Raw genomic sequence first — 72,089 nt, 5'->3', positions numbered from 1 at the left:
GTGTAACGGAGGAGCTTGCTCCTTGTCAATAATATAACTCCACAAGGGGGGGGGGGACTGGCCCATCTTTCAGTCCCTAGTGTGTTGCCAATTTCTCTACCTCTCTCTCTACATCTTTCTTTTCTCTCATCTATTCTCCCTCTATGTGCCAACATAATATTCTCCATATATATATTTTAAGTATATAAGAAAGCTGAGCGTGTATCTCAGATTTTATAACAATGTGCCTTAGTTACAAGATATTTTGATACTATTTTGTTGACCTTGGTTCAACATACAACCAAGGCATCACAAAGGCTTGGAACGTAATGAGGAGTCAATATTATGAAACATGAAATCAAACAAGGATTTAAAACTTAGAGAATCAACTAGAAGGAGAGAAGTTTTTTGAATAAGAGACCATTGAAGCATTCATCACTCGGATCAAGAATCTACATGACCAAATGGCTAGCACTGATATAAAAGACTAGTTATTAAGAGCTAGCTCGGGGTGTCTTTGGATTTGTCCACCAAAGTTTGATGGATTGATAACTACCCTAAATACTCAGGTGAGACCCCAAGATTTAATGTTTGAGGAATTTTGTGCACTACTAATGGAGGAGGAGTTGAGGCTTAAAGCTTGAGAAGGTAGTAGCAGTGGAAAGACAAAGGTGATTCCTCTACCAACAGTGACAAAAAGAAGAAGGATGGTAAGAAAAACAAGGAGAGTGCTTCTACTGCAAGAAGAAAGGACATACAATTGTAGATTGTTGTGTTAAGAAGGCAAATGAAAAGAATGGCACGATGAAGACTAAAGGGAAGGAGACAACCAATGCGGCTAAAGTAGAGTTGGAGGTATTCATGGCAACTATTGAGAAAGTGTGTTCCTCAATGTAAGAAATATCTAACACTGACTCATGGGTATTAGATAGTGGCGCCTCTCGTCACATGACCAACAAGAAAGCTCTATATAGTTATAAGAAGCCTCTACAAGAATCCATTGTTGTGATAGTTGGGAATAATACAAAATGCCTTATGAGGGTATAGGTACTATTTTCTTTGTTATCGCAAATAGTGAACTCGATAATTTTTCAAATGTGTTGCATGTTCCAAAGATTAAGAGAAATCTGCTATCAACAATTACTTCTATAGCTGATCTTGGCCATGAGGTGAGGTTCATTAAGATAGATGTAGAAATTATCAATAGCGCTGGCAAAGTTGTCGGCATAGGAGAAAGAAGGAACAACCTATATGAGTTAAGTGCTCTTATAGCCACTGCTGGTGTAGGCACAAGTAAACTTTGGCATGAAAGATTTGGTCACATTGATTTTGTAATGTTGAAGGAGATGCATAAGCAAGGTATGGTTGCTCACCTACCTAAAGTAATTGAAATGAAGAAACCATGTGAAGCTTATATGATGCGCTAGCAACAAAGAAAGGAATTTCCACAACAAAGAAAAGAATAGAGTGAAGACTCCTCTAGAGTTTATATATGCTAACTTGTGCAATAAAATGCCTACAAAAGCCTTAAGAGAATCTTTTTATTTTATGATGATTGTCAACAACTACAATAGAAAGATGTGGGTGTACTTCCTTCATGACAAGGCTCAAGCATTTAGTAAGTTTAAAGAATGGCTAAAGCTTGTTGAGAATGAAACAATGCAAAGTGTGAAGAAGTTTAGAATAGATGGTGGTGGTGAGTTCAACTCAAAGGAGTTTGAAGACTTTTGCAAGAGCAAAGGGATTAAGCATCAATTGATGACACCTCATACACCTCAATAGAATGGCATTGTTAAACGCCGAAATCGCACCATTGTGGAAATGGCAAGGTGCATACTTAAGGGCAAGAGATTGCCTAACCAATTTTGGGTAAAAGTTATTAATATTGTAGTCTATATTCTCAATCAGAGTTACACAAAGGCTCTTAAGTGCAAAACTCCTCATGAGGCCTATTATCATAAGAAACCATTTGTCTCATATTTTAGAACTTTTAGATGTGAATGTTATGCACATGTTTCAAAGGATAAGAGAAATAAGTTAAATCCAAGAAGCACAAAATGTATCTTCTTGGGTTATAGTGATGAGAAAAAGGCTTACAAATTGTATGACCAAGAGGTAAAGAAGATCATAGCAAGCCGTGATGTGGTATTCAAGGAGCAGCCACATACAGTGAAGGAGAAGAATATAAGTTCTTCCACTTTATCATCCAACAAAGAAGTAGTCCACTATGAACATATCCCAAGAGCTCTCCCTACTCTCAAGGAGGAGGAAGCATCATCTCTGGATAACGAGAACAAAGTTCACCAACTTGTAATCACACCACTAGAAAAGCCATTGCCGCAATGGATGAAGCAACTCTATGATCACAATAGTCCTATACCTACTATAGTTGAGGAAAAGGAAAATGGACCAAGGAGGTCTCTGAGAATAGAGGATCAAAGAAAGGCTTCTAGTCACATAGTCAATATGGCCTTGATGGGCTGAGATTATGAGAGAAGTAAAGTAGTCACCAACAACCTTGAAAGAAGCACTTGTGGATCTAGCATGGAGAGCAGCTATACACGCTAAGTATGATAGTATAATGAAAAATGACACTTGGAAACTAGTTGATTGGCCAGAAAAGAGGAAGATTATTGGCACCAAGTGGGTCTAGACAATAAAGTACAAGGTTGATGTGGCAACTTAGAAAAGTAAAAAGCCAAATTATTTGCACATGGAATTTCACGGGTTATAGGATTTGATTTTCAAGAATCATTTGCTCCAACTGCTATAATGACCACTATTCACACAATATTGCCGTGGCCACTCATAAGAAGTGGCCAATTTACCAAATGGATGTCAAATCAACATTCTTGAATAGTGATCTCAAAGAGGAGATGTATGTGGCTCAGCCACCAGGGTTTGAGACCCCGCATACTGACAACAAAGTTTGTAAGCTGAAGAAGGCATCGTATGGGCTAAAATAATCCTCTAGAGCATGATACCAGTAGATAGATAAATTCTTTCTAGGTTTAGATTTCAAAAGTTGTGCTTGAGGTGCTAACTTGTATGTTTACAGTGATAGTGAAATTTTTGTAGTGATTGTCCTATATGTGGACAATCTTCTTATTATAGATGACAATGAAGACATGATCCATTAGACTCGAAAGGCTTTAAGCTCTGAGTTTCAAATGACAGACTTAGGCTTGTTGCATTATTATTTAGGGATTGAAATGATCATGGAAAAATCTTCATCTCTCAAAAGAAGTATGCATGGGAGATCTTAAAAGCATTTGGCATGACTGAGTGTAAGGAGATAACTACACCTATGGAGGTCAATGTGAAGCCATCCATTGAGGATACATTAGCACTAGTAGACATTGGGAGGTATAGGAGGTTGGTTGGCAGCCTCATCTACCTATATAACACCAAGCCAAATATCAATTTTGCTATTGGGATTTTAAGCAGGTTGGAAAGCTCGGATGTGGGTGCTTAGTTATTTAAAGGGAGCTCTTGACCATGGTATCACATACAATTCTGAAAGTGCTCTTATGGAAAACTATGACTCGGATTGGGCAGGTGACAATGATTCCAATAAATCGGTTTTTGGATATTGTTTCTCTTTAGGTTCATGAATTTTCTCTTGGATGAATAAGAAGTAACCAACTGTTGCATTGTCTTCTACCAAAGCAAAGTACAAGGCAGCTTGCTTTGCTACATGTAAAGCAGTATGGTTAAGGAGGATCCTATGGCATATGGGAGTATAGGATGAAGATCCAACAGTGCCAAGATGTGACAATCAGATTTGCATCTCCATTGCCAAAAATCTAGTTTTTTATACACGCACCAAACATATTGAGATCTAGTATCACTATGTGCATGACTTGATTGAGGATGGGATAGTAGAGCTGACCAACAAAGGAGAATGGAGCAGATATCTTCACCAAATCTCTTACAAAGGATCTCCTTTGAATTCATCTTCAAAGACTCAGTGTTGGGCCAAGAATGTAGTTCACTTGTCGGTGGACATTGAGGGGGGTATTAGATATGCTCAATGCCCCACCCTTGTAAGGTCCCACCAATGATCCATGGTGCTCTAAGTTGTAAGGTCCCCATTATGAGTAGAATCCATGTGTAAGCATAGACATTGGGTGCATCCTGACTTGTATGTCAAATGATGTCTATGTGACTAGATGGCAAAAAGGTGACCTTTGTGGATCTAGCCTTTGAGTTAGATAGGCTAGTTATGTTGGTAGCAAATCGAGGCACAATGCATCGAGTGGCAAGGTGTGGGAGTTATCAAGAGCCCCTATCATGGGATCTGAGGACCACAGAAACAACACCTTAGCTTGGGGTGGAGGGGGATCTTAGGGGGAGTAGTGCCCCTAGCCTGACGGTAAAGAGTGGGAATATTCCCTAGCCAACTAGGGAAGATTCATAATATGGCCGAACATGCCAACCAAACTACTTTTTTGAACTATAAAAGGAATACCCCTCTAAATCCACCGTTAATGTATCTTTCGATCAATCAAAGTTCTTCCATTTACCCTAAGCTCTTCGTCTATCATCTGTTTGGATCACCATCTAGGCTTTAGAGTGGAAGTGCATGGGTGGACAAAGATATCTTTGTATCAATTTGTTTGAAATTAAGGCAAACTCTATTCTTCTTATATTTGTTGTGTGTTCTCTACCCCTTGCTCAGATTCTGTCCAAGATTATGTATGTTGTGCCATGTAATTTCTACAATAAAGAGGGCCAACATCCTTGAGAGCCTTAACTTGATTGAATCTTTTGGTTCCTTCAAACAAAAGACCCCAAACTCTCATTTGTGTGAATGTAGGTCAAAATCATTTTATACCCACAACTTATAGAAGTCATAGATCCTAAGCACATTGGGATTTGACCCCAAAAGTCCTTTGCATCTAATCTAAAGTATACATTTGACTTGATTACCCCATTACAGCCATGGATGTAAAAGAGTTCCTCATCGCAAATATGTCGTGAAGCACCACCAATTCTTTAAGATCCCTCCCCCCCAAGTGGACACAGTATAGGGGATGGTATATGACACCTCCCAACTACTATATCTATGTCAATCATGTTGTGGTAACTTAGAGTATGATTTTTGGAGAATTTTTTGGGCTGAGAGAATTTCAAAATGTCTGTCTTTTATCTTTTATTTAGGTCTCCCTGGCCCTATTGAGTACTATGAGGATGAGGCTACGACGTGAGCTCAATGGATAGATAGAAGAGATACCTAGGTTTTTTTATCGTGATGTATTTTTTATCAATCTCGAGCTTCTACATATCAAATGGAGAGATTTCCAATCTGCTTGTATAGATTTAGCCCTAAATGTCATGAGTGAGCCACTTAAATATTACTCAATTTCCCTAAGAAATATCCTTGCTAATCTTGTATGAGATGTATGGCTTCTAAGTAAAGCCTTCGTATATAGATAAATGAAATAGTACAATTGGTTCTATTTTCTTTCTCTTTGTAACCTTACCTATAAAAATTATGATTCAAGTTAACTTACCTTGTGGCAATATAGATACAAAATGAACCATGGCATGATTCTACACTATGTACCAATTTATCCTTCATTCATGAACACCATATCAGAGAATTTGGGAATTTTCAAAGTTTCAATTTCAAATAAGTGATAAATATTTGACCACATGGGTAAATATTGATCCATATTTGAAAGTGGAATTTGGAAAGATAGCTTATATACCATTTAGGTTAGACTCCACCTTTAAGTAAGACAACAAGATTTGACCATGTGGTCAAATAATAAAGGTATTGGGGGTTCCCAAAGTACATGGAAATTCCCAAATTCTCTAATATAGTGTTCATGGGACTATTCTCAAAAACAAGACTTCATGAAGATATTGGAAATCCTTTGCTTTCTAATGGGATACTATGTAGATAGGCATTGGCCTTGATACAACGTCTATTGTTTCATCAACGTCAAGAGACCAGCTTACCTTGAGACTAATGTAGAGTGAATAGATTGATGGAAGAACCAAAACTTGTCAAAATATTCTTATTTCAAGAATTAACATCCTCTCTCCTTAATAAATGTAAAGGATTAGAATATCTATCAGGACCAAGTAACTAACATCCTCTCTCCTAATAGGATAGCACATACATTTGGGCAAACTCAAGAGAAAAAATTATGTTGTTAAGGGATTCCCAAATCAACCTAGTCAATATCGTATTTTCAAAGTGCACGAGAAGCATCTAGTGTATAAAGACATTGATGTTGCTAGTTTCCATAACCAAGTTCCCAATCAATGTTTTAAAAATATCTACTCGAGCTATGAGCAATGAAAACATTTCATGCAATAAAACTTGAGCTTTTTTTGTATGGATAATCGCATGTAAATTCGATAAGGCTTTTTTAGGACTCACCTCCATTCAATTTGATTGACCAAAAAGAAAAGAATTTTTTACTTAAGCAAGTAAAGCCTCCTAAGTTCAATGGCAAGAAAAGAATTTTTTGCTTAAGCAACTAAAGCCTCCTAAGTTCAACGGCAAGGCTCTTAGAATCAAAACCAATGCTAAAACTTAGATTGAGAAAACAAATAATTATTTCTACTACTAGGACAAGTGTAGCCACTCATGGTATGATCACACAACTACATCTTACCAAAGAAGCTCATCTTTGATGGAAGAAATGGTGATGCAACAAGGCCATCATGAGGGAGACCTCCCAAACCTAGGAACAAATCAAGGCAACAATCCAAGGAAGATGCGTGTCTTCATCTTACCAAATCCAAAAGATAGATGAGTTTTTTAGCTTGAAGAAACAAGATTTAACAATGGAAGATTACCATTCCTACTTTGTTACCCTCTTGAAATATGCCTCGAAGATGATAATGACACAACAAGTTGCTTGATTTTCCCAAGGCTTGGACCCACCATTCAATGGGCAGCTAAAAGCCATAAAACCCTCTAACCTTAAGAATGTCTTATTGCAATCTCAACCCTTGGTGGACTGGCTTCCTAAAAACAATGTTTGGACAACCCCACAGCTTTCAAATCAATCCTCCTTGTAACCCAGCAAGAAGGGAAACTTCAACAACCCTAATCATGGAGGATGAGGAGCAGGACAAGGTGCAAGTAGTCGTGCTTACTTCCTAGCTAGGGAAGAAAAAGAAAATCATTCCATACAAGAAGGGGTAGAGAGGGTTACCATCCATGCAACTATAAATAATTACAAGGCTAGATGATAATATTCCATCCCATAAGTTCTTGCATATCACCAAGGTAAATCCTTTCAAATCCTCATCGATTATGGTACCACCCATTCCTTTATCTCTACTAGGTGTATAAAGATATTACAATTCGAACACCTGAACCCACTAGGAAGCTGATAGTCAAACTAGAAAATGGGAAGCAAGTTTTTCTAACATAAGCAATCAAAAACATAGAGCTTTGATTAGGAAATCAACTCTCAAGGGTAAATTCTCAAGTATGATTCCTTAGAAAATTGTGATTGTTTCCTAGGTATGAATTGGCTAGTCCCTAATCAGGCAAGCATTCATTACAACGAAGGGAAGATTACTTTTGATTACCTTGAAGTAACTTTAGTCCAAGCCCATGGTAAGGTAGGAAAGCTTGGATAACAATTAGCCAAGGCAAGCCCATAAAGTAAAGGTCTTAAAAAGTGGCTACCCATGTCTGTATGAATAAATTGGAACCACCCACAAACCCAAAACAACCTTCATGGCAATATGCTAATGTTTTTCTATAAGACTTAACCGAGTAACCCCCTAGCTAATTGTGAAGTGAATCATGAAATTAAATTAACCCTAGGAGTTGAACCTATCATTGACTATTGTCGGTTGAACATAATAATGATCAAGAATAAGTATCCCACCCTACAAAATTGATGAGTTGCTCGATAGATTGCAAGGAGCCAAAATATTCTCAAAATTTGACTTAAGATCGAAATGCTACCAAATTTGAATTAAAAATGAAAACATTCCAAAAATTGTCTTCAATAATAGGTATGGAAATTTTGAATTCATAATAGCAATTTTGAATTCATAATAATGCCCTTTGGTCTAACTAAAACACTGGCTTATCTTGATAGGTTAGTACATGATATTTTCAAACCTTATCTTGATGAATTTATTCTTTTTTTCTTTGAAAAAATCTTGGCTTGCTCCATAGAGGGAAAAAAATATCTAGACCACCTCCAAATCATCCATTAAATCCTAAGAATGAACAAGCTCTATGCAAAAAGAAGTAAATGTATTTTCTTCAAAAAGAAGATCAAGTACCTAGGCTTTATTTGTCTCAACCAAAGATATCTATGTTGACCCAGCCAAAAGCAAAGGATATTCAAGACTGGACACCACCTTTGGAATTTTTGAGAAATCAAAGGATTTTTAAGACTCATAAAATGATATTGCATCTATATCAAGGATTATGCCCTCATTGCCAGCCCATTGATCAAACTTCTTAAGAAGTAAAGAAAGGTAGTGTGGACTTCTAATGATAAGAATTATCTCTTTCAAGAAAAACTTTTGTACTCCTAATAAAGATTGTATGCACCAAAACAAAGGAATTTGAAAGAGAAGAGCTTATGGAAGGCACATGATAGCCCAGTATCCAAACACCCCAACTATGCAAAAACCATGAATGCAGTAATAAGAAAGAGCTACTTCTAGCCAAGAATGAAGATTGACACTCTTATATATGTGAACCCATGCTTAAAGTGCCAAAAGGATCAAACTACCTAGTAAATTACACCCTCTTGAAGTCCCCAAAATGAAATGTGAGTGACCTCAAGAGAATAAACTGAATCTTTAAAGATATGGTCTTATTAAGGGTTTGACCCAACAAGAAGAGTACATTATCTCTTGGTGGGAAAGTCAAAAGGCTCAATCCCTCCCAAATATTGTAGGCTATATAAAATCATATAATGTCTTGGGACATATGCTTATAAGTTAGCTCTATCTCCTTGTCTAAAGAATCATGATATATTCCAAGTAAGCCTATTAAAATATTATGTTCCCAACCTTGACCATGCCCTTGATGAACAAATTGTGATGACAACTCAAGGAATACTTGAGGTCCAACCTGAGAGAATCTTGGGAGTCAAAGAAAAGCCTTTAAGAAATCACACTTTATAAGAATATCTAATCCAATGAAAATTTTTCCAAAAAAAAAATACGACTTGGATAGACAAATCCATCCTCCAATGGAAATGCCCTGAGTTTCTTTCAAGATGAGGACATCTTGATTTCTCTAAGCATGCGACTTTCAATTGGTTTTATATACTCACTTTTATTTACATTTATTTTAATCGCATTATAATAATTTTTTAATTATTTTTTCCTAAGTTGTTTTACTTATTTAGTATTTTTCCAAATTTATCCAAATTTATCGTTAATTTTCTCAACTTATTTCAAATTTTGTTACTTTTTTTTAATTGAGTTGATTTTTTTACTTGTAATTTATTATTAAATTTAAGTAAAAAATTTTACATTATCCTAGTTTTCTTGTAAATTCACATATTCTAATTTTTATTTTACAAATTTTCAATGTTAAAAATCCTAATTTATTTTAAATCTTATCTTAATTGTTAGTTAAATTTGTTATTGATTTTTTCTAGATTCTAAACTAGATTTTTTTATTTTTCTTAATGTTATTTTTCCTTTTTCTTAAGGGGAAAAAAAATAAGAATAAGAAGAATAAGAAAAATGAGAAAAAAAAAAGCCCCAAAAAATCAAAAGGTTTAAGCCTTAAGAGGAAAGGGGGGACCCCCCAAATGGGGGCACATGCAATACAGACATATCCCCCCAACCTGCCTGGCCTTCATGCACCTAAATTGAAGTTTCTTGAAGAAAACAATTTTACAATTTTGATTTATCCCTCCTACAAAGAAAAAAACAAAAACTTTTCCCTTTCAACCTTTCAACGTTATGTTATCCTCAAACTGAATGTCCTGCAAATAGGCTGTCTCAAAATGGAGTGGGACTCATTGAAATGAGTGGGCATAGAAGTGTTGTCCTTCATGTGAAGGTCCACAAGCTTCTTCAACCAATACAATAGTGAGGCAAGACTCTACTTGTCATAAAGATCACATATCTTTTTCCATAAATCATAAGCACCACCTTTGATTGCAATAACATTGAAATACACATGCTTAGACAAAGACAATATAATAGTGGACTTGCATAGCTCATCAAGCTCATCCCAATCCTCTTTATCCCAATATTTTGGCTTTATACCCTTGGTTTTCAATGGCCTAGCATGTTTCTTTGGTATCAATACCAACCAAATCTGAGTCTTCCAATACTAGAAGTTATTGCCATCGAACTTCTCTATGTTAAAGATGGCACTATCATTGGATGCATTTGAACTACCTACCATTTTGTCTACCAACCAAAGAGAATACCCGTTGTTGTAATAATAGGAAATCAGCCCCAAAACTGAGCCAAAATGCCTACAACAAGAGGAAGACTAAGCCACTATACACTATTGTCCACAAGCAAGAAGCACTAGAGCACTAAGTACAAGTGTTTGCTCTCAAGGATACTACTCAAAAATTAAATTTTAGCATGGCTAGTCATAAAGCTACAGTAAATGAATGTACAACTATAGGCAAACAAGCAAAAGATAAAGCTTCCACTACCAAGAGTATCGAGGTAGCAATCGAGATATACAATGCGACTAGTGGTGCAAAATAGAGCATAAATCACCGAGGTACTAAATACTATCAAAACCTCAAAGATGTCAAATATGTAGATGCAATCCCAAACAAAAGAGTGGCATGTGTGTATACGAGATCTCTAAAAGCAACACAGATCCACCAATGTGGAACTAACCCACTGCATATGAACAATGAGCTTCAAGTATATAACCAATCATGCATCCAAAGCTAGCAAACCTGTCTAACAAGAGGAATTACTAAGTGTACAAACCAAAGCTAAATCAAGCCATAAATATCTACATCAACAATGTAAACCATCACCAGCTAAGCATATATACATAGGGAAGTAAGAGTCCAAGCTCTACAATGAAAAGATCAAAGTGCTCCCACAAAAGCAAATCTGGAATGTACAATAGCAAAGTATATCTCATAACATTTGGGTGCCCAATGACATGAAGCAATACATCCATGAGCATGTACCTGCAAATAAGCCTTCAAGCTCATAAGTGGAAAATCATTAAAGTAAAGAGCCACTGCAAATATGTATCCAACGGAAACCCAAAACCAAGTTATGGAGCTCAATAAAAGCATATCTGGACATAAGAATCAATGCCAAGTATCCATACATCCATGTAGCATCCCCAACACATCTATATGCATTGACTACATAAGCTTTCACAATGAACGCTTGTTGTCCAAGGTATAACAACAAAGAACCTTTTATATATTGAGCTAAACAAGCTCGAATTGGTCAAAAAGGCTTTCACGAGTATCAATACATCATAGAAGCATAACAAACGAGCCCCATAAGCATCAATAGAGCATAAAACAAGCAAATATTTGGCATCCAAATAGTGAACATTAGACCTATCCTAAAATATAGATCAATAGCTAACCTCAAACCCTTCAAGAAATGCTCAAGATCGAAGCCACAAGTGTTGGGGAAGATACCAAGAAAATAACCAATGCTAGAGCAAGTCTAGAGTTGGAGCAAGATAAAAATGGCTGAGAACTGAGCATGAATAGCCAATTTGTCCTGAGGTTTTGCTACTGATACTAACCCTAATGGTTGCTTGTTGCAAGATATCAAATTAGTGTTGGGAATGTCTTGAGCGATGCCGAAAACAGTTAAAGTTATCAAGGAAGCAACAAGACTTATGCATACCTCATTAAGTAGCTACCATGGAAGCCATGAGTGAAGCTCTCTTCAAAGGTTGAAGTGAATGTTGGTCAAGCTCCTCAAATGAAGTCTAATACTAGTTGAAAGGTGGAGCAAGAGGTGAGAACACAAGCAGAAGCAGCAAGATGCAAGAGCTATGGAGGTTCAAGCAAGAGAGAGCAAGATCAATGTGTGGGAATTCTTAACAATCGGAATGTGTGACCTGCCTTCTGTTATTCTATTGTCATGTAAAGAATAAAGCAACAATGGCAAGCAGTCACCACCTATAGTGTACAGGTGTGCAAATAGTAAGTATAAGTAAATGTGGCCGGCTATGCACGTTCGGCCTTTAACCCCCAGCATTTACAAGACATTTGAACCAAACTAAAGTATCCATTCTTCACACCTACTAAAATTCCTTAACCATAAAAATAAATATACTAAACTCATCAACTAAAAAAACAGCAATGTTAGAAACTCCTCATGAACGATATTTGATTGACATGTTGCCTATGCCTAAAAGTTGCAACATTATACAAATTATGATGTGTTATAAGCTGCCACTCTACTTTGTGTAGATGTAAACATGAAACATTAGTTAATTTGTTATACTTTTCTTGTTATAGAATTATTATAAATGGTATATCTATATATCAATGTAGTCTACTACTCAAGTTAAACCTATTTTGAATTAACCATTCTAACTTAATAACCTTTACATCAATGGAAAATATACCAATCCACTTACCAATGTTACAAGACATTTGAACCAAACTCAAGTGTCCATCCATACCTACTAAAATTCATGAACCATAAAATCAAATATGCTAAACTCATCAAGAAGAAAAGTAACTGTGTGCTAGAAACTCCTCATGAACCATCTTTGATTGACATGCAATCTTTGCCCAAAAATTGCAAGATTATACAAATTATGATGTATTATAAATTGCCACTCTACTTGATGTAGATGTAAAACATGAAACATTAGTTAGTGTGGTATACTTTTCTCATTATTTGAAGAATATAAATGGTACATCTATATATCAAAGATGGTGAATTGATCAAGAAGAAAGCATTCTTCTCAATGGTCATACTAATGGAGCTAGGCCACTCTAATCAATCACAACAAATCATGTGCACTCCTCAGCTCCCATGGAACTACAATAATTTATGCATTGTAATAAGTTACAGTCTCATTCTTATGAACACAAGCATCCAATGTAAAATCTTAATCATTCAACTAGTTGGACGTGCAAAAAATTCTGAAGGAACTTGACCATATTTTGATTATTATCCAAGCATATACGCGCTTCAACCATGTTGAAATTCATCTAGCTTTAGATTGGTCATGCTAAGCAAATACAATATTATTTAACTTGTTACTCACATGCATGGAGGTCATCTTAACCTAAGGTAAGGCATCCCTTAAAGGAGTTACAAACCTTCTTTTGTATTTTACCAAAATATAATATATATGCATGCCTCAATTTGCTCATGTATACCACAACTAGATGAATATTCTAACTTTTGATTAGAATGTTCCTTGTATAAAGGTACTAGAATATTTTCATGATAAGCTATCAATGTATCCTTATAGAATCAATATCTAGAAGTGTGAGGATTGAATCTTTTCATGATAGGTGACTCATACAACGATAAGAGCATAAAATTAGGTGTTTTTCTAAATAACTACAATGGAAGCATACCAACAATGGACAAACATAAGGTTGTTCCCATGCCAACAATGGACAAACATAAGCCTCTTTGAATACTCATGATATGACTAAGGCCATTACACGAATCAAAAACATTGTCATACACAACCACGCCACAATAGCAATCTTAATGATTGCACCATAAGGAAACTACAATGGAAGCATGCTTGCAATGGACAAACATAAAGTTGTTCCCCTTCACAAGGAAGGAGAATAAGATGAGACGAATAGCCTCTTTGAGTACTCGTGATGACCAAGGCTATTACACAAATGAAAAACATCATCATACACAATCACACCACAATAGCAATCTTGATGATTACACCATAAGTCGTTTGGTCCAAAATGAAAACACATTGACTAGAAAGAGGAACTACAATCAAATGTTGATGGTGTCGGTAACTCGACCAAATCAAGTTGACATAATTTTACTCACTCAACTTTGACAATGAAGGAGATTTGGATAGTGTAAGATAAGAGTAACATTTATAGAAAGAAATAATATGGTATAAGATAAACAACATTGATAAACTATAAGCTAAGTAGAAGATGTACTCCACAAGCTTTGTGATCAAGAACAAAGGAAATAAATTTCCATCAGCAAGCCTACATAGCCCAACAACATATAAGAATAGGCATGGAACCTTGTAGCTAACTATAGTGTTATTCTATGGTCCCATTGCTTACTTTCGGGCTTAGCCAAAAGGTTGAATTTCAATCTACGCTATTCTAGTCAAATAGGATGAATAGAATTGTTTATTTTCCCTATCTAGGAAATAGTAAAATACAAAGTGCAATGCACTAGAAAACTTGCACTCTTACAAATAGTGTTAGTGTAGAGGGATGCCAACATAAACTGCAATAACATAACACAATCGCAAATTAATACTAACAAGGGTGGTGGTGATAGTGATATCACACTACTAGTATTGGTGGATTACAACATCCTTCTTTTTGAAGACAGATAAAGGACTACCACAAGGGTTTTGGAGCATTTCAAGCAATCAAGATGGATTATAGTAAGAAGCCTTACAGCTTCTTACCCACCTAGACGCTCTAGCCCTACCCATGGTGTGATTGAAATTCCCATAGCATTTTTAAGCCTTCTAAAGAATGTTGATCGTACAAGCTCAAGAGCCACGCTTGGAAACATACAATTTTCTGTACTATCGAAACGAGCTTTTTTTTGGATTCCTTAAGATTGATATTACACGAGAGAAATACAAGGGCCTGATACATCAAATTGTATTTAAGAATAATACCTAGGAATTGTCCTTCATATCCCCCAAAAAACAAGAAAAAAAAAAGTAAGTCACTACCTTCACTCTGGCCTCCGCACTGGCCAGGTCACAAAACACATGCACACACTATTTAAAGCATTCATGTGCACACTTTCAAATAGGAATAATGCATGCAAACCCTATTTCACATAGCACTAAAATGACAAAACGGGTGACAACATCACATCCATAGCTTATTGAATTGCAGAGCAATCAAACGGCAAGTACAAAGGAAAGCAGCCATAGCTTATTGAATTGCATAGCAATCAAACAGCAAGTACAAAGGAAAGCATGTTGTTCACGTTGTTTCATCTCCAGTCTATCAACAAAAAGATAACACCACCTATTGCTCAGAGACAGCCTGCAACCAAAACCCCTCACAGCTCATGGCATTTGCACCCAGTTGCTCAAAGACCCCAGATTCTATGTGCTCTGAAAAACAACTCAACTAATCAGTCCTCAGCTCTACAATGCAAGCTTCGAAATGGCAGTTAGGATATAATAGAGCATGCTTATGGATATAGATTGGAAAAGGCCACCAAGAAGTTCAGAAAGCTCAGTAGCAAGCATCTTATTCATTTTCCGTTAGGACAACAGCTTTGGATAACCAGTAGTCAGTAAAATGTGTTCTCGCATAAATACATTGTTATGATGAGATGGGTGATTCTAGGCCCATGTATCCCTAAAACAGATTCTTTTGTGTGTTGTGTCACACATAACAGATGCCTTAGTGCATATTGTAACACAAGTCAACAGGCAGCTTCTGCAAGCAAGCTTCGAAATGGCAGTTAGGATATAATAGAGCATGCTTATGGATATAGATTGGAAAAGGCCACCAAGAAGTTCAGAAAGCTCAGTAGCAAGCATCTTATTCATTTTCCGTTAGGACAACAGCTTTGGATAACCAGTAGTCAGTAAAATGTGTTCTCGCATAAATACATTGTTATGATGAGATGGGTGATTCTAGGCCCATGTATCCCTAAAACAGATTCTTTTGTGTGTTGTGTCACACATAACAGATGCCTTAGTGCATATTGTAACACAAGTCAACAGGCAGCTTCTGCAATATCATACAAAGTACGTCATCATAGTCGCCAGACCTCAATAACATTGGCATTGACCAATCTACAATAACAACTTCAAGTATCAAACCACCTTGTTGAGTAAATCCAATTGAATTAGCAAACTCTGAAAGAAATTTTCCATTAGTGTTACGCTCTTTACTACCGCTGATTTACACTCCAGGTAAATCCTTATCACCTGACATGACACCATGGAGCACCTCATGTGGTCTCCTTTCCGACCTCGTCTCATCATCAAGTTTCTGCAGAGTACCTGTTGAGATACCTAGCTCACAACATAAGCTTTTCAAGCCCGGTTCTCCAAGCAAGCTGAACCCACAGAGGCCATAATAAGCATGCAGCAAATCTGGTACTTCCCCTGGATAATTGCTAAAACCACCAAACTGGGAAGAAACCAAAACAGGCACAGTGATTACTTTTTCGTCTAAACAAAAAGTAGAGACATTCAGCAAATGATTAGCAGCAAGACACTAAGAACATATACCTCACTTTGACAGCTTAATAAAAAGGCACGCAATGCATTGGTGTCCCAGAGATGCCCAACTCCAAGAAGATTGAGTACTCCCCCAACCCTGTACACAAATGGGAACTTATGAGAGATCTTCGTATAAGTTGAGCAGAATGATATGCTGTTGTGCCGTCCTTTATTTTTAGTTTAACCATGTACCAGAATGCATAGCAGGTATCAGGCGACTTGTTTATCCTTCCTTGGAAACCTCCTGCCTGTGACTGTTTCTGCATGATTATATAAGGAAAATACTGTTACCTCCACTTAGCAAACACAGTAGTAAAACAGAGACAGGGCCTAGACATAGTCACAAATCTATACAGCTTGATTCAATTGTACTGTCTCCTATGAACCCCACAGAGTTCCTTTGTTATATCTATTGTATAAATTCACTATCATATCCTACATCAGCCTTGAGATGCCACAAAACAATCCTTCATTTGTGAACTCAAATAGCATCTGCAATTTACTCAGCTCTTTTGCCCAAGTTCATATTGGGCTCAAAACATTTTGCCATCAGTAATGATGGTAGAAAATGCGATCATCATAACAACTTCACGAATGCTGAATGAGAACAAGGTACTGCCAACCAGTCAGCTTAAAGGCTAAATGTGGGATGTGGCCACCCTGCCATAGTTGCATGGAAACTCAATTTCTAAAGGAGGAAACCTGCCCAAGGATCCCTACTCATCCACCCACGCTTCCCAAAAAACAAATTAAAATAAACAAGAATATGAGTGGGTAACTAGAAAGAAAGCTCTTTGATTTTTCCTAGGTAGAAAGTATCATCAGAGATTGTGTCCGAAGCTCGAAGTTTTAACTCTCTATTACCTGCTGCTATCACGGCTCTAATACTTACTGCTTACATCTTGGATGTTTGAACTTGTAGATCTTCGAAACCTCTCAAGGTTATCTTTTGATTTCTTACGTTTTGACGTTTGTATTTTGATAAATCATGTCTTGACATCATGAGTCGTGATAATTTTGAAATGGTAATCGGAACATTTACATTCCTTCAAATTCAACATGTTTTGAACCCTTGAATAGTGGAAATTTGACATAACTTGTGTACGTAGTGCATAAACAGGGTTCTTTCCTTGCATATTTTACATATCTAGATCCTAGGTCCATTAATTTTTTCTAGATCTGTGGGAACACTTTTCAAACGTTCCCTAAAAAGTCATATTGTAGGAAACTTGTTTCCTACCTAGACCTTTCAAAAACACCTGCCTATTATGCACCCCACAAAATGCAGTCTCGCCTTGAGAAAAGAAGGCAATGTTTTCAAGAAAAACTTGCACACCTCTATGTTATGATTTCAACATGGTACCTGTACACACCATTTTATAAGGCCATTCACATCCAAAACAGTTGATGCCAACAATCCAGACACTGGATCAGGTACTATATAGCCCATCAACTTCAAAGCAGCAACCGCACAATATGTAGCACCACCTGTACTTCCAGTATAAAGAGAAAATGTCAGCATATATAATGAACAATTTGCACATTAATAAAAAACCACCAGAAAAAGTACATTGGCTAAAACATGCCCTGCCACACATCAATGTCCCGGATAAACCTCTCATTACATACATCCCAGATAAACCTCTCAATACATACTTCCAATAAAACAATCCTATCATTCAGCGGTTTTTTTCTCTTTGGACCACACATACACTCTTTGTAGCTATGAAAGCATCACAACCCTTGCAGTACACCAGTATCCGAGATACACTCTCAGACGCCAGCTATGAGCTTATGTCTTTATACCAGCCAAACATTTATCTTTCACAGATTAGGTATTTATTTCCACTATGGCTTCCATTTGGTCTATTTTGGCACAGCAATGATGTGCCATTAATGAGGATTTAGTCTTTCATTCACCCAATCCTTTTTGTTTTTTGCGTAAGTTTACGTTGTGGTAATCAGCTAAGGGACACACCTCTTGAGCAACTTGAGCTCTAGATCAGATTGGTGTGGTCCATGATGCTTGCCATGTCTTAGATTAATAGGCTTGGGTATGTCAAATGTTATATGTTTATCGCATCATTAGTCATATATAGTTAAAATAGCTTTTTGCATGATATGGATTCAAATTCTAAATGGTCAGGAGACTAGAACTGGCTATATATGTAGAGGGTAATAAATCCATCCATTATGGTGAACAACATACCTAGCTTGTGACTGATAATAACAATGCAGTTATATGAGAATCCGTGTTACATGTTATCCATCGCAATAGTACATCCTCAGTAATTGCATTCTTATATCCATATGTCTAATCCATGTTTTGGCTATTGTAGCCTGATAATATCTAGGCTATCATAAGGATGCTGATAGAGTATGACTTCTAAGATCATCGCATATGAAGTTCTATGTGATTTTCAAGAGGGAAACTACCACAAAATAACTGCTGTGGCAGCCAGTGCTGTTGTGCCACGTGGTCATTTGCATAGACTGCCGGGATGACAAGCCAATGCCACATGGCAGCCTGCCAGCAGTGCTTTACAAGGCAACAGCATATTTATTTATTTATTTTAGTTATTTGTTTGTTTGCTTATTTATTTATTTATTAAATAGGGAGAGAGCAAGAGAGCACTCAACCTACTGTTGTTTTAAAAGCAGTCTTTGTCTTTTCACAATACAATCATTGTTTTTTAAACAGCATTTATGTACTGGACCAAATCCCTCAAGGAAGAGGTTGCAGTAGAGGCTTCGTATATCATGGTAGGCAGGGCATCTGCACACATAGTGCTCCTCTATTTGCACCTCCTACAGTTGGCATTTCTAACGTTAGCCTGGCACCCGTGCCTCTTGAGAGTAACCGCCTATCTCAACTCAGAGCATGTGTGAGAAGGTCTAGATTTGGCCTATGGCACATCTCATCCTGAGACACATATATATCCATGTATCCTATTCTGAAATGAAGCCATTATTAAAAAGATGGAGAAGATGGTCCGTGTAGAAAGCCGCCTTTGTGCCAAGTGGAAAGGAAAAAAGCTGTATTAATGTCTACAAGAGGCCAAATCAGTCATGAGAAAGAAAGCTGTATTAACGCCTACAAGAGGCCAAATCAGCCTATCAGAGAAAACAATAGATAATCTGAAACTGAAGTATTACACTGCCAGATATGGCAAAGCTGTGAAGTGTGGAACTGAAATGACAAATTGTGGAGAGAATAAAGAGGATCAATGTCAACCCATGATATGCCTCATGGGTCTATCCAACTTAAAGAGCAGCAACAAAAAAGTGGTTGGAGAGGGAGAAAGAGAAAGAGTGAAAATGGATGCGGGGGAGAAACAATCTGAGAATGCAAAATTTAACCAATAAATCTTCTTATCAACATAATTTTTGCATACAACACTGACAATCTTCAGAAACAGCCGCCAAGCTCTTTGGAGAAATGAGTAATTAATTATTAACCACTATGTCTTAGAAAAGGAGGTGTTTACCAAAAAGCCCATAAAAGGTTTTTTGCAAGTTTCAAGTTCCAAACTCTAGAAGGGAAGTGGCAGTTGAAAAAAAAAGGGGGGGGAATCCTTCTTAAAAGCAAAAATTTTCCCTGAAAAATCCATTTCAAGAGGAGTTACTCACTACTACAAAGAGAGCCTAGAAACTTCCTCTAAGGTGCACTACCTTGTCTTGGCCCCTAGGACACATTAGATGCCTTATGCATAGCCACATAGAGTGGGGGAATATGGAACAAGGAATGGGATCAAGGAACGCAACTGGAATGGGAAGGTCCCATTCCTGAAACGAGGAAGGAATGAAAATTTAGAAATGCATAAATTTAGGATTTTTTCATAGATTTGCAATTAACAACTTCACAAGCATTCAAAGAGACTCTATGCATGATATATTAAGACCAATTAATGCTGCAAAATAAGTACCCAAAGCTTTAAAAAGTTCTAATGAGTAAACGCTCGAGAGCCACAATTTATAAATGTTTAAGCCCAAACATCTCAATGTTGTCTATCTAGTCAAGGGTGAGTAAATTGGCACTCTTGCCTACACCCAAACCATCATTAGATGAAACAAAATGCATCTTACAACAAGAGTGTGCTACAATCCCATAAATGGATCTCCTACTATTGTTGCTCCATCCATCTGCAATCAAGGTCACTTCACGGAGTGCCCATCACATCTTTGTGATCTCTACAACCTACTCAACCAGGAACCTTGCGTCTCTCCCTCTCTATTAGAGAAGTATGCAAGGTCTATGATGATGGTCGTGTATGTGGAGCCATATTCCCAACCTTCTTTAGCATTGCCTTGAAAAACTGACCTAAATGTATACATCATCACAAATGCACACAATAAATTATAAAGTAACACGTAAATATTGCATACAAAGATCAAATCATCATTGAACTCTGATCCATTTATAAGTGAACATTACTTATTTAAAAAATTTTACCTCACAGCATGAGAGGCAATGTGTTCACGGTAGAAGTAGCAAGCCATAGCAACATCTGTCTCCTTCTATAGATCCCATGAACTCAAGGATGTCCTATCACCCTATGCAAGGTGCAAAAGAAGTAGATGATGGGAATCCATCTCAAATGTGCTCTAGACATGGGAGGATGAGGACATTGTTGCTGTCGATCTTGATGTGGATATACATCCAGTGCTAGTTGTGGAATGATGTGGCAAGATTAATGGCCACAAGTTGCCTCAATCAAGCAAGGCATCTCGGTCTACCACACGTGCCTCAAGCTCTTACCTCTTCTTAGGCATCAATTGTGTGCAAACCGCACTTCTTTTCCTTCCTTCCCCAAAAAATGAGCATGCACCCTGTTGGCTCCAATTGTCTAGCCATAAGCACATAGCTTTATGTCCATCGACATGCTTCTCTATCACAGACAAGGCACTTGACATTCACTTCATCCCACTATGACCAATCTCTAGTTGGGTTTCACCTAGACTGGCCTTAAGAAGAAGCAACCATTGATGATTTCAGACCTCGTGCCTTGGAGCCAGGGGGGTGAGTTTGAGAGAGAGAGAGAGAGAGAGAGAGAGAGAGAACCCAACCACAGCCCTCCAAATGTCTGCAGTGGGCTGTAAATACCAAATGGGCTGAGAGGGGAAGAGAGACCTGAGACGAGAATGAGAGTGAGAATGAGAGACAGAGTGCTTAAAGACAGAGAGAGAGAGAGAGAGAGAGAATGGTAGGGCAGGCAAGCTGCAGCAACAAGCGGACAAACAGGTGGAGACATGGATGGTTGGGTGAAGACAGGATAGTAGACATAGCACACAGGAGTGGAAAACTCCTGTGGAATGGCCACCAAATTGCCCATCAAGAACGTGCTTTCCCAACAACATTCCTGGAAAATGTTCCAAGCTTGGCACATGGCAGGGAATGGCAACAGGAACCTTCCATGGTCTAGGAACATGTTTCCTGTCCAATCCATTACAGAAAAGGTTCCCACATTCCTAGGGCCCATTACACCTGTTCCAAGTTGCTATACCCTTATGAAAGATATGTTTCCCAACTTCTATTCTAATGCCATATTCAAAATTGAGAGGGAGAATTTACAAAATAACATATGTGGCCATCTCTTCATCATTAAACCAATGGAACACATTATGCGCTTATAATTAGTAGCATCCTGGTTTGGGGCAAGTTCAAGCATTTTTCCCAAATCTCTGCATGAACTTGCTCTCATTGCTACCTTTCACTCTTCTCATATTGGTCTTCTGTGCCTGAATTCTCCCACTCATATCCCCCGTGGCGATCATTTGCCATGACATCTTTAGCTGCTGACTCTTGTTCTTCTAAAGTGATTCCCATCAAGCAACAGATGTCCTCAAACTTTGATTCAAGGAGCTGAGCTAGCATGCTGTATTCTTGTTCTCCTCAAGCTATTCCCATCAAGCAACAGATGTCCTCAAACTTTGATTCAACGAGCTGAGCTAGCATGCTTCAATCACAAACTCCAAACCAGGTGATCACTTGTGCACAGACAAGCTGCTGCTGAGGGGAGTCAACTATCCTGGAGACGGAGATACTGCTAAAGTTAACCAAGCATACAAATTTCGCACTTAAGACCTGACATTGTTGCAAAAGCAAACTTCAAATTCTTCAACAAGGATTCCTTTCCTCACAGCACAAAGAAAGTGCATTCCAATCTGTCAATGGCAAGTGATGTGCAGTCATTGCTGCGCTGCTCTCATTGGAGGACTATGATTATTGCATAAAGAGCCATAACCAAACAAATATTTAACACATCAAGCAGTGTATGGAAATACACTAATGCAAAGCATGGCAGCTTTACTAGAGCCTCCAGTTAAGATGCATAAATATTATTCCGCACAGCTCTCACCATGAGACTCCAAGCCAGGTGACAAGCCAAATCCATCATCATATGACTGCAAAAGCACCACATGTGGACAAACAGAAATGTTAGATTTTAGAATAGAAATACTCAGCACATATTATTTGTGTGAATAAAATACCTGGCATTCTAAGATGTATTTCAATGCCTTTTCAGAATCCAATCCAGACCAATCATTGAGCATTGCCGAAATAGCAACTGTAAAAAAACATAAGAATCTCCCTTCATACAGAAGATACAACCACAAAGATTCAAACCAGATGCCACAAAGCACTACAAAAGGAGAATCGCAAACAACTGATGGCACTTGGCCACATCCATTCTGCAGATTCTTTCAGCACAAAAACCAACACCAAACAATCACTGCTCATTTCAAAATCACTTGACTTCATTTAGCCAATCAATTTCGTGTCCTTTTGAGAAACAAAAGGTCGACCCCTCACCATGCATCAATAAAATCATGTAACATTTCCTCAAGTGAAAGGATTTGCTTGGTTGATAAGTACAAGCGACATCTCAATGTAAAGAGTCAAAACCACAAAAGCGCAGAGAGGTCCACATAGGCAGGTGAACTTTGAGACCTATGGCACATGTTCTGCAGAAATCAGTTGCCAAACATGTACAGACATGTCAGCTTATATTGGTATGCAAAACCCTCACTATCTGCTGTGGAAAGTGTTACTTAAATTAATGTACTCCTTGAAATCCTTTTATGTGATAACACAAAGATGAATAAAAAAGTTTTTGCCTTTCCAGGCTTGCTTTTGGTTATATTGTTCAAGTAACCAGATCTGAGTTTGAGGTATCCTATTGAGAGAAATCTTCTCAGAAAAAATATGAGATGGGCAAATAACATGTCCACATTACAATTTTAGATTGACAGAATGCAGGATCCTCAGCCCCTCTGTTTTAGCATTGAGACCTTCTTCCTTTCAGTTTCAGCATGCTGGAGCTGCATTGATGAGTTTTGAGGTATTTTCTTGCAACAAAAGTCAAAAACATATGGGATAGGCAAATTGTATGTACAATATCATTTTTCAGATTGATATGTTATAGGATCCTGTGCCCCTTTTTAGTATTGAGGACTGCTTCCCTTCAATAGTTGGCATGCTCGAGTAGCATTCATGGGTTGCTTACAGTGTTGCATTGGGACTTCGCACTTACACAGCAGTGTTTTGTTCTTCATTGATCACAGGACCTAAGAAGGGCACATTTCCCCTCATCAGTAGTGGCTGGAGGCCTCTAGATCATCCCTTGTTGCTGATATGATCTGCGTGACTTCTTTCTAGTTAAGTGCTAGCTGACTTGAGATTTCATCTTTTGATCTTGTTCCTTCTTTGAGAAATCCAAGAGAGTAATGTACAACTGATTTTCGTTTCAACATGTTGGCACCAACCTTTCTTCCACATGAATTCACTGTAACATAGCCACATGGAATGGAGGGAACGGGGGCTTGGGATGCTTGAACACCGTTTCCTTGTGTGCAGGTGCGAGAAACACATTCCCCCAGCAAAGGAATGTTCCTTTGGTCTATACTTGACAACCATTCCAACTATGCAATATTCCACCCCTATGAGGACCCATCCATCTATAAATAGACAAGCTACACACCACTAAATGTTAATCTCGTTTTGAAGCTTGCAAGTGCCATATTTCTGCTGTCTACACCCTGTACGTGGAGGATATCTCAGCCAAGCTGCTGCCCATTGCTGTCTACCATCCGGCGCCTGTCTACAAGCCGTTTCTTGCTGATTCGGAGCCATGTACCAACTGGCGACTGCTGTCCAGGCTGGAACAGCCTGTTTACTGCATCCACAGTCTGCTACTGCCGTGCAGGCTGATAGTGCCGCCCAGCCTACCACATCAGCCCTTCTGCTGCATTTGGCTGACTTCTGCATTCGCCTGGTCTACCACATCATCAGCATACCTGCGATTTGCTGATCTGCATCATTTGCTGCCTATCTGTCACTAACCTGGCCACCACAACCTATGTTTGATACTGCTAGACACATTCAAAGGCTACCTATTGCGTCTCGAGTACGAGACACTCTTCTGCTCATACCCTCTACCTTGGTCCTTGAGACACTCTTCTGCTCATACTCTCTACCTTGGTCCTTGAGACATGGGAGTTCCGAGGTCAGCTTTCACCTCGCATAGAGTGTTTATTGCATTGAGCATTGTACTTATTCATTTATTATTCAATTTCATTGTCTTGTGTTTTTATTGTCTCTATGTTGTAATGAGCGAGATACATAGAAACTAGGGGTTAGACACCCAGTCATGTTGCCAAGGTATATAAGGTGTAAGAGTCCCGGTTTAGGGCAACCAGTTATTATCAAGAACATACTCTTCACCTTCATCTTCAGCTTCCATGGCTTCCTCCTCCTTTCTCCCCTCTTTTTTTCTCTCTCTCCTCTTCTAGTCTTCCTTTCTCTTCTTCCTGCTCTCTTTCTCTCTCCTCAATTCTTTCTCTTCTCTCCTCTCACCTTCATTCATTACAAGTGGTATCATAGCATCAGGCTTTGGTCCTTTTCTTCTTTCCCCTTTCTCCATTTTCAAATCCCAAAACCCTAGTTACTCAGGTTACAGGTATAAATACGGCAAGAAGGACCACAGTTAGTCTCAGCTTTTTAGAGCAAGCGGGAGCTATAACTGGAAACTCAGACATATCTGGAGGTAAATTGGCTAAACTAGCAATTCGTCACTTCTTTTCATGCAAAATTTAGGGGTTCCAGGACAAGTTTAGAGACCCAGGAGTTAGAAGAGGACAAAACCCCAGTTACTTTTTGCCTCATCCCTCCTCTCTCTTCTCCTGCAAGCTGCCATGGCTACCTATCCCTACAACCTCCCCAAAGCTTGCTCCAGCCCCCTCCAAGACATCAACCACCACCAGGGACTAATCCCCCATATCCCCAACTCCAGTTTCCATACCTTCGAGGCCAAGGAAACCCTACCATAAGCACCAAGCAGCAGTCCACAATTCGCAGCACCGATTGCGCTACTGCCCCTACCCTCCTACCTTCTACTCCAACTCCTAGCAACTCCCTTGGCCTTCCTGGTCCCCTGGGCAATTGGCTGAACCCTTCTTGAGCAAGATTGGTACCTCCCCCTTCGACATTGATCTCCCGAATATGAACACCCTGCTCTACACTATCTGAGGTAGTCATTGAAGCTCATACCAAGCTCTTACTTCAGCCACAACCTCTGGAAACTCAATCCCCAGGAGACCCTTCATCCCTCTTGCCCCTCCCCCCCCCCCCTCCTACCCGGATTGAAGATATGGAGCTCAGCATGCAGAGAAGTTTTGTGGGCAGCCATGAAAGCTCCATTCGAAGCTTTCCATATATGAAGTTCAAGCTCGAGAACAAACACGGGAGTCCCCCATCATCAATGGAAGCATTCGAATGCTTAAAGTCTTCATCCATTGGAGTGCTCCAACTAATCGAGCTTTGCTTAATGGAGCAATCGGCATGATAATGGGTTATGCTTCAACCATCTTTCCTAAACACTGAAGAGGTATGTCAATCTAATCTTAATCTCTCATATTAATCCACTTGCTGAGCTTAATCCCTTTGTTGGAGAAATTAAAGATTGCATAGGCTTACTAGTTCAATCCCCCATTGTATGCATGTGTCCACTGAAAGCCAATATCTCGTTTGCCTCCTAATGCATCATAACTAATCCTAAATCAATTGTAATTGCTGACATTAGCCCCTCTTTATCTTGTGTGCCTTAGATAAATCTCAAGTGAGTCATAGACCTTTGTAAATGGGTAAGTAGCAACCAGTGAGTCACTGGACTACCAAGGTAATCCCTACCCGAGCTCTTGTTCATCCTTGCATCTCATGAAACAACCCAATATTTCCTTTCCAATGCATCTCATGCTGATTGCTTAATAAAAATGTCTGCCATGTATACTCCAACACAGAAAAAGACCGATACCAGGCGAGGTGGTAAGACAAAAGAGAGGTGACCCTTCCTTACCACTTAAGACCTTGAAGGAGTGCACAACCCGGTCCGAGGGGAACTTTGCCTTTGCCCACCACCCGGCAGATACTTGCATGCAAGTGCAAGTACTCTCCCATGATCACCACCTCTCCTAATGCAATGATCCCCCTTGGACACCCTTTTAATGCTGATGGTACCCATGTATGACACTTGAAGTGCATACAAGCAAAAGAGATATATGGCAGTAAGTTTCACTTATGCAATGATGACAGAGTAGATGGACATGCAATTATGCTTGGGATATGATCAGTATGCTCATGATATTATTCATGTTGTTGCTCAGGCTCCTCGGTATATGAGTCATTCATATATTGCTTTTGCATTAAGGGATAGACTATGTTTTTAGTCACATTCAAGCAAGATAGTCATAAAGATCCAATTACAAAAAATTATGTATTACATCTGGGAGTAAACCCTATAGCTCGTCACAAAGAGGGCTTCATTTCCTCAGGTTTGAATCAAAAATCTCCCCAATCTGAGCTATGGTCTGAAAGTTATGCCCATTTTTGTGCACTAGGGTCACTATGGATAGGGTGCATGCCACTCAAGGATAAACACAAAAATCCCATTGCAGAATTATCTTATCATTTTCTGTCACAAAGCTTAATAGCTCATCTTGAAGAGGGCTTTGTCCCCTCTGATCTAAATCAAAAATCTCACCAATCGGAGTTTCCTACCAAAAGTTACACCCCATTTACTAATAACAAGTCCTGTGGACTACATCCAAATGGTTGGCCAAAAAGGTAAAATTAAAGCCTATGAAAAACTCCAGAGGGAGATTAGAGACTCCAAGACCTCCATGAATTATGAACCCAACTCGACACAAGATTACCATGGTGATATGCAAGGGGAAATGCCCAATACGGATCCCTACAACCTGCTCAACCACACCTTATGTCAGCATGAGCTTCGTCACATGGAAAGGGGTCACCAACCACCGCCAAATGATGTCTAAGTTTGATGAAGCAATTGAGCAAATGGCCTTCTAAAACTCCAAAACTCAACAAACCTTGGAGCAGCTCACCACTCTTGTTGCTTAACTAGCTACAACTTCATCCCAGGAGAAGGCAAATGAATCTAAGCGTGAATCTAGGCGCTTGCCACCACTGGAGCCATTGCATGGCCCACACGGCATCCTTGGAGCTAAGGGAATTCCCCCTTCTACCTATGAGGTTAGTGAACCCTCTCATGTGCATGACGAGCCCTTGTTAAGCTCCCCCACTCTCCTGAGGGGCCCCAATGGAATCTATATGAATCACCCCCATCATGGACAGTATAGTACTAATGGCCAACATGGCAATCATGGGCAGCATGGGATAAATGCACCACATGGTATGTATGGGCAGTAAGGCCCTCATGATCTGGGTGACAAGATTCTCCTCACTAAGTACAATGGGCAATCCCTTGCACCATCAGACTTGGAGGAGTGGACGTCCAAGTTGGAGTCCTACTTCAATATCTACCCCCGCACTGATGATTAGAAAATTATATTTGTCTCTCTCCACTTGGAAGGATTTGCCCACACATGTTAGTGTTATATCAATAGAGAGAATCATCAATTCATTGATTGGGAAGACTTGAAAATGCATATGGTTCAAGTATTCGTGTTTCCTGTGGAAAAAGAGTAGTATGTCATGGAAGATTGGCACAATGATGAGGATGACCTACCCGTTGACCATGTGAAGCATGTTGAGGATGTGCATCACGAGCAGTTCTGTGACCCGGAGGATGGGTTTCCTTTTGACCCGGGTGGTTATCCATCCCAAATACTTGATCCTACATCCCACCCAACTACCACCTCCCTTTGCTCCATCTCCTTGGACGCTTAGATGGGTTCTCAGAGCCCCTACACCCTGCGCATTCAAGGTAGTATCCATGGGAAGCATCTCTTCATCCTTGTGGACAGTAGTAGCACTCACAGTTTTGTTAATAAATCAGCCATTGACCAGTTGAAATGCACCCCTACGAAATTACACCCCCCCCTTGAAGGTCCAAGTAGCAAATGGAGAGGAAGAAATCAGCACGCATATATGCCCCGCAATTCCCTTATGCTTAGCTGAAAATTATGTGGCATTGGTTGACCTAATTGCCTTAGATATGGGCCCCATTGACGTTGTCTTGGGTTGTGATTGGCTGAAACAATTGGGAAAATTTGCTATGGACTTCTCTTAGCTCTACATGGAGTTTGTGATGCATGGACAGCTGCTTATCCACTTAGAGAGAATTCAAGATCATGCTGATTTTCAGCTCATTACAGCAAAGCAACTCAAACGGAAGTTTAAGAAATACTCGCAAATCTTTGTATTGCAATTGAATACGGATGATTCAAGTCAGCCCTCTGAAGTATCTAAGGATTTAGCCTTGTAGGCCCTACTTGAGGAGTACAATGATCTATTTCAAATGCCTACAACCCTCCCCCCATAAGAGACAAGTGGACCACCCACTTGACTTAGAGCCCCATTCCAAGCCAGTAAACAAGCCACCTTACAGACTCTCCCAGTGTGAACATGAAGAGGTTGCAAAGCAAGTCAAGAAGCTGATGGAGATGGGTTTCATTGAACTGAGTTCTTCCCCTTATGCATCCCCTATCCTCTTAGTCAAAAAGAAAGATGGCTCTTTCCGCATGTGCATCGACTATAGAAACTTGAACAAAACCACAATGAAGAACCGCTACCCCATCCCACAGATTGATGACTTACTGGATGAGTTGAAAGGGGCATGCTTTTTCACTAAGACCGATTGCACTTTGGCTACTATTAGATCCATATGAGGGAGGGAGATGAGATCAAAACAGCCTTCAAAACTGATCGTGGACTTTATCAATTTCTAGTAATGCCTTTTGGGTTGACTAACGCCCCCACCACATTTCAAAGCCTCATGAATAAAATTCTTCAACCCTTTGTGTTCAAGTTTGTGCTCGTTTTCTTTGACAACATCCTCATTTACAACGAGTCACAAGAGGAGCACTCAGCACATGCCAGAAGGGTGTTTGACATATTGAGAGAGTATCAACTCTTTGCTAAGGAGAGCAAATGTATCTTCATGCAAAGTACTTGGGACACATTGTGAGCAAAAATGGCATGCAAGCTGACCCGAAGAAGGTGCAATGTGTTAGGGAAGGAAATGCTTACTTCCGCCCCCATCCTTGTCTGCCCTAACTTCTCTAAGATATTTACCATTCATTGTGATGGCAGTGGGACAGGGGTATTGGTGCAGTATTGCTGCAAGAGCATGGTGTGATTCCATTTGAGAGCCCAAGCTTGATGATAAGAAGATGCAGATGAATGTGTATAACCACGAGATGTTGGCCATCCTCCATGCTATCAAGAAATGGCACCACTATTTGTATGGCAGCCGCTTCCAAGTAAAAAGTGACCATTGAGTCCTCTAGTACTTCTTAACTCGATCCACTTTGACTCCTAAGCAAAGGCAACGGATGGCAACCTTACAAAACTATGACACTGACATTTCTCACACTTGGGGCAAAGATAATGTTGGGAATAAAGGCCTCGTGCCTTTAAATGTGCTCGGGTGTGAACACACCCTTAGCACTTGTACTTACACATATATATCTATCTAAAAACCTAAAGGTACTCTCTCGTCATTGTACATTTAAACGTGCTCACTCTCTACTCTAATCTATCTCACTCTCTCTGTCTCTCATTGCGCGTAACGAATGCACTTGTACTTACACATATATATCTATCTAAAAACCTAAAGGTACTCTCTCGTCATTGTACCTTTAAACGTGCTCACTCTCTACTCTAATCTATCTCACTCTCTCTGTCTCTCATTGCGCGTAACGAATGTCAGTCACTATAAACTGGTATCAGAGCAAGCAAGAGATAGCTCAACAGTTGCAAGATTCTCAGGTGGACTCGACGAGCAAGAGTTGTCACAGTCGAGCAGTTGGCTACGGCAGGCAGGCTCGCAAGCAAAAGAGATAGTCCATTGGTTGAGAATACGAAGGGCAGCAACAGTCGACTAGAGAAGGCGACTGCAGTTGACAAGAACTAGTAGGCGTGACGACAACAACTGACGTGCGACCAGCGGGCAGAACAAGCGACTTCTGCAAAAGACGTTGCAGACCAGGCGACAACTGTTGAACTGGTGGCGACAACTAGCAGTCGCCACCAAGTCAGGCGGCGTGTAACAGGCGACGTGACGGTCGGGCTGCACGAGTGACAAGCCATCATGTAACATGATTGCACGGACGATGGGCAAGTCAACGGTTCAATATTTTTTTAAATCAAAAATTTTCGGTCTGATTTACCTCCTCTCCTCCGGGTGTTCACGCACGCAAGCACAAGGTGCAAATTTATGCAAGTTTAGGTCCAGAAATTTGGGGCTTTTCCCGAATTTGGAGATCTCAACGTAGAATTGGACAATCTGACTTGGAAATTGCAAAGTCGGTGCACATTTGCCCAGGAATTTTAGGGCTTTTTCACATTTTAGTGAAATTCTTTCAATTTCACTAAAATGTGAAATGCAGGACTTGGAAAATTTGGGGATTTGTCCAGATTTGATGCGAGCAAAACACAACAGTGATATCTATCTCAAAAATTGCAAGAAGTTGTGACATTTTGTCCCCGACATTTGGGCCTTTTCATGTACATGCACAAATTGAGCTGAAATTTATCCAATTTCTCGACATTGATGCACATTGGACCCCATGCAATTTGGGGCTTTTGCAATTTGGGTAAAATCTGTGCAGCATTTGGTCAGTTTATGTACATGCAGGTTGAATTCTATGCAATTTGGACATCAACACTTGGTAAAAATTTGGGGGTTTTGCTGAAATCGCTCTATTTTGGCAAAATTGGCATGTCCTATGCATGACACAGAAAATGCAGATGTGTGTTTGATGCTTTGAGCACAAAATTTTGGGGTTTTTGACCGTTCATGTCAAATTTCATGCCCCTGGGTACGTGTGCAACAGAAATTGCAGCTGAAATTTTGAGATTCTCATGTAATGTGATGCATATGCCCTTGGAACAGCTGTAATCAGTTAGAATGCACATGGTTTGATGCTTCTGAAAATTTATTTACAGATCTGAAATCTGTGCTTTTGCGTGGTCATTTATTGCTGATTGGTACTTGTTTGTACCTTGGTCACTTGAGTGACAGTTTTGGGCCTGCATTTGCTGTTCTTTAGTCACATTACGGCCGAAAATCATGGCTGGCAGCAATGACAACAATAATCTGATGCACATAAAGAAGCTTGAAGGCCCACATAACTTTGCAGTTTGGCTAAAGCAGTGCTACAATATTGTGTTGCAAAAGAAGCAAGCAAAGCCAATCAAAACTAAAGGGGCAAAGCCCGCAGACATGAAACAGGACGATTGGGATAAGTTAAATGAGCTTGCACGCTCAACCATAGAGCTATTGATTTCTGATGCCTTGATGTTCAACATTGAAGGTTTGGATTCTCCATATGCTATATGGACTAGACTAGAAGAACTGTATGCACAAAAGAGTGCTACAAGCAAAGTGTATTGGCTAAAAAAGCTTATGGATTTGCGTATAAAAGAGGGTACAACAATGTCTACTCACTCGAGTGAGTTTAACTCCATTTTCAGCCAATTGGTTGTCTTGAAGTTCATGATTGATGAGGAATTCAAGGCTACTTTCTTGCTTTGCACTCTACCAGAGAGTTGGGATACATTCAGGACTGCTATGAGCAATTCTAATGTAATCCTTTTGTATGCTGATGTAGAGAGTGCTCTACTTATGGAAGAGATGAATCAGCAAAACAATGCATCTAGTAAGTCTTCTAGTGCTTTGCATACTAGGGGCAGATCACAACAAAAGGGCAAATATGATAGCAAGGGACGCAGTAAATCACGTGGCAAAGATGTTGAATGTCATCATTGTGGCAAGAAGGGTCACTTTAAACGTGATTGCTACAAATGAAAGAAAGAGAAAGGAAAAGGCAAGAATACAGATCATAGCAAGAAAGAGAAGAAGGACAGTTAGCCTAAGAAGAGCAATGTAAAAATGGAAGAGGCGAATGTAGTCACTCATGACAGTGATAGTGGGAGTGATGTACTCTTTGTCTCTTCACACTTTAGTGCACATGCTTTACTTGCAGGTACAGATGATGACATGCATACCTGGATTCTCGATTCAAGTGTTTCCTTTCATATCACCCCTCATCGTGAGTGGTTCTCCGCCTATACAAGGAGTCGACATGGTGTTGTCCATTTTGAGACAACTATGCATGCGAGATTGGAGGTCTTGGCAGTGTGCAGTTATAGTTTCAGCATGGCTCTCTCTTTACACTTCAACATGTACGGCATGTACCTCAGCTCAAAAAGAGCTTGATTAGTACAAAGCAGCTAGATGACGAAGGTTTTCATACCACTTGTGGTGATGGAAAATGGAAGATCTGTAAGGGATCTAGGGTTATTGCCAGAGGTTGCAAGAGTGATACTTTGTATCCACTTCATGTATCTAGTGTGCGTGACCATGTTGTTGCTGTGCCCGAGCAGCCAAGCATTTCTTTGTGGCTTGCCGGTTGGGACACATGAGTCATTGGGTTACTTGCCTTGTCTTCGTGATGCTGATTTTGAGCACTATGATCATTGTATTTATGGCAGACATGCACAAACGTCTCATAAAAAGTCTCTTTTTTTCAAATCTTCTCCTCTAGAGTTAGTACATTCGGATGTATGTCAAATGCCAGGATTATCTTTAGGGGAAAATAAATATTTTGTCACCTTTGTCCACAATGCTACACGGAAAGTGTGGGTTTACCCTATTCGTAGCAAGAATGAAGTCCTTGACAAGTTTAAAAAATTATTGGCATTGGCTGAAAATCAGACAGATAAGACACTTAAGTGTCTTCGCTTTGATAATGGTGGGGAATATACGTCCAAGGCCTTTCAGGCATTTTGTGACAACAAAGGGATAAAGAGGAAGCTCACTGCTCCTCATAATCCACCCCAAAATGGAGTTGCAAAGCGTATGAATCGGACCATACAGGATAAGGTCCGTGCGATACTGTCTTATGCTGCATTACCCCATGGTATTTGGGCAGAGGCTGTTATGACAGTTGTTCACTTAATAATGGATCACCATACACGTCTTTGGTGGTGGTGGTGTGGGGGGGGGGGGGGGGCCCCGGGGGGTTCCCCAAGAAGCGTGGTCAGGCAAGCCACCTTCATATGCTCATCTAAAAGTGTTTGGCTGCAGGCTTTTGTGCACATTCGTAAAGAAAAACGCGACAAACTTGAGCCAAAGTCCTATAAATGCATTTTCCTAGGATATGGTGACGAGGGTGAAATGGGACATAAATTGTGGGATCCTGAGAAAAGGAAAGTAGTACGCAGCAATGACGTTATCTTCCGGGAAGATCGCATGCACAAACAGCCCGAAAAAGACTGAGGAGGTCCGTAGGGTTGTATTCTGGGAAGAAATACCTTTTGGACAGCAAAATGTGCCCGTTGTACAACAGGAAATACCTGCTGTAAATGAACCTGTAAATGCAAGAAATGATGCTGGAAATGATCAGCCAGCTATTGCCAGTGATACTGAGCCACTACGTGTGCAGGAACAGCCAGGGCAGCAAGCTGTTAATGTTGATTGCAGGTTAACATGCCAAGACAGCATGCTGAAAATGGAAATTTGTAGGAATAGCCAGCAAACAATGACCATTGGGTTAGGAGATCGTCTAGGGCTACTAGACAACCTGACAGATTTGTTCCTAGTGCAAACAATGTGGCTGATTATGTCACGTTGACAGACTGTGGTGAACCGTCTTGCTTCAAGGAAGCAATGGACAGACAAGACAACAAGAAATTATATAAAGCCATGTTGTCAGAGATGGAATCTCTTGAGAAAAATGGCACTTGGGACTTGGTGCAGTTGCCTAAGGGGCAGAAAACACTTCCATGCAAATGGATTTACAAGATGAAGGTCACTTCTGGTTCCTCCCTAAGGTACAAAGCAAGATTGGTTGCAAAGGGGTACAAGCAGGAGCATGGAATTGACTTTGATGAGATTTTCTCTCTTGTAGTCAAGATGACTATATTGAGAACCATTTGGGCTTGGTTGCAATTGAGAATATGGAGCTCTTACAGATGGATGTAAAGACTGTGTTTTTACATGGTGATCTGCATGAAGACATCTATATGCAGCAGCCTGAAGGGTTAGTTAAACAAGGGAAAAAAAAAATGGTATGTAAACTCAAAAGGAGTTTTTATGGGCTGAAACAAGCACCAAGAGAATGGTATCATCAGTTTGATACATTCATGCAATCCCAAGGCTTTCATAGAAGTCAAGTGGATCACTGCTTGTACACCAAGAAGGCAACAGATGGCAGCCTAATTATCTTGGTTTTGTATGTTGATGATATGATGATTGCTGGCAGGGATACTCATGCCTTGGATTCATTGAAGCAAAGTCTTTATGGCAGCTTTGACATGAAGGATCTTGGTGATGCAAATCACATTCTTGGCATGCAAATACTCAAAGATAGACCGAAAGGCTTACTCTATCTATCTCAGCAAGAGTATATCTCCAAAGTTTTACAGCATTTCAATATGGAGGGGGGCAAAACAATTGGGGTTCCATTGCCTCCATATGTGAAACTTAGTGCAGAGGACAGCCCTACATCTAATGATGAGAAGGCTGAAATGGCCAAGATACCATATGCTTCAGCTATTGGCAATTTGATGTATGCTATGGTTGCTACACGTCCTGACATTGCCTTTGCAGTGGGAGTCGTTAGCAGATACATGGCAACCCCTCGCAAGAAGCATTGGGATGTAGTGAAAGGTATTATCAAATACCTCAAAGGCACAAAGGAGTTATGCATCTGCTTTGGAAAGCAGAAGGCATCTGTTGTTGGCTTTACGGATGCAAACTATGCTGGTCATGCGAACTGCAAGAAGTCCACTTCTAAGTATGTGTTTACTTTCACAGGAGAAGCAGTCTCATGGATCTCCACGCTACAAAAGTGTGTTGCATTGTCTACTACAGAGGTAGAATATGTGGCTGCCACTGAGGCATGCAAGGAGGCTTTATGGCTTTCACGTCTGGTGGGAGAGCTTGGTATCTCAAAGTTACCTATTCTCCATTGTGATAGTCAGAGTGCTATCATGCTAGCACGGAATCCTATCTTTCATGCAAAGACAAAGCACATACAAGTGAAGTACCACTTCATTAGAGATGTACTTGACAGCAAGAGCATTGAGCTTGTCAAAGTGTATACAGATGATAATCCTGCAGACCTTCTCACAAAGGGTCTTCCAACAGAGCAATTTGCTCATTGCCGACAGATGATGGGAGTTGGATAGATATATGTATTTCAGCTTTGTACATACCTAGACTTAGCTGATTCTTTTCTCCTCTTTAGATGCATTGCCTTTAGGTGGGAGGTTGCTAGGAATAAAGGCCTCATGCCTTTAAATGTGCTCGGGTGTGAACACACCCTTAGCACTTGTACTTATATATATATATATATATATATATATATATATATATATATATATATATATATATATATATATATATATATATATATATAACCTAAAGGTACTCTCTCGTCATTGTACCTTTAAACGTGCTCACTCTCTACTCTGATCTATCTCACTCTCTCTGTCTCTCACTATGCGTAATGATTGTTTGTCTCGATATCTGTGCCCAACCCGTCACTACAGATAATATAGTGGTTGATTCACCATCTCCGATATGGACATACACAATATCCTCTATTTCAGAGTTGCATAGTGATTGGATTGAAGAGCTTCAAGAAGCTTACTTATTAGATGATAACTAGAGCCACATCTTCCAAAAATTATAGCATGGGTTCATGGCTAAAAACTCCCAATATCAGCTCAAGCATGGCCTTATTTGGCCCCATGGCAAGATCGTCATCCCACACACTTCTCCCATCACACAAAAGATCATGGAAGAGATGCATTCTTGCTCCACGGCTGGTCATTTGGGTGTTTTCAAAACATATGACAAGATTGCCAAGAGCTTTCATTGGAAAGGCTTATGGAGGGATGTTAAGGACTTTGTAACCAAATGTGTCCCATGCCAACAAAACAAGGACAGCACACTCAAGCCACCTGGCCTCTTGCAACCTCTCCCTATTCCCGAAGGGAAAGGGGCTCATATCACAATGGACTTCATTACTGGCCTCCCCATGACCAAGAAAGGTTGGAACAGTATATATGTGGTAGTTGATCGCCTCACCAAAGCTGCCCACTTTATCCCCACTGAGACCCGATACATTGCCTCTTAGGTGGCCACTTAGTTTATGGAATATGTCTTCAAGTTGCATGGCTCACCACAAGCCATAGTACATGATCAAGATGCTAAGTTTATAAGTAACTTTTGGCAGACAGTTTTCACATCTATGGGTACCAAGCTTGCTCCATCCTTTTGTTTACTCTCAAACTGATGGCCAGACTAAAAGAGTAAACAAAAAGCTTGAGACATATTGCGACACTTTTGCCATGATATACAACACAATTGGGATACGTGACTCCACTTGGCTGAGTTTGCCTATGATAACTCCACCCACTCTAGAATTGAAGTTTCCCCTTTTGAGGCATTATACAGGTGTAAGGTCCCCCTCCCTACTTATTCAAAGATAAGATCAACCCTCAAAGTTAAGCCGACTTGGATCGCATGCAAGCCCTACTTCAACAATGCAAAGTGAATCTTCCAAAGGCACAAACTCACATGAAACTCTATGCTGATGAGAAGAGAAGGCATTTGGAATTCCAAGAAGGGGAACCGATCCTCCTGAAAGTGCCTGAGTCCCACTACTCCACTCTCAAAGAGGGTAGCAGTAACAAGTTGGCCCACCGCTTCTATGGCCCCTATCGGATCCTAAAGAGAGTTGGTGACTTGGCCTACCGATTAGAGCTTCCCCCTACCACCAAAATCTACAATGTGTTTCATGTCAGCTAGTTGAAACCCTTCATTGGCACCTTAATGGACTATGTGAAAGAACTTTCCCCCATAAATGAAGAAGGTATCATTTAGTATATCCCTGAGGCAATCATTGGGCAACGAGATAAGCACTTAAGATCTCGATCCATTAAGGAGTACCTCATCAAATGGCAAGGCCTGCCCCTGGAAGAAGCCTCCTGACACCTAGCCACCCTTATCAATGAATTTCCTCACTTCCAAGAGGCCCAATGGGTTGAAGACCAGCCGGTCATGCCCCCGTTTGACCACCCCCTACCTGCAAATTGTACACTGTTTTAGAACAATTTTGTACTTGCTCAAATCTCAAGAATGTGCATCCTCCTTGGGCTGAAAATACTCGTCATAAGCTCTGTTTGAACATGCGGCACGCCCCATTTGAAGCAGCTTATCAAAAGTTATGACAATGTTACCTCAGCAAGCCTGTCATGGACAACATGCTGTCCCTAGTCTTTACCCATCCATTTTCATTGTAATGTGGCTCAGAGTAGTACTCTGCACCCCACTCCCTAAGCCCACCCATCACTTCCCCCCAATTCTCTTCATTTTTTAGGGCAAAAACCTTCAGGGTGGAGATGGATTGTAACAAGCGGGATACATAGAAACTAGGGGTTAGACATTGAGTCACACTAACTGGGGTATATAAGGTGTAAGAGTCCCAGCTTAGGGCAACCAGTTATTATCAAGAACATACTCTTCACCTTCATCTTCCATGGCTTCCTCCTCTTTTCTCCCCTCTTTTCTGTCTTTCTCTCTCCTCTTCTAGTATTCCTTTCTCTTCTTCTTACTTACTTTCTCTCTCTTCAATTCTTTCTCTTATGTCCTCTCACCTTCATTCATTACATATGCTAACCCTAACCTTAATTGTGCTTTTCTTTTTTGGATTTTTGTGTGTGTGGAAAAGGGGGAAGGGGAGGGGGGATTGGTTTACAAACCTTTACAGGGCTTCAAGTCATAACCTATCATGAAGCACAGAAATGGCGCAAGGGAAAAGCACACAAGATATATCAATAAGAAATCCTTTGTATTTAGACTGAAAACACAAATTTTTAGAAAATTTGCTCTTTGCTGAAAACGTAGACTTTCTACATACGATTGCTCCATACGACTCAACCAAGACATCTGCAATTTTTTCTTCACGAAGGTGTAGCTGATTTCCACCATTCACGACCATCTACAACAAAATACAGATTTTTGTGGGTGTTTGCAGGTGTTGAAGATGTCTTATAAGATAACAATCGCCTCTATAGTCTTGGTAGGCCATTAGACAGCCAACATACATCCTTCGTCCGATGCCTTGACTGCTTTGGGGTGGAAGGCCTTGGGGTAAAATGGGCTTGAGCTTTCTTCTAATCCCTTCTTGGTTCCAATTTTGGGCCTGAGAGAGGGTATTGAGCTAAAAATTCACTACATCTTGATTAGCTCTTTAAAACAGCCCCAAAACAGTAAATTGACAAAAGTTTCATTGAATAGGGAGTGCTGCTAGAGAATTTCTATGTTCCACAAGCAAAACCCTGATTTGGGAGGATTCTTCCACTCTATAAATAGACAAGTTGTCCACCATTCAATCCCATCCTTGTCTTGCGGGTTTCAACCATCAACCCTCTTCTGCTAGCCGTCAAGTCCTAATGACTACTACTACATGGTCTACAACTATCGCCCTAGGTGCCTCCCACTACTACCAACCATCAGCTTTTATCATCTATATTAGGTTGTTTTTTGTGTTTTCAGCACTTTTCTTCATCGACCTCTGCTCCAACTAGTGATTAATGCACTTAGGATCCGTCTCCGATGAACAATAGACATCGACACCTCCCTCAACCCACTCCCGTGAGAGCCATCGGTTGTTGGACAATTCTTCCCTTGAGCATCTTGTACATTCTTTCCTTCATTTACACCATTGATTCATTCACTTTAGAGTTCTCTTTCTTCTTTGTTTGTGTTTATGTTTTAGCATTTTGTGTTTTGTGTTTTGAGTTCTGCATTTTGCATTTTGCATTTAGGTTTTGAGTTTTACACGTCACTGTTTGAGTCTTTGTGTTTCAATCACGGTCATACTTTTTGTGTTTCCTCAATGAAAAACTTAGCATATCTTTACATGTCCCACTCAGCTACGCGTGGATAAGTAGCGAGCCTCAGCTCTAGCCAACAACCCTATGTTTCATGCTTGCACGAAGCACATAGAGGTTCAATAACATTATGTATGGGAGCACATCGTGGATTCTGAGTTAGCAGTGATCTACTATCCTACAACGGATAGTATAGCAAATCTCTTCACAAAGCCTTTGCCCAAGGTTTCTATGCTTCATCACATCCAATTGTTGGCTCTTCAAAATCTCCCTAGATCTAAGAGGGGGTGTTAGCCTCTCTATTTTAGTCTGTCATCTCCTAGTTGTGAACTCCGTTAGAGTTTTCCAGAGATAGGAGCTCTGACTATGTTTCTCTTAGGTTTGTCAAGCAATTTAGAATCTATGCAGTCTTTGCCAATCTGTTTCCAGTCCCTGCACCTTGCAACTACCCCAGGAGTGCCACATCAGCCTAATCGCTGCCACATCAAATCATGTTGTCAATGTGGCATAGATACAAGTTGCTCAGTCATGTCTAGCCCTAATGTACAAACAACTATGCGAGTAGTGGTAGTATTGCATAACCAATAGCTAACTCAAGTGAAGACCACAAGCTTCACATCTGGATCAAAATAGGTGTCTAAGTCTCCTACTATCACACTCTTCAAAGGTGCAAGTGAGCAACTCCATAGTGAGTGGCTCATACCAAGACAAGACCCCGTCGCTATCAAACGCTCACCCTCAAACAAATGCAACTAGCCTCACTCAGCTTTGAATGCAAGCTGGGCGTGGGCGCCTTCGGATCCGCCTACAAGAGCACCCTTCCCGATAGCTGCCACATGGTGATCGAACAACTGGAGAATGCAAGGCAGCTATTGGAGTACTAAGCCTGGGTGGTGTCCCTAGTGGCCCTATCTAATTTGAACCTAGTGTGGGTAGTGGGTTTCTATAGGGAGGGGACCTGCCGAATGCTAGTGTACGAGTACATGCCCAACAAGAGTCTAGACGTGTGGCTATTCCACAAGCACTAGCTAGGCTCGAAGACAACGCTAAAGGTGGTGGTGGGGGCGGCAAGGGGGCTGGATTACTTCCATGGGTACCAAACTAACTCCAAGTACTGCCTACCATCCACAAACATATGGCCAAAACTAAAAGGGTCAATAAATGGTTAGAAATCTACCTCAAACACTTTTGCCATGATACACACAATACATGGGATCATTGGATTCAACTTACGGAGTTCTGTTACACTGATACTCATCACATGAGTATTGATATGTCACCATTTAAGGCATTATATAGAAAAGATGAAAGCCTTAATGAAGCAGTGCAAAGAAAACATCAAGAAGGCACAAGAGACAATGAAATTATATGCGGATGATAAAAGAAGGCATGTGGATTTTGAAGATGGAGAATGGGTATTTTTGAAAGTACCTAAGTCTCGTTATGCTCTCTCAAGGGGTGGACATAATAAGCTCGGTCATCGCTATTGTGGTCCATATCAAATCACAAGGAAAGTTGGAGATCTTGCTTACCGACTTGATTTGCCTTCAACCACACGCATTCACAATGTTTTCCATGTGTCTCAACTCAAGAAATACATTGGCCCTGACATACAAGTTCTTAATCCACTTGTCCTTTCAGTCTTCAAAGTTTTGAGGACAAAAATTTGGGCAAGGATGGATTGTAACAAAGTAATTTTTCATGCTACCTTAGTTAGGTAATTAGCCTATTTTAAACTGGAGTATAAAAGGCAAGAGGATGCCAATGTAAATCATCTTTTTAATCATTTTCACATCTCCACTTCTTGGAGCTTGAAGGTAATTCCTTCCCCACCATTGTAAGGGGTGAGTTCCTTGCAGCAGCTGTGATCAATTGATTCTCAAGCTACCGTGGGGCTTCAACATCTCTTGTAATTCTTGGTTGTAAGACATCTTGAATAAAGAAATGGCAAGCTATGATTCTCAGCATTTCTTGTTAGTCTTTGTGTAATTTCCCATCATTTTCATTGAAGAGGCAACTTTCATTACAAGTACATTGTATGTGGAGCTATTCCTCGACCTCAACGTCCTTTTTCTCTTTCCGAAGATTTCAGTGAGGACAATCATGAGGAAGTTGTTCTTACATGGGCTTCAAACAATGCACATGTGTATTTTGCACTACTTTAGTGTATTTCTAAAGAAGTTCTACCAACAGTTACCTCCTCCAAGGTATCTCCCAAAGTATGGTCGAAGCTTCAGATGTTGTACGAGGCACCTTTCACCATGCGTGCAATGACCATTTATGGACAGCTTCAGCAAATGAAGTTTGAGTCACATGACACCATTCAATCATTTTTGCTCCTTGTTATACAGGTACAGGACCAGCTTCAATACATGCAGTTTGCCCTCCAGAGGCACATCTCATGGATATGGTACTCTACAAGCTCTCCTTGGAGTTTGACGGAGTGGCGAATGCTTTAAGGGTGCAGACATCATCTACACCTGTGAGCTTCACACATATATCCTCAATGTTGCTTAAGCATGAGGCATCTTTACATTTACATGGAAGGCTTCCATCTCATTATGGAGGTTTCAATGAGGCCTTTACAGCTTCAGAAAGGAGTGACAAGAAGAAGAAGTCAAAGGCCCAATGTCATCACTATGGTAAAAAGGGCCATTTGCAAAAGGATTGCAAGGAGTTAGCAACCTCACCAGAGAAGGAGAAGAAGAAGAAGCAGGATGCAAGACTCCAACAAATCATCCTCTTCCTCAGACTTTGATACCAATCCAGGGCAAGGTGTAGTCTAAGGCACAGATGCGATCCGCTCCTTCAAATCGAAAGAAGGGCTTGGTGGCCTCTTCCACAGTTGCTTTCTAGTCCAAGTGATGCAAACATCCCTCACAACTCCCTAGTGCTAGAGAGAGTGTGAGAGGGTGATGAGATGGGATCACTAGACCTCATCTATATGGGTATATAGGTGCACAAGTTCCAAATAGGAACGTCCTTGACACATTCACCAAAGTCTAGCAAGTTCAAACCTTGGAGCAGGGATTGATATCCAAGTTCATGATGGGCTAGTATTTGATAGAGAGCAAGATTGACTCCTAGCTTGTGCTCACATGAGGGGACACTTCAACGGTCTGGCCAAAGGCGGGAAATCCATGGTCACATATATTCAAAGGCATTTTTGCATAATAATCTTATATGTTATTGCGAGACACTGTTGACAAACACAAAGATTTATTATGACTCTTCTCCATTTTCACGAGCCGGTGCGATCGACATCAACATCAAGTTCTCTCCGAGGCACCTTTGTGGTGGCTTGATCACCCACTGCTTGGATATCCATGGTTCTATTCTGGTGGTTCTTTGTTGCATGGACTATGATTAGCCTTTATCATTGTATCTTTGTATCATTGTATCCTTGTATCATATCTGATCACCCATGATTAGCCTTTATCATTGTATCCTTGTATCATATCAGATCACCCATAATCGAAGAGAGGATGTTAGCAATCCAAACAGCTCATGTGTGAGTCTCACCTATGGCAAGTATGGCTAGGTCATTTACGCATTTTATTATGGTTATTTTGTGCTTATTTAGAGCATTAAATGCTGGCCAACCTGCTCCTGTTTTGGTATTGTTTTTTTCTTTATATATCTGGCTCCCTCCTCATTCAAATCATCATCACCTATAGGTTTTGTGGAGAGAGGGAGCCAATGCAAGTGCCTAGAAGCCAAAGACTCACTATTATACATATCATTCTCATGTTTGGTATATGGATTCCATTTCTCAAGGACATCTCTGAGTTCTCTTCCTTTGCAGAGTTCTTTTGCTTTCTCTTCTATCTTGTGTTCTACGATTTATTTCAGCACTTGTCTATCTTACATTGGTGCACCACTTCTAACATCAATATCACCTCCACAACCAAGAGAGAATCATCATCTACGTCAACAAGTTAGATCCATTGTTCACATGGTAGCTGGACCGCGTCTGCCCCCAATTCACCCGAGGGGTCATTTGATTAGTCCACCAATGCCACTATTCTGGACTTCAACCCTCATGCATTCTGTCTTCAAATAGACTTTACGAGTCCCCTTCTATTTCTGAGTTGCTCTTTACATCTAGTGTGTAGCCAGGAGCAATTGAGCCCACTTTTCCTAGAGATCGTTCGATCAAACAAATCGTAGAGACTTCCTCCAATTCAAATGTTAGGAGAATTGACCCTAGTCTTACCACATCTCCCACCTCCATATCTATTGATTCTTGCAATGCATGCTCTAGCCTAGCTTCTCTCTTCCGCTATACATTCCTACTCTTATTTTCCTACATCTTTAGCATGCCTACCTTTTGATAGTGGGACCCTCTTCAAAACCCAGCCCATTACACTCACAAGCACTTTTCATCGAAAATGAGGTATGCATACCTTGTCTTTTGCAGATCAACACTAACCCTTATAGGGCCTATCAATAGATTGGAGCGGAGACTCGAATCATTCGGCACTTCTTATCTCAGTTGCCCTTCCTTGATGGGCCTTTACACTCCCGACCAACAAGGAGTCTTTTCCTCCTGAGGCTAAGTTCTTGCCTTCCTTGAGGCACCTTTTGAGGCCATTCATTTCATATGTTTATAGTTGGACATACAGTCCACCCTTCTTCTACTAGTGCTTCTCCTTTCCCCCATCGACATCATCATCTTGGAGTAAGAGAGGGTACTTACTTTTCCTTCCACCATTTGACAACAATAGTGATAATGATACCTTCCACCATCTGACAAGGAAAAGTAAGTACCCTTCCACCATCTGACAACTATTGTACTTTGTATCATTATCTATATCATCAGATGGTGGAAGGAAAAGTAAGTACCTTCCACCATCTGACAACTATTGGTACTTTGTATCATTATCTATATCATCAAGATGATTATGATTGTAAAAGAGCACTTGACAAGTAAACAATTCCCTTATGCGGTAATAACCAAGTGACACCCCTACATAGCATTTTGCATGCAACATGAGCATGACACCTTGCATTTCCCTATGCATTATTCCATGCATTCGCATTCTATACTTGTAAACATGCATCTGTACGCATGTATTCCTTCTTAATCAGAGAGTGGTTGACTCTAGATGCACAATAACTATGGCAACTCAGATGACAGTCTCCCTTACTTCCACCTATCTTTTTTGCTTCACTACATACCCTCCAAAGATTTCTTCGTCACAGACACCCGCAAGTAGTTAGGATTTCTTTGTCACTGACACCCATAAGTAGTTAGGATAGCTTATTCATTTAGAATGTGCTTGGTCTAACCATCCCTTTTATTCTCCCCTCACGGCATACATTACCCAATAGAATAAAAACTATCATACAAAACTTTAACCAATGCCTTGGCCTCTCTAGGGTGATCACTTGGATTCTCTTGGTAAGATAGCCATCACCTCTATAGTCTTGGTAGGTCATTGAGCAACCAACGTGCACCCTTTGCCCAATGCCCTGGCTACTTTGGGGTAGAACGCCTTGGGACTAAAGAAAATTTGGGCATAGCTCCAATTTTGGACCTGAGAGGGGGTGTTGAGCTAAAAATGCAATCTAGACGTCATTGCTCTTAATTACAACCCCAAAACTCAAGTTCACCAAACTTTTATCAAAAAGCAACCTAATCCTAGAGAGTATCTATATCCCATAAGCCAAACCCTAATTTGGAAGGACCCATCCATCATAAATAGACAAGTCGCCCACCACTTAATCTTAATCTCATTTTTGCAACTTACAGGTGTCATATCTCTGCTGTCCACACCCCGTCGAGCTCCTGCCCATTTTTGTCTACCATCTAGTGCCTATCTACAAGCCTTCTACTATTGGTTTGGAGCCATCTACCAACTAGCAACTGCTGTCTAGGCTGGAACAACCTGCATTTACTGCATCCACACTGTCTGCTGCTGCTATACAGCCTATCACCTTGCTGCCCAGCCCACCACGTCAGCCCTGCTGCTGTGTTTGGTTGTCTTCTGCATTTGCCTAACCAACCACATCATCAATATCTGCATTTTGCAGCCATCTACATCCATATACCTGCCACATCATCAGCATACCTGCGTTTTGCTGAACTACATTATCTACTACCTATCTGTCGACACATTCGAGGCCGATTGCTCTATCTCGGGATCTGTAAAATTACAACACTCTTCGGCTCATACTCTTTGCCCTGATCCTTGAGACATGGGAGTTCGGGGCCAGTTTTCACCTTGCATAGTGTGTTTGCTGCATTGAGCATTATACTTATTCATTCATTATCCTGTGTCATTATCTTCTATGTTCATTGTCTTTGTATTTCCTAATACATTGTGTTTTCTGTTGTCATCTTCTAGTTGTGAGCGCTCTCAAAGTCTAACATGGACATTGGAGCTCATAGTATATCATTTTCATGCATTTTTAGACATTCTCATGATTGCATTCTCTTTTCTTTTCCCCCAAAGCATTTCCAGATAGTTTGAGGCACATTTCCACATGGCAACTAGGCAGCACATTTTCACAGGTAAATTTGTAGGTTGGCCATTATTGGCATGTGCAATGACATTATGCACGTTTTGAGCGAGTCTACTATTGCAGGTCGAACCAATCAGGGCAGCAATCAAACACTTTTTCTCACCTATACACAAAGCTATCAAATAGAGATGCCATAACGAAAAGATGATATGCCTTTTAGAAAGTGGTGAAACAAAGTAGAGAACACGAGAGATACTTGGAGCTACCAAACCAACAAACCAATAGTCAAGTTCAATAGTCTTAGGAAAGAACAAGTCCCACAAGACAAGATCCCACATGTCATGACACAATCAAAATAAGAATAGGCTTAACAATACATGGAGTCTAATGATAACTCTAAATCAACATTAAAGTAACCCTCGCCTAAAGTACAAACGCAAGTGAACAAGTGTGAATCAAAACACAACTAAACACAAAAAGGTACAAAGTGGCCAAACCAAGCATAAAAACAACTACAAAGGGACTTCACATAAACTAGGTTTTAAACATGGCAATGAGAGAAATAAATGCAATAGTCAACACCATCACTAATCAAGCACACTAACTATGCATGTCAACCAATGTCGATTGCGCAAGCAAGGCAACGTAAGGTCAACACACAACAATGTTGTTGATAACTAGAAACAAACAACGCAATATGTACCACACAAAAAGCTTCCAATGAGGTAATGTTTGTAGCATATGCAATCACCTCACCACCAAATAGTGAAAGGAGCTGCCAAGTTTGCACTTGTGCCCAATCTATCTAGACCATTGAGACCTTTGGCAATCTTTCCTATCCAATCATGCCACATGACCAAGGCCAATGGGTGCACATGACACTAAGACACATCAGCACTAAGCTCAATGCAAGGATTGTAACATGCACACATGTGGGATGCCCTTACAAGTTTCCATGGACCTAGAATAAAAGTGTGTTGATCACACAACATGTAGCACCAATGAGCTATGAAGTCCCTTTTATAGGATTCCTTAACTACCCTAGCCTTTAGAGATTGTCTACACATAGTGCATCCTTAAACACCAAAGCTAGTCATTAGGGCCATTCACATCTAGTGACTAGTGGCCAATGCTATACATGCCCCAAAGTTCTACACCTTGGGACACATCATGTGTAGGTTGGATCAATGAGGGTGTTAAAACCCCCTCTTCTATCAGCGGGAGAGAAAGAAGGGGTTCCTATCCACTTTTAAGGGATAATTAAGGATGAACTACTTTTTCATTTAGAGTTCTTTGGAGGGTTCAGATTTTTTGTTGTTTTATTCACCTTATTCCCCGCCCTTTTCAACTCCAAGATAACAAAGAAAACGGTGAAGCCTATGTATATTTGTCAAACCCTAACTAAGATTACATTTTCCCTCAATTGTAAAACTCCACCTTGACTATGGAAATCTTAATTGCAAACATTGATTGTCCATTTGTCCCAATTAGTGGAGCTCATGTGAGCCAAAGCAAGACTATTCATGTCTTTTCTTGAATAATAAGAAGCACAATCAAAGCTCCACAAAACATTTATGTACCAGAAACAACACCTACTAGGTTGAGCATAGATACAATTTATCATATCATGTCACAGTATCAACCAAATGAATCTGTTGAAAGGCGATCACATGTTGTAGGGATCAAACAGGGTGAGAAAAGTACCAGCACAATAAACAAAACGCAAATCTGTCTCTGCTCCTGTATTGACCGCTGTAAAGCTAAAGCAAAATAGGTGATCAGCACTTGACACCATGCAACCCACACACTTATGCCAACCACTGAGTTAATGAATCTAAAAACCACACAAACCTTCCATCAGCTTGCTGCAACTGTTGCATTGAGCTCAGCAACATATGTTGCTGAACTCGAGAAAAGTCATCTCCAAGAATCTTGAGTATAGCCAATGCTGAGTAGGTACTCGCAAGATGTCCTTCATCACAGGAAGCAAGGGGAGACTAGCCGCGTTCATCAAAACAACAGCTTGTATCAGCAATTTTTAAAGCAACACAAAAGCCTTTTTAACTTCAAAGAGGGTTTGTTCTTCATAGGCTGGTACCCTGGAGGAAGTGAAATGCATCCTTATTGATGGAGATCCTCGAAAGCCCAAAAAACAGCCTGTTGACAGAAAAGGACATTCTGCCGCGTTGCTTAAGAGATGATAACTGCCATTTGCTCAAGAGATGATTGAGTGGATTATTAGCATTTCTAGCATTGTACGCATTATGACCATTTGGAAAGAAAACGACAGATTGTTGTCTGCTTCTGAGATACTCATTTTCATGCATAATAAGTATTTCGGGCATTATAGGCATTTTAAAAGGAAAGGACAGTCTTCCATTTGCTTACGAGATGATTTTACACAAGAGAATATTGAAACAAAAGCGCAGTCTGCCGTTGGCTTCCCCTTCAAGCATTATAGGCGTTTCAAAAGCAGAGAACGGTATTTCATTTGCTTATGAGATGATGTCCCCATAAACATGTTGAAACAAAAGGACAATGCCGTTTGCTTATGAAACGATTGACCGGACTGCAAGACGATAATACCTGTGGAAATCTCGCTGCTACTTTCGTCTGCAAGAGATATAATCTGGAATCCATAAACCCAATCAATGACTTGCCTAGCGTCTACCTGCCATGTAACGGAGGAAAAGGAACAAAAGAAAAGCAAGAAGCTCCCGTCATAAGTTAAGTGCGGGAGACACAGAAAGAATGATTACAAATGAGCTAGGTTTACTGGTTTTTACGAGAGAGATCGCATCCAACATGTCCAAGGCGGAGATGACGAAGTAGGCGAGGGTGAGGCGATTGCAGTCTTGCGACTGGGCGCCGGAGGGGAGGCCGCGAAACATCAACAGAAGGAAGCCTATGTGTGACTCGCGTTCGAAAGCCGAGCAGGCCATCCAAACTCTTCGGAGCTCAGGCTACTATGCCTCTGCGGCACTTCGTGTTGCAGCCTGCAAGTAACTAGTCCACAGTGACACACCACATAGCCATGCTCTCAATCTCATTTGCATCCCAACTCTCATGTCTCAAAAGAACAACTCCATTATCGAAAGGGAGTATCTAGGCATGATCTATTCTATTAAAAATTTTTAATGTTATTTACTAAGGCATCCATTCATCTTCCACATCGACCATTTGACACTAGTTTCTATAGTTAAGTGGCATTATGTTATGAATCAACTAGCCAGACGCATTCTTTTGCTTTAAGGGTTTGAGTTTTGATCTCATCCATCATCCCACGGTAATGTAACATGTGGTGGCTGATTTCCCATCTAAATTGGATATTGGTGAAGCTTTGAATGGAATCGATGATGACTTCCAAGACCTTCGAGTGATTATAACGCATCTTTGTGTGCATGCGTGACAAGCTCGGTTGTTCAACCAAGGGACGAGCCAACCTCAATTTGCCTCATCCTTATAGAGAGCTCTAACATCATTGTCTCATCCTTACAGGGAGTTATTTTTACACTCTTAGCTAGTCATCTAAGTCATCGTCTCCTAGATACCCAATTGACGGTTTTGTTTTTGCATGTTCCACTACATCATCATAAAGCATTTGGTATATTTTGTTGCACTTGTTGCGTTTTCTCAACCTTGTCAACATGAGGTATAGACATTTTTCCATGTATTTGATTTTCCTAATACCTAAGTGTGTATGAAATTTTTTTTAGAATACACTTGTCTCATCAAAGTGGAAGGATTGCTCATTAAAGGGTTAGCCATCTTAATTCTTGGTGAGGATTATCTACTAATAATCTACGTACCATTAAGCATTGTATATTAATCCACATGAAAACTTTTAGTTGGAACTCAACTTTTCTCATCTCTACCAAATAGCTTCCTTTTTCATTCTTTCAGCAAGTTAAATCAAATAGATTGCAAGACTTGAAGTCTTTACAAATTGTGTTCCTCGAGCAACTCATATGATGGGAAGTAAAAATAAAGCACTTCAAACACTAGATCTCTCATCACAAAGAAGTGTGGTCCTCATTGTGTATCTCTCATGTGATGTAGAGTTGAATAAAGAGAAAAGGCAAACCCAAACTCACCTCAAATATCCTTTGCTTTCTTTTAGTAAAGTTCAAAGCCTCCTTAGCCTTATTCCAATAATCCCTTCATATGAATCCTCCATGTAACCACCTTAATTCATGGGTGAGGATTATCTACTAATAATCTATGTGCCAGTAAGCATCATATATTAATCCATATGAAAACTTTGTTGGGGGTAAAGGTGCCTCCGCCTAGCCACCTGTGTATTACTACACTAACAATAGCCACCATTGCACATTACAGGTGGTGGGTGCCCGTCACCATCACTTTATTCTTTATTCTTTATTTTTTAGTGATAATTTAAATAAAGGAAGGCCCAGTCACACATTGTGACTGTTGGAGTTCCCATTTTGTGTCTCTCTTCTTCTTGCTCTTGCTCTCCCGCCATAGCTCTTTCAAGCAAGCTTTGATCCTTCTCACCTTTCAACTAGTATCAGAGGATGGTTTCTTGAGCATTTTGACTTGGTTCATGGCGTCTGTAGCTTCTTATTGATTACCTACACTCATTGGGTCTCCTTTTCCTAGCAGCCATAGCCGACTCTCTCGAGCTCCCATCACTCCCCGCTTCCCAAGAACCTACTCGGTCCCTTTGCGCACCCTCAGGGCATTCCAACAAAGGTATTCTTTCATCTTCTTCAAGGTTTCATGCTGGTTACAGGTCTATAGGTCTAAGAAGAAAACACCATTGCATCTTGCTAGCTCCATATCTTGGCATAGGCCTTTGTGGGGCACCTTAGGCTTGTTGTGTGCCTTCTTTAGCACCCCCTTGAGCTTCCTACCACCCTGACCAGTACCAAAACATGAGCAGCAACCCCATACAGTCAGTGTGAAATTGCGTCAGTTTATGGCAGCCCTTGGACAGCTCATCCCAGTCATGGCAGCCTCATTTGGGAACTATAGACTTGATTTATGCTTGGCATTTGAGCTCGAGCCTTGGCATTGAGCATTGATGTGATTTACTTCAGATTTGGGATTGTCATACATAATTTACAAGCAACCCACAGTAGTGCTACACAATTGATGTGATTGTCATATACAATTTACGAGCAACCCACAATAGTGCTACATTAGTATTTTATGCCTGGACCACGGACCACTTTGGCATTGACATTGGTTGCCCGGTTGGTCCCAAATGCTAGGGGAATGTATGCCTATGATGTGAGATGCTTTTGGGGCTGAATTTGCCCAACAATCGACTATTTTACACAATCCATAGGCAGCCCAAAATAGGGAAGTCCCCTGTCATTACATTTTATGCTTATGCTACATGGTCATTTGATGCTTGATTATACATGGTTGGTGCCTATACATATGGGAAAGTATGCCTATGTTTTGCCTATCGATTTGAGTTTGGATTGAGCTATTGTTTGCTCAGTTTTGGACATTTATTTGATGCTGGAATATTTAGGGTTGAAGCTCATTTGCTTATGTTTGGATATGCCTATTGGATTCGGACTATGTCTTAGATGTATACATTGATGTAGTGACTCTCGGGAATCGACATAGAGCTTGCATTTGGTCTCAGATCATTGGTTGAGCTTGAGCTCACTTTGCATAGCATTTGGATCTCCATCTTTGATGTACTTATGGCATGTACTTTGCTTATGTCTGACCGGTCTTGATATGCTTAGCCTATGCCACTACTACATGCCCGTTACATTTTCTAGAGTTGGATGCTACTGAGCCTTCCTTTGGCTTGACATTTGATTTCCCGGAGCTTACTTTGACTATTTCTTAGCTTACCAAAGTTATAGTTTGGATGTACTTGATGTCTATGGATGCTATGTATGGATGCTACGGAGCCTGTATGCTCGGGATGTCTCATTGATGCTTGATCTTGAACACTTGTCACCGGTACACTCTTACATACTTTGTTTGAGCTTTCTTGCTTGACATTTACGGCATTTGTGCTAGTGGGAGTGTCTTGATATGCTTGATAGACACATAGAGCATGTGGGTTTATGCTACTTCAGCATTCGAGCATTTGAGACTAGGATCTTCACTTAGATGTTGCATGGTTGATATGTCGTGGTCCTCACAAATGTACTTGGGTTAATTTGGCCTTTGCACTCCCTGAGCATACACCTATTCGTGTCAGGTATTGCCAGTATTGTGTACACTTTACCCTATTATATAAGGGGTGTGCCGGCTTACTGATGGATTCATTTGACATGCTTGGGTGTTTGCTCAATGTCCGTATGACTGTCACATGCTGATTTATGCCCGCTTGATACTGTTTATACTTTGCCAATCTACGGTTGACTTGGTGCATTCATTTTGCCTATAGTTTGCTCTCATTGTACCTAGCTATAATTTATTATATCATCAGTTATGCATGGAATGTGATATATTTTTCATGCTGAGTCATCCTAATTTTATACACTTTTGATGGTACTTGGTGGGTACCATCATTAGCGATCAGTTCATGGTCATTTTTCCCTATTTTTTGGTGGTATTTTTGTTGGGGGTAAAGGCACCTCCGCCTAGCCGCCCATGTATTACTACACTGACAGTACCCGCCACTGCACACTGCAGGTGGCGGGCGCACGTCACAGCCACTTATTCTTTATTCTTTTAGTGACAGTTTGAATAAAGGAAGGCCCAGCCACACACTGTGGTTGTTGGAGTTCCCACTTTTGACTCTCTCTCTCTCTCTCTCTCTCTCTCTCTCTCTCTCTCTCTCTCTCTCTCTCTCTCTCTGTGCTCTTACTCTCCATCCGCCATAGCTCTCACCACCAAGCTTCTTCCTCTTGGGTTCCACTTTCCTTTCAACTGGTATCAGAGCAAAGGCATTGGATCTTGCTCGACATTCTCTTCAGTCCAGATTTGAAGAGCTTCAACCTGAGCTTCAATGGCAGCCATGGCACCTTCATTTGCAAGTATGTTTTGATCTCTCCCCTCCTCCCTGAGCTTCCGGACCTTCATCGACTTCTTCCCGAGCTACATTGGAGTCCCCCTCGACATTGCCAAGTGCCCTCGAGAGCTGTTGAAGACCCCCCAGCCCCTAGGAACAGCCAGCGCAATTTTTGGAGCATTTTTAATGGGCTAGGCTGATTTGCTCCCTGGCATTTCTCTACTCCTCCTCGGCTTTTCGGCACTCTTGGCAACCTTCCCAAGCATTGCTTGACTCCCCAGCATTACTGCTTGAATCCCGGTGATCGATTTGAGTGCTTCCCTCTTTAGCCCTTTGCTACATACACAGTCCAGGACTGTCAAAACAGGGTAACACTTGACATTTACTATTTGATGCTTCTTGGCATTGCCTGTTTGATGCCTATTGATGCCCGGTGATGCCCGGATGTTATGGGATGCTATGTCTATGCTTTGGGATTGATTTGGAGCAGATTTGGGCAATGTTTGAGCTTCATTTAATAGTAAATTGCTTGCTGTCATACAATGGGCTAAGGCTCATTTACTTGGTGTATGCATTGGTTCATGTATACGGGGTGCTCACTGGAGGTTTAAATGATCATACCGATGTATTTGGAGGTTGTCAAATGCTTCTTCTTGGTTCCAAATGCTTTTGAGCTTAGATTAGACTCCAACTTGGTCGTCCTTCACTGGCATTTGGCTTCAGTTTTGGCATGCTTTGGACTGGTTAATGCCTATTGTCACTGCTTGACACTTAGGCTTTTTGCATTTATGCTTTGGTCAGATATGGATGCCATTTGGTTTGCCCATGCTTGACAGTTACTTAGAGCTTCATCTTCAGATATATTTGAGCATTTTGGATCTACTGGGCATTACATTTGGTTGTTAGTTGCATGCTCTTTGAATGCTTTCAAGCTTATGCTTTACAAGTCTGAGATAGCTTGGGATTTATGCTCTGGATGTACCCTACTGGGATTTGTCATGTCTGATGCTATGTATTTGATGTATTAGAGCGTTGCTTGCTCTCTTTGCAGCTGACTTCACTTCCAGTGGGAGCCTCTTGGTATATTCGGATGTACACAGAGTCTTATTTACAGATGAGCTTGAGCTTATGGGACAATTACATGCATTTGGTCTCTTGAGAGCTTTATGTCTGCAGCTTGTTTGTAGTGGGCTGATTTGATATGCCTACTGGGGCAGGCACCTATCTCTATCACAGGTTTGTCAGTTTTGTATGTATCTTGGATGGTTATGTATTGAGCTTTTTGCTCTATCAGTTGTGCTTGTGCTTGGTCTCTTCTCTTACCCCGAGACCCATTGCATGCATGACTTCTGGACCTATGAGATGTCTCTTGTCAGACAGGTTATTGGTTTGACAGTTCTTGGTACCTTCTTGCCCTTGGAAACTCACTGTTAGATGTATCTTGCTACCTGGCAGTTGCAGTGACATATGTATAAGTGATTGCTTCATTTTGGGATAGTTTTACATACTGCTATCATTTATTACAGCAAGTTGAAATCCGCAGATTTTGAGCACTTCTATGAGGGTAATGCTTATTATTTGATGTTATCTTGGCCATATTTGGTGGACAGGTGCTTCTCTTGGTAAAATCCACTCTTCCAACTAGTTTTAGCAATGGTTTTAGTGCATTTTTTTGCTAATTACAACAACTTGCAATTTTACTTTTTTGCATTGATTTGGAACAATATGGTTGGTTATCTAAAAGACACAACTCTCTTTAACATTGCCAAGTTGGATGGTACTAACTATAGGTATTGGAAGTCCCAAATATGGCAAGTTTTGGTGCAGAAGTTGCAGATTAAACCCTTGCGTTTCAAGGGTGTCGAACCTGAGGATATGGATGATGATGTTTGGATGGAAGTTGATGAGCTATGCAAGTCTACCATTATTTTGTCACTCTCAAAAGAGGTCCATCATAATGTTGTTGAAGATGAGAGTCAGAGTGCATGGGATTTATGGGAGAAGATTTAAGAGCTCTATGCGTAGCAAAGTCCTGCGTCACAGATGTATTGGCTGAAACAGTTAATGGATCTTCGTATCAAGGAGGGGACCTCCCTTTCATCTCATTTCAGTCAGTTTCATGCTATCATAAAGAGTCTGTTGTCACAGGGCATTGAGTTCAAAGACAACTTGCACCCGTTGTTCCTGCTTGGCACCTTGCCTGAATCATGGGATGTCCTCTGTACTACCATATGCATGAACAAGCTTGATGGGCTGAAAATCAAAGATGTTGAGAGTACTTTATTGACTGAGAAAATAAACAGGAGAAACAATGATGCTTCCCGCTCTTCACATGCATTGACCATTAGAGGTGGCAGACATTGCAAGCATGATAATGATCATAAGGGCAGGGACTCTCAAAAGTCCAGGTCCAAGTCACGTAGTCACAGTAAGTTCTGTGGACGGAAGTCTGATCTTACATGTCATTATTGTGGGAAAGCAGAACATATTAGGCCGCAGTGCCATAAAATGCGCGATGATAAGCGCAATGAAAAGGGAAAATAAAAATTGCTGGAAAAGTCTTTTGAGCGCAGTATTGTACCTACAAAGTCCAGTGTGAAGTTAGAAGAAGTCAATGTCATGCAGGCCACTAATTTAGATGATGATTACATACTTATAGCTTCTTCATGCAATGCCTTACAGACTTCTAAGATACATTTTATGTATGCACAGTGCTAGCTCTTGGATTCGGGTGGGTCCTTTCATGTGACACCCTGTAGAGATTGGTTTCATACCTATTGTACCATGTCTGGTTCTGTGCGTCTTGGTGATGACAGGTCTCTTGACATTGTGGGCATTGGAGATGTTAGGTTGCAATTTTCTTCTGGCAAATCTTTTATTTTGCATGATGTACGCCATGTACCTGCGTTGACTCGTAGCCTTATGTCAGCTGGACAGCTTGATGATGCAGGGTATTTTGTGTCCTTTGGAGACTCTACATGGAAGATTACTTGTGGTAGGCTTGTACTTGCAAGAGGTGCCAAGTCTAGTAGCTTCTATCACTTACTTGTATCTGGAGCTACATTGGATCATGTTTTGTTTGTGGGTTCTATTCCCCATGTATCCCTTTGGCATGCTCATTTGGGGCATATGTCTCTTAAAGAAATGAAAATGCTTCGTGCTTTGCAGTATCTTCCTTCTTTTAACTCTTCGCATTTTGATTCTTGTGATCATTGTCTATATGGCAAGCAGACTAGAAATATGCATAAAAAGTCTGGTAAGAAATGCATGGGTGAGCCCTTAGCTCTTGTGCACTCAGATGTATGTGGGTCCATGACCTATCAATCACTTGGTGGGGCAAAGTACTTTGTTACTTTCATAGATAATTACTCACATAAGGTTTGGGCTTATCCCATAAAGAGAAAATCCGATATCTTAGATACTTTTCAGCATTGGCCTGCATTGGCAGAAAACCAATCTAGGAAAAGGCTCAAATGCTTAAGGCCAGATAATGGGGGTGAGTATGTATCACGTGCTTTTGAGCAATTTTGTGATGAATGGGGTATTAAGCATCAGTTGACCACCCCTTACACCCCACCCCAGAATGGTATGGCTGAATGAATTAATAGGACCATTCAGGAAAGGGTCCGTAGCATGCTTAGCCAGGCTGGCTTACTGCAACACTTTTGGGCTAAGGCAGTTACTACTGTAGTGCATCTCATTAACAAGTCACCTAGCAGTGGCATTGACTTTTAGGTTGCAAAGGAGGTATGGGCAGGCAAGCCCCCCTCTTATGATCATTTGCATGTCTTTGGATGTGAGGCATTCTGCCATCTGCCCAATGACAAATGCAATAAGCTAGATCCTAAAAGTATCAAATGCATTTTCATTGGCTATGGAGATGCAAGAGAGATGGGTTACTGTCTATGGGATCCGCAGGCACGGAAAGTGATCCGCAGCCATGATGTCATCTTTCATGAGGATAAAATGCATATGTAGCCCGAGAAAGTGGTTGAGGTACGCAGCCCGCTCCACGGCCATCCAGACAACGTGTAGCATCACCTGATGCTCATGGCCCAGATGCTAGACATGCTAATGTTAGACAGAATGTCAGTCAGGTAGCAGAGCCTAGATTAAGGCATTCTACTAGAGATAGACAACCTCCTGACCATTTTGCGCCCTCTATGGATTATGTACTAGTTACAAATGCAGGAGAGCCTCTTACTTATGATGAGGCTATGCACAGGGGTTTTTGTCACTCTTGGGAGAGAGCTATGCAATCTGAGCTTGACTCATTGCATAAGAATTAGACTTGGGATTTGGTTTCCTTACCTCAGGGTAAGAAGGCTTTGCCATGCAAGTGGGTGTACAAGCTAAAAAGTATCCCTGGACACCCCAAGCCGGCATACAAGGCTTGATTGGTTGCTAAGGGTTTTAAGCAGGACCATGGTATTGACTTTGATGAAGTCTTTTCTCCTATGCTCAAGATGACCACCTTAAGCTTAGTCTTGGCCTTGGTTGCACAGCTTGACTTGGACTTGTACCAAATGGATGTCAAAATGGCTTTTTTACATAGGGACTTGCATGATGAGATTTACATGGAGCAGCTTAAGGGCTTTGCAGACCCTGGCAGGGAACACCTAGTGTGAAAACTAAGGAAGAGTCTATATGGCTTGAAGCAGGGACCTAGGGAATGGTACCATAAGTTTGATGCATTCATGTAGTCACATGGCTACGGCCATAATGCTATGGATCCATGCTTGTACACGAAGAAAGCCCGTGACGGTTCTTTAGTGATTTTGGTACTCTATGTGGATGACATGCTTTTGGCAGGGACAGCTCATGAGAAGCTAGATGCTCTTAAGGCTCAGCTCAAGAAGAGCTTTGAGATGAAAGATCTAGGATATGCCTCTCATATACTTGGTATGCATCTTACGTGCGATAGATCTCAGGGACTACTCTATCTGTCACAAAGGGAGTACATTCAGAAAGTCCTTGAGCGCTTCCGCATGCAGGATATTAAGCCTGTTGGCTATCCATTACCTCCTCATGTGAAGGTTTCACAGGCCGATTGTCTGCAGACAGATGAGCAGATGGCTAAGATTCCCTATGCATCAATCGTGGGCAGTCTTATGTATGCCATGATAGCCACCTATCCAAATATTGCTTTTGTAGTTGGGGTTGTGGCATGTTATATGGCTACACCTGGCAAGAAACATTGGGATTCCGTGAAGGGTATCATGAGGTATCTAAAGGGCACAGCAGATATGTGCCTTTGTTATGGCAACTAGGATACATGAGTCGTGGGGTACATTGACTCTGATTATGCAGGACATGTAGATAGTAGGAAGTCCACTTTTGGCTATGTGTTCATCTATGTTGGAGGGGCTATAGCTTAGATGTCCAGGGCCCATAAGTGTACGACCCTTTCTACTATAGAGACCAAGTATATTGCAGCCACAGAGGCTTGCAAGGAGGCTATTTGATTAAGCCGTTTGATTGCAGACCTTGGTATGACAGATGCTATGCCTACACTGCATTCGGATTCTATGAGTGCCATTCAGTTGGCCAAGAATCCGGTCTTCCATGTGAAGACGAAACATATTGAGGTGAGGTATCACTTCATTCGCGAGGTCGTTGAGGATAGGTCTGTTGATCTTATCAAGATTCCGATTGAGTAGAATCCTACAGATCTTCTCACGAAGAGCCTCACTACTGAGCGCTTTGCCTTCCTCAGGAGATTGATGGGCATTGGATGAGATGACATCTTTTTCCTCATCATGTTGTACATGTGTACATGTTTTACTGTCTTTTTTTATTTCTCTCTCTCACTGGGACAGATTCACCTTTAAGTGGGAGGTTGTTGGGGGTAAAGGCGCCTCCGCCTAGCCGCCCGTGTATTACTACACTGACAGTATTTGCTACAGCACAGTGCAGGTGGCGGGCGCCCGTCACAGTCACTTATTCTTTATTCTTTTAGTGACAGTTTGAATAAAGGAAGGCCCAGCCACACATTGTGGTTGTTGGAGTTCCCACTTTTGACTCTCTCTCTCAGTCTCTTGGCTCTTGCTCTCCATCCGCCATAGCTCTCACCGCACGCTTCTTCCTCCTGGGTTCCACTTCCCTTTCAATTTTGGTTGTTTACAGTAGAAAACAACAAGCAGTTTTGAACTATCTGCACTGTTTTGGACTGCAGTATGACATCTTCTTCCACTGATAGTGCTATCTTCAACATCATTAAGCTTGATGGTACGAATTATACATATTGGAAGAGCCAATTTGGGCAGGTATTGGTGCAGAAATCACAGATAAAACCACTAAGGTTGCATGGAGAGCAGCCTGAAACTATAATTGATAACGAATGGATGGAGCTTGATGAGTTACGCAAGTCCACCCTCATCTTTTCTCTCTGAACACGTGCATTACAGAGTGGTTGAGGAAGCACAGAGTGCTTGGCAGCTTTGGGATAAGATCAAGAACCTCTATGACAAGAAAAGTCCAACAAGTCAGATATATTAGCTAAAGCAACTTATAGATCTGCGCATGAAGGAGAATATGACGATGTCTACTCATTTGAGTTAGTTCCATGCTATTCTCAAGAACTTGACTTCACAGGGCATTACTTTCAATGATGAGGTTACTCCATTGTTTTTTGCTTGGGACTCTGAGTGACTCATGGGATGTATTCCGCACCGCCTTATGTACTCCTGCTACTATTTTAAACTTGCCTGATATAGAAAGTGCTCTTCTGCAGGAAGAGATCACCTGTAAGAACTTGGATGTCTCTCATGTGTCGCATGCTTTGACTATTAGAGGCAGAGATGGTAATGGAAAGAATGACCATGGAAATGGCCGTGGCAGAGACTTGCAGAAGTCTAGGTCTAAGTCACGCGGTAAATCGCATAGCAAGTCTCGTGGGAGAAATGCTAATGTGGCATGTCACCATTGTGGCAAGAAGGGTCATATGCACCCACAGTGTCACGAGTTGTGCAATGAGAAGCGCAAAGAGAAGGGGAAAGACAAAGTATAGGAAATATCTTCTGATCGCAGCATTGTGCCTACGAAATTTAGTGTGAAAATAGAGGAGATAAATGTCATGTAGATTGAGGACTTTGATGGGGTACATACTTGCAGCTAGTTCTTGTGATGTTATGCCATTGACCGAGGTTCACTCTATCTATGCGCAATGCTGGCTTTTGGATTCTAGTACTTCATTTCATGTTACACCATGCTGTGAGTGGTTCCACACCTACCGCACTGTTTCTAGTTCAATTCGCTTGGGTGATGACAGGTCACTTGCTATTGTTGGCATCGGGGATGTATGGCTGCAGTTCTCTACTAGCAGTACTTTTCTATAATAGGATGTACGTTATGTACCTACACTTACACGCAATCATATGTCTGCAGGGCAGCTTGATGATGCTGGGTTTCATGTCTCTTTTGCGGATTCTGCCTAGAAGATCACACGTGGTAGACTTGTGCTTTTGTTAGAGGTACCAAGGCTGGCAGACTCTATCCTCTTGTAGTTGATGGATCCTCTGTTGATCATGTTTTGTTTGTGGGTTCCATCCCACATGTATCTCTTTGGCATTCCCGTTTGGGCCATACGTCCTTGAAGGGAATGAAAATGCTTTCTCGTTTACAATACTTACTACCCCTTGACTATGCATGTTTTAATTCATGTGAGAATTTTATTTATGGTAGACAGATTAAGAATATGCATACGAAGTCTGGTAGGACACATATGAGTGAGCCCTTAGCATTGGTACATTTGGATGTCTGTGGGCCCATGCCATGTCAGTCTATGGGTGGTGCAAAGTATTTTGTGACATTTATTGACAATTTTTCGTGTAAAGTATAGGCTTATCCCATTAAGCTTAAGTCAAATGTCTTGGCTGTGTTTCAGAGATAGCTTGCATTGGTTGAGAATCATACTACTTGGGGAGAATATGTGTCACGTGCCTTTGAGTAGCTATGTGATGAGAGGGGTATTAAGCGTCAATTGACTACCCCCTATACTCCATCCCAGAATGGTTTGGCTAAGCGGATGAATAAAACCATCTAGGAGCGTGTACACGGTATGCTTAGCCATGCAAGCCTACCACAAAGCTTTTGGGCTAAGGCAGTCAGTACAGCTGTGCATATCATAAATAGATCACCTTCCAGTGGTTTGGATTTCCAGGTTGCAAAGGAGGTATGGATTGGGAAACCTCCATCTTATGTGCATCTATGTTGGATATGAGGCATTCTGCAATGTGCCTCCCCAAGGACAAGCGTAGTAAGCTAGATCCCAAGAGTGTTAAATGCATTTTCCTTGGCTATGGAGATGCATGTGAGATGGGTTACTGCCTCTAGGATCCGCATGCACAAAAAGTCATCCGTAGCCATAATGTAGTCTTCCATGATGAAGACAAGATGCATAGGCAGCCTGAGAAGGTGATAGAGATACACAGGGTTATATTCCAAGAGGAGTCACAAGCTCGAGTATAGCCTGCACAGCCAGATGGTCAACCTGCAACAACAGTTGGTACACATGGCCAGGGTGTTGGATAGGCAGCAGAGAGCCTACCATGACTAGAGATAGATGTCCACCTGATAGATTTGAGCTCTCGATGATTATGTCTTGGTTACAAATGCAGGAGAAGCTCTCACCTATGATGAGGGTATGCATAGGGGTGACAATCACTCATGGGAGAGGGCTATGTAGTCTGAGATAGACTCCTTGCATAAGAATATGACTTGGGATTTGGTTTCCTTGCCTACTGGTAAGAAGGCTCTACCATGCAAATAGGTGTACAAGCTGAAAAGCACCCCTGAACACCCCAAGCCGGCTTATAAGGCAAGACTTGTTGCTAAGGGTTTTAAACAGAAGCATGGAGTTGACTTTGATGAAGTCTTCTCTCCTATGGTCAAGATAACCACCCTACACTTGATATTGGCCTTAGTCACACAGCTTGACTTGGACATGGATCAAATGGATGTCAAGACTACATTCTTGCATAGGGATTTGCAAGATGAGATTTACATGGAGCAGCCTAAGGCCTTTGCAAAACCTAGAAGGGGGCACCTAGTGTAAGTTGAAGAAAAGTCTTTATGGCTTGAAGTAGATACCTAGGAAGTGGTATACTAAGTTTGATGCCTTTATGTAGTCACAGGGCTCTAATAGGAGTGCTATGGATCTGTGTCTTTACACAAAGAAAGCCCGTGATGGCTCATTACTTATTTTGATACTTTATGTGGATGATATACTAATAGCAAGGAAAGCTCATGATGAGCCAGATGCTCTTAAATCTCAGCTAAAGAAGAGCTTTGAGATGAAGGATTTGGGACATGCCTCTCACATTCTTGGTATACGCATTAAGCGTGATAGGCATCAGGAACTACTCTACCTCTCACAGAGGGAGTACATTCATAAAGTCCTTGAGCATTTCTTCATGCAGGACATGAAGCCTATTGGCTGTCCATTACCTTCTTATGTGAAGGTCTAACAGGCCGATTGTCTACAGACCGATGAGTAGAGGATCGAGATGTCCAAGTTCCCTTATACATTAGTCAAGGCAGCTTGATGTATGCCATGATAGCCACTCGTCCAGATATTGCCTTTGCAGTTGGTGTTGTGGCAAGCTATATGGCTACACCTAGCAATAAACATTGGGATGCCATAAAGGGTATGATGGGATACTTGAATGAAACAACAGATATGTGTATTTGCTATGGCAGCCAGGATACAAGAGTTGTGGGATACACAAACTCTGATTATGTAGGATATGCAGATAGTAGGAAGTCCACTTCTGGCTATGTATTCACCTATGTTGGAGGTGTTGTCTCTTGGATGTTCAGGGTTCAGAAGTGTGAGGCTCTATCTACCATTGAGGCCAAGTATGTTGCAGCCACTGAGGCCTGCAAGTAGGTCAGATGGTTAGGCCGTTTGGTTCATGACATTGGGATTGATGCTATACCTATGCTGCATTCGGATTCTATGAGTGCTATTCAGCTAGCTAAGAATCCGGTCTTCCATGACGAAACACATTGAGATGAGGTATCACTTCATATGTGGGTCATCGAGAACAAGTCTGTTGACCTTTTCAAGATCTCCACTGATGAAAATCCTACAGATTTGCTCGCAAAAAGCCTCACTACTGAGCACTTTGCCTTCCTCGAGAGATTGATGGGCGTTGGATGAGATGACATTTTTCCTCATCATGTTGTACATGTGTACATTGTATTGTCTTTTCTTTTTTCCTTTTCACTTATCAATGGAGCAAATTTGCCTTTAAGTGGGAGGTTGTTGGGGGTAAAGGTGCCTCCGCCTAGTCGCCCATGTATTACTACATTGATAGTACCCGCCACTGTACACTGCAGGTGGTGGGCATCCATCACCGTCACTTTATTCTTTATTTTTTTTAGTGATAGTTTGAATAAAGGAAGGCTAGGTCACACATTGTGACTGTTGGAGTTCCCATTTTGTGTCTCTCTCTTTCTTACTCTTGCTCTCCCGTGATAGCTCTTCCAAGCAAGCTTCAATCCTTGTGACCTTTCAAACTTTTAGTTGGAATCCAACTTTGCTTACCTCTACCTAACTTGGAGTCTTTACAAATTGTGTTCCTCAAACAATTCATATAATGGGAAGTGAATAAAGCACATCAAACACGTGATCTCTCATCACAAAGAAGTGTGGTTTTCATTGTCTATCTTGCATGTGATGTAGAGATGAATAAAGAGAAGAGGAAAACCCAAACTCAATTTAAAGATCATTTACTTCCTTTTGGTAAAGTTCAAAGCCTCCTTAACCTTATTCCAACAATCCCTTAATATGAATCATGCATGCCTAACTCCTTTCTTGTGAGCAATGGAGAGAATATGTGCATAGAGCAAGTTCTTTTGGCAAACCACCATTTCTATTTCACATATTCCTTTTGTCCCACTCTCACCACCATCACCATCACATTTGCTAGTACCATATCAACTTTCCTTTTTTTTGTGATGTGAAGGGCAATCGTACTAATTATGGAAGAAGTACAAGTGTCACAAATAGACAAAAAGAAAATAGAGGAATGGAATAAATTTTTGTATGCCATAAGGCTTAATCTTATTGGGGGGAAAAGCTTGCATGTTGCGTGATATCAAGCTACTAGGGAAGGAGACCATTTAGTCAAGAAACGTGACTTTGCACATGTGAATGGGAATAAAAAATAAATACATTCTAGGTTGTCCAATTATGCCAGGAATCCAAAAAGTGCAAGAAGGGAAACACAATCCTCATGTGTGGTTGCACAACATCTAAAAGCTTAGGCCTACTAAACACCCAGTCACAGGATGCATAATAGATCCAACCAAACGGTGCCAAATATCAAATGAAAGGGACCAAATCTGTCTCGTCATTAGGCAGGAGATAAACCTATGGCAAGGAGTCTCCATAGTTGTAGTGTAAAAGACGCTAGAGCCATTGCATATATTTCATCAAGGAAGAGCTTAAGCAAGGGGGAGGCCACCCACCTATATTCATAAAAAAAATATGTTGCATTTAAAGGGTGTCTTGTTGAGCAAGCCCTCCATTATCTTTGATTTTTGTGATCTCGTACTTTTGTGAAGTTCTCAAAAGGAATTACCCTTACTTGCTAGTCAAATACGATCCTTAATAATCAACTGATAAATATGATTATCTAAGGCATGCTCCAAACATGGACATCCCTTAAGTTTCTAATCCTATCAAGAACTATCCAATAAAAGCATAAGAAAGTGTTGTTTAATCATGTAAGGATGGTGGAATAGCGTCCCATAATATCCTTAAGGACATGAAATATCCATTAGACTACTCGAAAAGACATCAAAATTTGTCCTGCGGGCAAAGTCACATCAACAATAGAAATCAATCTAAGGCATGCCATTTGATTAAAGATGGATCTAACATGCTACTTTCCTCCCTAAGAAATAATATTATAAATGTGTGTGTAGTTTAGCCTACATAAAGTTGGCATGAAAATGATCATCACTGGAATGCTAGCCAAATTTTTGAAGCACTTATTTCCATGAGCAGACCAAGTGAGTCAACAAGATCGAAGATTTAACACTAATAGCCCAATCAACATTGGGAACATGCTACCAAGAACCATGTATTATTGTGTTCCTATGTATAATGCCCCTATCTTCAAGAAAGAAGCATGGGAAGAAGACCCAAGGCTACTTACTAGAGTATATAGCTTGAAACAATGACCATCTAAGTGCCAAACATGAGACTCTACATCTAGGATTGCACCACCTCCCATTCTTTTGAGTGTGCAATTGTGATCCCATGAAAGCCACAATATGCTAAAATGCATAGAATCCATTTTCCAAAGCATCAAATGGATTGATCGAATAGTGTCCCTCAAGCTTGTCATGGACCAAGGTAATAACATCAATAATAGAAAAGCATGGGCAACATAACTATCTGATCCACATTCAGTCACACATGAAAAGGCCACACTTGTTTCTAATAAACAAACTTGCCATCCACGTGTGAAAAAATCCAATCTAGCAATTGCTTAGAAAAATATTCACACTCAATGGATAATTAAGTGTTGTGTGGGTTAATTTAGTGGTGTTAATATATAAATTCAAGGCCTAAGCAAATAAACCCCATATGTTTTGTGAAGTTTATCCCGATTAGCCTTCAAAATCATAAAAATATCATCACCCAATAACTTATTGATGTAAAGAAAGAGAAAAGCCCCCAACTCCCCATTTGCAAACGAAGTGTGACAACATTATCTGAACAAGGTGTTTTACAAGAGCTAAAAAGAGAGGACTCAAGGGGTAGCCCTGCCTAACCAATTAAGATAAAACAAATGGCTCAGTCATGCAACCATTAAGCATGAATCTAGAGTATAAAACCCTGCTAGTAGTGGATATTAAGTGAGACATTTGGAGGCAAACTCCATCTTCTACATAAGCTAGGCAATAAAAGACTACTCCATGTAATTGAACGCTTTTTGCAAGTCTAACTGAATTAAGAACATTTCCTAGTTTGTGTGTTGCACATAGTCAATACCCATTTGCACATTGAAGATGTTATGTAATATGCTTCTCCCCTTGATAAAACCATACTAGCCTAAATGCACAATATTAGGAAGATGCTCATGTAGATGATTAGTCAAGTCCTTGGAAAAGGTCTTATACATAATTCCCTCCTTCCATGAGGCAAGCATAATTCCCAACACCCGAACTTCTTGGCACATAGTAGTCAAAGGTACCACCAAGCAACTGTTGAGATATCGAGCTCTAGTCGTGATATGCCAGGGTGACCGTTGTGCATTTATGTCACCGACTTGTTAGTTACAGATGCGGTTGGTACACCACCCATGAATAATAGCTAGATGACAGCTATCCTTATCTACTCTAGTTCGTGGTTCAGTTAGTATGCCACCTTAGTTAGTTGAGTTTGGTTTCAGACCCATATATAGGGTTCTTCTATTTCTTTGTATGAGAGTTCTTTTTGGCTTACACAACTAAGAAGAGGAAAACTGTTTTCAGCCTCCACCTTTGTGTGTATTCCCCCATTGTGCAAGCAAGAAAGCTACAAGTGAGACTCCTTCCTTCTCTCCCACAATCTTAACAAGGTATTAGAGCCTTGTTTGTGGTAAGGAGCTCAAGAAAGCAAACCAAGTTCACGGTGTTCTGGTAAGAGGACCAGTGTTGCTTTCATTTTTCTGTTTTGGGAGCAAGTCTCTGCAGGTAGCACAATCGGAAAGTGCAAGAGTGCATCGTCTCAGATTGAGACGCCCTTCGCGGTGTAGCACGAGGGCCTGTTTTGGAGGCGGAAGTTTTTTGCACACACTCAGGAAAAGGCCTTGTTTTATGCTGTGCGACCACTGTTCTACAGGTCGGTGAAAAGTTACTGTAGAAGTTGCATTGTATGCTTGTGCGCAGAGACATTGGGAGTTACAGAATCATCCTTATTGCCTGTTGATGCAAAATCGTCACTAGGAAGTGACTGTGTGGTCAAATACCACTTTTGCCAGTTTTGCAGATTTGCCCTTGTGAGGGTGAAGCTGTGTTTTTTGCAGTGACAGAATTTTTTGCAGTGTTCTGTAATGGCGTCTGATCTCTTTCACAGATTGTAACTGAAAAGCTTGATAAGAACAACTTCCAAGCATGGAAGTTTAGAATGATGAATTTCCTTATGGGAAAAGGATATTGGGAATTTGTTGCAGGGAATGAAGAAGAACCAGTTTTTCCTGATGTTCCCAATCAACAGCAAATGCAGGCATTTAAAGCATGGCATGAGAGAACAAGGAAAGTTATGTACTGGCTGTCTATCAGTATTTCAGACTCTATGATTGTGCATATTCAGGATGCAAGTACGCCAAAGGAGGCATGGGATACTTTGTCAAAAATGTATAGCACAAGTATGCAAGCCAGGAAAATGAAGCTCAAGCAAGAGTTGCATAATGTGCAAAGAGAAAGTATGAGCATCAATGACTACCACATGAAGGTGAAGAAGATTACAGATGCACTTGCTTCCATTGGGTTGTCAGTGGGAAGATGATGATTTAGTTTCTGTGACCTTGAATGGTCTAGGAAAGGATTATGCACAGTTTCGAACATCTATTTCCGTCCGTGAAAGATTTTCTGATTTTGAGGAGTTGATTGCTCTTCTAATTTCTGAGGAGCAGAGAAATGGTGGTGCATCTTCTTCAGGAGGAACTTCAAAAGAAGCTGTCTTCTACTCAAATGTTGGAAGAGGTAGAGACAGAGGTAGAGGAGGCCGATCTGGAGGCCGTGGTAGAAATCAGAATATGCAGCAAACTCAAGAAAACCAGTCCTATGGAGGAGGACGTGGTAACTCTAGAGGTAGGGGGAGCCAAAGAGGCCATGGTGGATGGCAAAGAGGCCAAAATGCAAACAGCAATGTTGAATGCTACTACTGTGGTAAAATGGGCCATATGGCTAAAGACTGCTATAAAAAGCAGAATGATATCATGAATGGAAAATTGCAACAAGGAAATTATGCATCTTCTAGTAGACAGGGTGATGACAAAAATGAGCATTTGTTTATGGTGCAGCACATGACCAATTCTGTGACAAGTGCAGAAGAAAGCAAAGATGTGTGGTATGTTGACTCAGGTGCATCAAACCACATGACAGGTCATGCGGAATGGATGCAGGATGCAAGAAAAATAGAAAAACCAGGATTTGTGGAGACTGGTGATGATACTGCACATCCTATTGTGCAAATCGGAAAAATTCCTTTGTCTATGCAGGATGGGAAAAAGAAATACATGTCAGATGTATTTCATGTCCCGAATATCACCAAGAACCTAGTTTCTGTTGGTCAAATGGTTGAGCAGGGCTTGTAGGTCAGATTTAATTCTCATGGATGCTTTGTTGAGGATATGAAAAATAAAGGTCGCTTGATAGCAAAAGGAAAGAAGAAGGGCAGAATGTTTACGTTGGATGCAGACATGCCTGAATTGAGTGCAGCAATGTTTGCACATGGGACCGGTGTAGTTGCAGATATTGATATCTGGCATAAACGCATTGGTCATGTTAATATACAACGACTTAAATCAATGCAAGCCCAAAATATTGTTGTAGGATTGCCTAAATTCAAGGTTGCAGAAATACATAAGGTATGTGAAGCCTGTCAGTTTGGAAAACAGGCAAGGACACCATTTCCTAGACATGTTCAAGAGAGTAAGAAGCCATTGGAATTAATCCACTCTGATGTGTGGACTACTAAAGCTGCATCTCTTGGAGTCTGTCATTATTTTGTTACTTTTATTAATGACTATAGCAAAAAAATTTGGGTGTATTTTATGAAAAAGAAAAGTGAAGTTTTTGGGCATTTCAAAACTCTTAAAGCTATGGTTGAAAAAGAAACAGGCCTGCAAATAAAATGCCTAAGGTCAGATGGAGGGGGAGAGTACCTCTCAAATGAGTTTGCAAGGTTCCTGCAGGAGCATGGCATAAAGCAGCAATATTCATGCAGTCATACCCCACAACAAAATGGAATTGTAGAAAGGAAAAATAGGCGTATTGGAGAGGTATCTCGTGCCATGCTCAATGAAAAAGACCTGCCAGATTTTTATTGGGCTAAGGCAGTTGCTACAGCAGTCTACATAATGAACAGGACTCCCATTGCAGCAATACATGGGATGACTCTAGAGGAGAGGTATATTGGTAGGAGACCAGATATTTCTCATTTGAAAATTTTGGTTGCATTGCCTATGTTCATGTGCGAGATGAGTTGAGATCCAAGTTGGATCCAAAAGCTGAGAAGTGCATCTTTATTGGTTACTCTTTGTAGCAGAAAGGGTATAGATGCTATAACCCTTCTACTCGTAAGTTTACAGTGAGTAGAGATGTTGTTTTTGATGAGATGAGTAGCTGGTATAAACCAGTAAATGTGATTGATAATGTAGATGCACAAAATGGTAATGCTACAGAGAATTCACAGCAGCAGTCACAAGATATTAGTGGACCTAGAGCGTCCTCTAGCAGTGGTTCACATTCTTTGCTATGGACAGGTAGATTGAGATCAGGAGAATCTTCTCAAAGCAATGCAGATAGTGGTATGCAGGTATCACGAAAAGGAAAAGAGAAGGTAGATCAGCCCATGTTTGATGTGAATGTAGGTCACTCTTATGTGGATGGTGAATCCAGTGGCTTAGAAAAAAGCATTGATGATGAGTTGGGTATTCCTTCTATTGTTACACCTGGAGTAAGTAAGACCAGGGATGTTTTGAGAACACCTGGGAGTGAACCTACTTTGCATAGGTCTACCAGAGCTAGGTATCCTGTGGATAGGTTGAAATATGATGAGTTTACAGCCATTCACTATGCATATATGGTCAAAGTGATACAGGAACTAGAACCCACTTCTTTTGAGCAAGCCATGGGAAAAGAAAAATGGGAGAAAGCCATGGATGAAGAAATGGATGCCTTGGAAGCAAATGCTACATGGGAATTGGTACCTTTGCTTAAAGATAAGAATGCAATTGGTTGTATGTGGGTTTATAAGGTGAAACACAATGCAGATGGTTCTGTGAATAGATACAAGGCAAGATTAGTAGTCAAGGGGTATGCACAAACATATGGCATTGATTATGAAGAAACATTCAGTCCGGTTGCAAGGATGGCAACTGTAAGAGCATTCATTGCTATGGCTGCATCAAAGGGATGGTCTTTACATTAGATGGATGTAAAGAATGCCTTCTTGCATGGTGATTTGCAAGAAGAGGTTTATATGGAGCAGCCACCAGGTTATGTGCATGCTATTCATCCTGAGTTTGTTTGCAGGTTGAAGAAAGCCTTGTATGGCTTGAAGCAAGCACCTAGAGCATGGTCTGACAAGATAGGATAGTATCTTGTCACTATTGGCTTTCAGATTTCCAAGGCAGATTTCTCACTTTATGTGAGAAAAACAGAGAAAGGTATTATGCTACTTGTCATTTATGTTGATGATTTGATTATGACAGGTGACAGTGATGAAGATATCCTTCATGTGAAAATGCTATTGAAGCAGAAGTTTGAGATGAAGGATTTGGGAGAGCTGCGTTATTTCTTGGGCATTGAGGTGATGAGATCACCAAGTGGGATACGGCTCTTGCAAAGGCAGTATGGATTGGACATGCTGTCCAAATATGGGATGACAAGCTGTAAGCCTATTTCAGTTCCTTTGGAGCAGAATGTGAAGCTGAGCGTAGATGCAGGTGAGCTTCTGGAAGACCCTACTATGTATAGACACATAGTAGGAAGTTTGATTTATGTGACTATTACCAGGCTAGATTTGAGCTATGTTGTTGGATTGGTAAGTCAATTTATGCAGGCTCCAAGGAAACCACATTTGGATGCGGCTAGACGCATACTCAGGTATGTGAAGTCCACATTGCAGTGTGGATTACTTTATGAGATTGGGGTTCAGATACAATTGTATGGATACACTGATGCTGATTGGGCTGGTAGTATTTTTGATAGACAATCTACCAGTGGATATGTGTTCTCTTTTGGGAGTGCTACAGTCACTTGGAGCAGCAAGAAACAACCTACAGTTGCCTTGTCGAGCACAGAGGCTAAGTACAGGGGTGCAGCAATGGCTGCATGTGAGGTAGCTTGGTTGCATAAGCTACTTTATGATATGCATCGGCCTACAGATGGACCAATTGTCATTTATTGTGACAACATGAGTAGTATACACTTGGCAAATAACCTAGTGTATCATGCTAGAACAAAGCACATTGAGGTGCATTATCACTATGTGCGAGAGAGAGTTTTACTAGGTCTTATTGATCTAGTTTATGTCGGCACAGAGGATCAGGTAGCTGACATATTTACGAAGGCATTGGGTGCAGAGAAGTTGCGCAAGTTCAGAGACTTGCTTGGTGTCTTTGACCTTTTTAGGCCCTACACCATTGATAGACCAAATAACTTAGATCAACACTTGGCTATCCTCTAGTTTAGCTATAATAACACTCCACATTGTATTACTGGTAAAGCAACTTTTAAAGTTGTTTATGGAAAGAAACTACTTATCCCCATGATTACAATCACTACCCATGTTCCAACTACTATCCATACTTTGTCTAGTGACCATAGAAAAATCCTAGATTGATGAAACGTTTAAGCAATCACAATCGAGATGTGCAACCCAAGCAAACAAGAAATGTAGGGCTGTTACATTTAAAGAAAACAATTTAGTTTGGTTGTGAGTTAAATAGAGGAGGTTAAAATCCATTGAAAGGCATCCAAAAATCAAATTAGCTCTAAGATGTTATGGGCCATTCTGCATTCTTCATGATATTAATGGGAATGCATTTAGATTGGGCATTCCTCCTTATAAGTGGATTCATAATTCTTTCAATATTAACTTGTTGAAACCTTTTAAGGGAGCCCCACTAGTAACTCAAATTATAGATGATCCTCCATTATTAGAGGAAGATACATAAATTTTAATACCTAAAGTAATTCTTGATCATGACATG

At 40.7% G+C, this 72,089-nt stretch overlaps 1 protein-coding gene across 4 annotated transcripts; it reads right to left on the bottom strand.

The window, feature by feature from the left end:
- Window positions 1-15,330: 15,330 nt before the first annotated feature.
- LOC148039127 (geranylgeranyl transferase type-1 subunit beta-like) lies at window positions 15,331-49,296 on the bottom strand. Of its 4 annotated transcripts, none has more exons than XR_015690362.1 (12): window positions 48,986-49,296; window positions 48,786-48,870; window positions 48,298-48,356; window positions 48,051-48,196; window positions 47,904-47,959; window positions 22,832-22,908; window positions 22,699-22,744; window positions 17,703-17,827; window positions 16,532-16,599; window positions 16,349-16,436; window positions 16,043-16,173; window positions 15,331-15,907 (listed from the first exon to the last, which is right to left on the bottom strand). XR_015690362.1 is itself a non-coding variant. In XM_087675006.1 (12 exons), the coding sequence occupies exons 1-12, from the start codon at window positions 49,139-49,141 to the stop codon at window positions 15,807-15,809; spliced, it is 1,212 nt and encodes a 403-aa protein (XP_087531132.1). In that variant the 5' UTR covers window positions 49,142-49,296; the 3' UTR covers window positions 15,331-15,806. The 4 variants fall into 4 exon arrangements, 3 of the variants coding, with proteins under 3 accessions (XP_087531132.1, XP_087531133.1, XP_087531134.1); XM_087675006.1 differs by having other exon boundaries at window positions 16,043-16,247; XM_087675007.1 differs by having other exon boundaries at window positions 16,043-16,247; window positions 48,786-48,828.
- Window positions 49,297-72,089: the final 22,793 nt, after the last annotated feature.

Source organism: Lygodium microphyllum, chromosome 3, assembly GCF_053477565.2.
Source record: "Lygodium microphyllum isolate KBCC chromosome 3, Lygodium_microphyllum_v1.1.10, whole genome shotgun sequence".
In the NCBI taxonomy this organism is placed as follows: domain Eukaryota; kingdom Viridiplantae; phylum Streptophyta; class Polypodiopsida; order Schizaeales; family Lygodiaceae; genus Lygodium; species Lygodium microphyllum.
This window is presented reverse-complemented; position numbering and strand designations above follow the sequence as displayed.

Excerpts from the sequence above, each read along its gene's own strand:
- LOC148039127 (XM_087675006.1), bottom strand. The coding sequence starts at position 49,141 with ATGGCCTGCTCGGCTTTCGAACGCGAGTCACACATAGGCTTCCTTCTG. Across the intron at positions 48,871-48,985 it reads TGTTGGATGCGATCTCTCTC|GTAGACGCTAGGCAAGTCAT; the intron begins GTAAAAACCAGT and ends GTTACATGGCAG. Across the intron at positions 15,908-16,042 it reads GCTCCATGGTGTCATGTCAG|ATTGGTCAATGCCAATGTTA; the intron begins GTGATAAGGATT and ends TTGTTATTGTAG.